A 72089-nucleotide genomic window follows, 5' to 3' on the forward strand; every position below is an offset into this window, starting at 1 on the left:
CCTCCTGAACTACCCGAATCGACTAGAACCCGAACATAACCTCGAAAAACATCGCGACGCAGGGCGATGTTTTGACCGAACACAACAACGACCGGTGAGCCACGTCACTACTGGCCGGCGGTGGTCGTACTGGAGGGCAATACAAAGGCCCGATACAAGCGGTGGAGCGCGATACTAGCGGCGCCGCGTATTAAAAACTCGAACTACAATATTTTCTTTTGTTAATTAAAATTCAATGCGATCTCGGAAAATATTATAAACTAGGCTCAAAAGACGCAGAAAATTATAACGAATCAAAGAAAAATAATTGCGACATAAAATTTTGTAATAAAATCCTGAAAATAATAAAATAAAAATGTGCTTCACTGCGCATGCATAGATCGAATGTTCTCGAACCAGCCGCGACCCAAACAACAATTTTTCAACCACATTAAATCTTTAGAAATTAAATTTTGTTATGAGATAAAACATTTGTAAAAATTGTTAAATAATTAATTGAGTAAAATTTTGATTTTTTCATTGTAAAATAATTCTGTAAATTATAAAAGCGGTATTTCGCGCATCACATGATAATTCTCTCGGCCAATGGCGAGGTACGAATCATGGCAACGAGCCAATAGCGAGTCCCGTTACGAAAAGATGCGCAGAACCGGTCCGAAAACTGAAAATTCGGCGTTCGATAATTTTATGGTGGAGAAACGGGTATAAAAAGCGCTGCGCGGCTCATTCGGCAGGCAGTCCTTCCTCAAAATTCTGACTAGGAACAAAAAGGCTGACCTCAAACATTCTTCCTGATTTTAGCAGGCACTCTAACCTATCCTAATTTTCCTGGATGCCTGGATTCTCGGAGCGATTCGGCGACGTCTCGATCCCATAATCCAGGGTCCACATCTGACCTCTAAATTTTCCAAGCTTTCCGTTGCACGAAGTTCTCGGAGCGATTCGGCGACGTCTCGATCCCATGTGGGATCGAGACACACGTGGACGGCAAGTTACCTTTAACCTTCCGAATGCTCAGACTCTCGGAGAGATTCGGCGACGTTTCGATCCCATAGGCTGGGGTTTGTTCCTTAACTGAACCTATTTTTTTTTTTTATTCTTCTTTTGCTTGCTATAATGAGGGATGATTTTTCTTGTAAATAATTTGTATTTTTGTAAATTTTTTTTGCAAATGATTTTTCTTTAAATTCAAACTTGTTGCAACTAAGTCCGAGTTAGACTTTTCTTATTTTTGTAAATTTTGTAAATTCCGTAACTTCATCGATAATTCAAGAGGTCGCGATACGAATTTGAAATTATATCGCTTGAAATTAATAATAATAATAATAATAATAAACACTTTTAGATTATCGAAACTTTTTTCTTTTTATTTTGAAAATAAGCGAAAAACGCGTAAATTAAAAATTGTTCAAATTCGAAACGGCGAGTGAAACAAAATTTCTCACAATCGGCGAGCGCGATCGCGAACATTTCACGACAACAAATCAAAAACAAATTTATCCTGTAAAATCGATCAAAATTGAATAAATCGGAATTGTTAAATTCTTCAAAATCGAAATTCCGCGTTCTCACGTTTTTTTCATACCTGCTCATTTTCCTTAAGGTAGCTCGAACCGACGCGTGGCGGCGTTCAGGCCCGGGGTCGGCAAGAGCGTTACGTTATAGTATATATTTTTTGAATATTGCGAAGGAAAAACAACGTTAATTACCAAAATTTCACTTTTCCGGGTCCTTCAGTTACCTTAATTCGTTATAAAATAAAATTGAGGTGTGGCGGTAAAAACGGGATTACAAAAGGATCAAATTTTTCGTAAATAAAAACACCGAGAAATCCACTGAATTGTTATATGTTGGAACAAACAGAGAAAAAATAAAAATTGCGATAAAATTAAATATTACAATATAAAAAACTCATTCACTATTTGTACCTTTTTTGGTTTATTTTATGTTTAGTTCATTCATGTGAGAGAAATATATATTTTTCATGGGTGCATCCATTAGTGATGGAGTAGAGATTATTGCTTTTTTGTATAGAATTTCTATTTTTTGTTTTTTGTATAATACCATTGCTATTTTGTATAATTGACTGAAATTGCCTCATGCACTGAGAAACTATGTAAAAATCGAATTTAATGGGATTCGTTACAACATCGTCAACCACTGTACCGGATGGCAGATTATTTCCTCTCCAGAATAATCGCGTATTCAAGCGTTTTGCCACAGTTATAAACGTCATTTTTACTAAACTCCGGTCACCGTACAGTTCCTCAAGTTTTCGCCTGGTATATTGAATTGAACCTCGATTCTGTAGGTGTGATTATTAATAATCAGTAAGAACCCTGAGTCCAATCACTTGAGCCTTAAATCTCTCTTGTGATTAATAAATACATTCAAATGAATATTTTATGAAATTGTTTTTGCAAATTGTTTTTTTACACAAAATTGCTGTATTTCAACCTTCAAAAAAGATCAACGGCGTTGATTCTTATGGTGGGCAGTAAAAGAGATATACATAATAAACTGAAAACGGGGAACTCCAGCCACGTCCCGACATATACTGATTGCTTGTTTCCGGTCAGTAACATCGAAATTAGTTAGATTGATGGATGAGACTATTTGACCCCGAGAAAGCTTCTGATCATAAAATTATTAATTCGAAAATTCCTTGCACGTACACCAGTCAACTTGGCCGAAAAACTAATACTTTTCGAATTTGTTATTAATCACGGACTAAAATTATGGTAATTAAAATTTCCAACAATTTCATCTTCATCGACTTCAGTGCTAAAAATCAAATTGGAGGAGATAATGTCGTTTCTCCAGTTTGACCAACTTCCATTCGGACATATCTGACGAAAAAAGGCTCATTTGTAAAAGTTGTATATAGAATCAGAAAGAGTTGAAAAATAGAATTGCATTGATCCACGAATAAAAAGAAGAAAATTATTTGTTTTGTTTGATGAAAACGATCGCAAGTTGATTAAAAAAATAGATATTTGAAAATTCGAAAATTTCATGCGGCTTGAAAAAATTAGAAAATGCACAATTCAAATCGGAATATTCTTTATTTTTTCTGTGAATAGTCTCAAAAAATTATTATTGAATAATTTTTTTTTGTTATTTTCAAATTCAAAAACACTGCATTCTCGTTTTGCTTTCGTGCCCGCTGTTTATCTTTATAAAACTCTCGAATACACGCGTAACGGCGTGTACTCGCACAATCATACCATTAATTCTCTATTTTTTCTGTGAATAGTCTCAAAAAATTATTATTGAATTTCTTTGTAATTTTCAAATTCAAAAACACTGCATTCTCGTTTTGCTTTCGTGCCCGCTCTTTATCTTTATAAAACGCTCGAATACAAGCGTAACGGCGTGTACTCGCACAATCATACCATTAATTCTCTATTTTTTCTGTGAATAGTCTCAAAAAATTATTATTGAATCAAGAGACTCGGTAGAGTCTCGGGACAAGTACATTGACAGCCCTGTCGTCTGCTGGCCCGAGGCTCTCGGCGAGTCTATACTTTCTCTGAATAAAACGATTCGCGGTGGTGGGGGTAAAATTGGCATGTGATTTTATTGAATTACGAAGCTCAGGAGCCATTTAGCAACTTGAAAATTGAAGTTTAAACCAATTGAATAATTTTCTTTCGATTCCGCCCTAAATCAGCATGATCGGTGTTGTAATTGCTGAGAAAAAACTTTGCACGGGCTCAAGATTATGCAAAAGTTACCAACACATTCAAGAAATTATGCGTCTGTATTTATAAACACCATCAAAGGCACTTTGATGCTCTCGAGTTTCTGATTCGTTGGATCTGACGACATCCATTTTTAGACGTTGTGATTGGTTGTTGAAATTAGTTGTTGATGATTGGAAATCTGACGTCAACTTCAGAACGTAGCACACGGCGCAGCACAGCTGGTAACAGCAGTCATAAATTCGACCGATATACATATATATATGTACAAACCATGTGTCAGTTTTTGATCGTATGAACAGAGTTTCGACATTACGAAGTGCGTGCGGGATCAGTAAAAAAATAATTTTCATCATCTAAAGAAGTGCATATTACTATTTATTTTGTTATTTGTGATATATTAAACCGGTATCAAAGCGGCCGCGTAAATGTAGTCTGTGATGTGTGTGTGAAAAAGAATATAAAAAATGCGCGATGCATGTATGTCAACGAAACTTTTCAAGATTTCATTACTTCGTTCGGTTGGAAAGAAGTGTTAACTGAAATAATCTTTCAATTAAACCAGAGTACGAGAAATATTGTCCAGTGCGAATATATTGTCAGTGGCGTGGTTATATATCATGTGTACATAGGTTATATATACGAATAAATAGAACAAAAATACACGCAACTGTTAGAATGATATTAGAAACTTTAATTGAATAAATGTTTTCTAATTTATTTCTTGTGTCGTCATTATTTTTAAACATCCCTATATTTTGCTTGATATTCAGTTTGGCTCTGCCCTCTCCGATCCTTGTTTTCACCCGCTCAGTTTGCAGTGGATCGATTCTTATTATTAATTCGTTCCCTAATATGTGTTCTATGATTTTCTACTCCTTCATGATGATTGTGGTAACATGATTCGAGAGGTTTCTAACCATGATCTTGAATTGCACATTTTGTAAATCAGATTTAAAAAAAAAAATCTGGTCTTGGTATAGTGTGTAGTTATTCTTTTCCCATTAGGTCTGTCGAGTGATAAATTTGGATACTTTTCCAGAAAGCCTTTGGTTGCTTTTTTTGCTAATGATATGAAAAGTCGTATCTTAGGAATGCGGTATGCAAACACAAATTTTGATAACAAAACTTATAGAATGACATGTATGTTGAGTATTTCCACTTTGCAAACTACAAATATGGAATTATTATAAAAAAAATTCATTCCGATAAGTCTACTGTTGCTCAGTTTTGGATGCGATCAAATATGATGCCTACCAACATCCCCAGAAACTTACAGAATTGCTGAATGCAATGTGCGCTATGTCATTTTAATGTAACATCATGACTTTTGATAACTTTTCATTATAATGCTGTAGATTCGGATCATTAAAATACTGCAAAAATCTGTAAACTATACAATTTAAATACTGCGCCATTCATTTTACATTTTGACTCTAACTGTAACATCTATATGAAGTAAAAAATTGATTATAAAAGTCTTCAGTTGCTCATTTATGGATAGATTTGAAATTGCTGTCTTCGAAGCTCATTGCGCAGATACATTGAACCGCAGCAGATACCTGCGAACTCTGAAATTTCTGTGGATAAATATATATGCAACGGATCACCCGTTATCTTTGATTATGGTAATATGTAATGAAACTTGGTTCGGCAAGTTTTTAAGTGTTCCTTTTCAAATAGTATTGAAGTTTGTATGACTGATATACAGCGAATACTTCCAAACTTTGATATTTCTGTGTTGCAGCGTGTGTGCCAATCATTCAAATCATTTACTCCAACCGTATCATGTAATCTAGAAAATTCATCACAAAAGTCTTCCGCTTGTCTAGATACTTCAATTTTCCTTTTTCTACTCCATTGTGAGTTTTCGAATTTCTAAATTAATTTCTGAATTGTCCTGAATAGGTTTTCCTCCAAAACCAATGCAGGTACCTTAAACGTCTTTGAATTCTGTTGCTTTGTTGAATTAAGTTCGCTTAGTTTTTTTTGCTGCTTTGAGTTCTGGCATAATAAATGTTAGAAGTTTTCGGGTACTTTTTTTCAGCAACTATCAAACTGCGGATAATTGGACCTCAGCGGCCACTTGCAAACTTTGGAAATATATTTCATTGAGGGCACGTTTTGGATGAAATGAAATCTCTAGATTCAGAATGCAAAAGCGACATTCAAAGTGGGCAAATCTGTTGGATTTTTCGTGTCTTGAATTTGATCTATTTTTCATTTGAATTTTGAAGAAAAGGGATAAATAAAATCTGTTCTATTAAGGAAATCTTTACATCAGTTCTTTCTTGGTATGAAGACTTGGAAAAAATCGCCAAAGGCCAAGGACAGACAGGTGACAAAATATTTTCAGTACAATTTTGACGAAAAATTGATCTTTTGTCGCGGAAACCAACGTTATAAGCCGAAAATCATATTACAGCCCACGAGACGCATTTCTTCACTCTCTTGGGTTCCTTTTACACAAAACATATTAGAAGATAAGGGGGAAAATCACCAACGTGGAAGAACAAACCAATGCCGAAATATTTCCAGTACAATGTTGACGAGAAATTTGTTGTTTTTCGTGGAAACCAACGTTATAAGCCGAAAATCATATCTCGGCCCCCAACCCGCTTTCTACCATTCTCTTGGGTTCCCAATAAGCATAGCAAATTAGAGTAGAAGAAAAAAAATAGCCCAACTCCATGGACAGACCTGTGACGGAATTTTTTCTGTACAATGTTGACGAGAAATTTGTTGTTATTCGTGGAAACCAACGTTATAGGCCGAAAATCATATCTCGGACCGCAACACACTTTTCTCCATGCTCTTGGGTTCTTAATAGATGAAACATATTAGACTACAAGGAAAAAAATCGCCAAAGTCTAAAGACAGACCTGTGACGAAATATTTCCAGTACAATTTTAACGAAAAATAGATCTTATTTCGTGGAAACCAACATTATAAGCCGAAAATCATATTATGGCCCACAACACGCATTTTTTCATGCTCTTGGATTCCCAATAGACAAAACATATTAGAAGACAAGGAGAAGAATCACCAAAGTCCAAGACCAAACCAGTGCCGAAATATTTTCAGTACAATTTTGAAGACAAATTGGTCTTTTACGTGGAAACCAACATTATAAACCGAAATTCATTTCACGGGCCTCATCCCGGATTCCTTCATGCTGTTGAGTTCCTAATAGGCATAACATATTAGAGTATAAGGAAAAAAATCGCTAAAGTTCTGTGACGTGGCAATTCTGCTCGTCACTTAAAAATGTATAATTCCTCAAACATGGCTCAGGGGAAGGCGTTTTTCGACGTTGTCAGAATTCCTCTCGAACGAATACTCCTCAAAAGTCTCAAGCGATAAAGAAACCAAAATTATGAATTTTATTTTATATTCTTTTTTTTTGTTTCACATTTAAACATTTTATGGGCGAGCGACGAGTTTCGAAAAATCAAGGAAGAAGCGAGAGCAGAGAAATTGGGCAGTTCAAATATAGAAGATCGTCCGTCATTTCATCGTAGATTTCGTTGGTCATCGAGTACGAGATTCAAAACATCGAGCGGTGGGACGCTAACTCAAAGCCCTCACCCCGAACCGTCGAACTCGCGGTGCGTCTACCAGCACCGAGATCCAACGTCGATATTGTCAACAACGAATTCTCGAACGTCGACAATTTGAAATAATGAGGGCGAAATTATTCGCGAAGATTCTCGAAGAACCCGTTAACAACTCGATCAAACGAGGAGGCTAAGGGTGGGGGGTTAGGTCCCATACTACCGCGTTATAGAAAGTTCGAATCGATCTCGTTACTCGAAATCCGGACCACAACGAGGAAGGACGCATTCTCTTGAGCCTCATCTTTTGCCTCCGAGAAGCCAACGCCCCGAAATCGAATCGTAATTCCGAAGATAATTGCCGGAGTTACCATTTCTGAAACCATTGCGGTGAGCCGTTGCCTCGTTCATAATTTTGTCTCGTTTTGATATTATTTTGCGCGCAAATTAAAATCGGTGAAACATCGGAAAATTGAACGATATCGAATGGTTACTTTGTCGCACGAGTGAATTGAATTCTAACGTCCTTTTTGATTTATTTGGTCATCAATAGTAAATTTCTTATCGTTGCGGAATAAATAGAATTGCCGAGAGGAATTCATTAAATTAAAGATTTACATCCGGATCAGAGTCCTAGGTTAAGAATTATCGTAATTTCGTATTCTGTCACCGAGAACCAGTGTATCGTAATTTCGTAGGCTACGCCTTACTTTCGTATCGTAAATTGTATCGTTTATTATATCCGAGAACAGATGTTCAACAGAAGTGACAGTTGTTAATCAAATATTATATGACGGAATTATCAACCGAAAAATTTGGGAAATTTATAATATTATCTTTGTTTCTTATTTTGTTTTCTAATAAATTGTATTTGTAATCCCAGCTCTGCATTCCCGTAATTATTTTCCTCTAGAAGGCTCACGCCTCTCTACCGAGAATATCTAAAGCTAGTCCGGTCAACTCTCGAGCCTATTTCCTTTGTTTAAGATCTATAAAAAATTTGTTGAGGAGAATACCTCGACTGGCGCCCAATAGCAAAGGAATTGGGATAATTTGTCGCTTACCTGGGAAAAAGCGTTACAGTTCAAGGGCAGACTTGTGACGAAATATTTTCACTACAATTTTTACGAAAAATTGGTTTTTTATAGAGGAAACCAACTTTATAAGCCGAACATCATACCTAGGGAAAATAAGATTGGGAAAAGTACATTGATGGTCCCTTATTTGCTGATAATTTCATAAAAAAGATTATCCCATAAAAAATGTTCGTATGAGAATGGAATCTATAAAAATGTACTAAGCAAATAATTCATAGAAATTTATACTAAAATCCTATAACCGTCATAACATAAATGAGGAACTTTTGAGAAAAAAGGCAAGATATCAAACCATAAACTTCCCCTAGGGGAAAAAAGGTTGGGACAAGTACATTGATGGTCTCTTGTTTCTGGATGACATAGAAAAAAGATTTAGAACCAGGAAAAAAATTCTATAAAAATAATAAACGAAAAATTGAAAAGTTCAAAAAAATTCAACAAAAATAAAAAACAATCGAAAAAATTCTGTAAAGAAAAATAAAAAAATTTCAAAAAAATTCATAAATATTGAAGACATTGAAAAATGTACTATCCAAGTTACATGTAGTATAAAAATGTATGATATCAATTGGAGGCCAAGTTTTTATTGATAATTTGGAATATTTATCGAACAAATTGGAAACTTTAATGAAATTCATGATAATTATTTTCACGAAAAAACTTAATGAAAAAAAAGTCATAACGGAAGTTACGTGCAGTACTAAAATGTATTATATCAATTCGAGGTCAAGTATTTATCAGTTATTCGAAATATAATCTCCGGCGACAAATGAGCCTTGAGAATCCGTGTCGCGCTCACAACGTTTCATCAAAATTACTAAAAAATTAATGGAAATAAAATCATTAAAAATTCACATGAAAGTCATTCGTTACTTCAACCAGGTACACACTTTAAAGAATCGATTCCCCTCCGACTTTCAGGATCCCCTGGTATTATTCACAACATTCAACTTCGATTGGATCGGTACAAATTATGTTCAAATACGTCTTAAACGTACTTGTCCGGCCCATCACTTTTTATTCAAATTGCTCATTCGAAAACAAATCAGGGCTGTTCTATAATGACAAATATAATAAAATGGATAGAAATAAAAATAAGATCTCCAATTAATTTGAACTTGATCGTTCGCAAGTTGGTATAGCAATATCCACTTATTCTCATTTTCTTCAGTGAACCAATGAAAATGAGAAATAATCAGGCGCATTACTAGAAATTTTCGAACCTACTCAGCCATGCAATGTTTTTTGTCTATAGTCACGTACCCATTTTGATAAATATCACTAGTCGAGTACGACACGTGGATTCCTGGAATTTGGAGAAAAATGATTTTGTTGTGAATTATGACTCCATATAATATAAACCCCTAGGAAAAAAAGGTTGGGACAAGTACATTGATGGCCCCTCGTTTGCTGATAATTCCATCCATAAAACAAACTTTAAAATAAATTTTTTATAAAAAATTGGCAAAAAAATTATTTTATAAAAAAAATACAGAACAATTCGAAAAAAATTTCACAAATCTTGAAAAAGCATTATCTTTAAAAAAAAACTAAACTGTATCCATTTTTTAAAGTGTTAAAAGAATCAAATAACAAGTAAAAAATAGAAACCGAAAAATCGCGCTTGAAATCATTTTGGAAACCGATGCCTCATTCTTCTTATTTGATTCGAAGGGCTAAATCAATTTTAAAAAAATCCATCTAATTTACGTGCAGCATTAAAATATATTATATCAATTCGAGGCCAAGTATTTTCTGATAAATTGAAAAAAGTTACCATTTGAGTTACGTGCAGCACTAAAATTTATGATATCAATCGAAGGACAAGTAATTTATGAGTAACTCCAAATTTCAACATTATGGAATTGTTTTAAGAAGCTTTTAAATCCAAAAAAATCACATGCAAGCTAGTCATTTCTTACTCTATGGTGGCAGAGACTTATAAGACAATCGATTCTTTTCAGACTTTCAGGAGCTACTGATATTATTCACAATATTCGACGTCGATTGGATCGATAGAAATTATGTTTAAATATGAGTTAAAAGTACTTGTCCGGCCCATCACTTTCCATTCAAATAAAAATCAATCATAAAAAAATGAAACTGTACGGGAGAATCCGGTTAAAAATTTATTGAAATGCGATTTAGGTTAGTTATGCCGAATGAAATTCGTTCGCTGGAAGAAGTGAGAAGTAAAAACTGCCGTCATAGCAATACAAACTGGGGAGTTATTTTGGAAGCTTCAACATATTTAATGTGCAAAATGTTTTTTATTTATCGATGCACAATAACATCTTTTGTATATTACAGGACAATTTGTTTCCATTCTTATTAAAATAGAGCAATTAAGAGAAAATTACTTGAAGATAACTCTCTAAATTCCCTCTGCATGAATATTTGTGCTCCATCAGTTCTAAAAAAGCCCTGATTTTTATTTAAATATAATAAGTTTAATGGAAAGTGATGGGCCGGACAAGTACTTTTAACTCATATTTAAACATAATTTCTATCGATCCAATCGACGTCGAATATTGTGAATAATATCAGTAGCTCCTGAAAGTCTGAAAAGAATCGATTGTCTTATAAGTCTCTGCCACCATAGAGTAAGAAATGACTAGCTTGCATGTGATTTTTTTGGATTTAAAAGCTTCTTAAAACAATTCCATAATGTTGAAATTTGGAGTTACTCATAAATTACTTGTCCTTCGATTGATATCATAAATTTTAGTGCTGCACGTAACTCAAATGGTAACTTTTTTCAATTTATCAGAAAATACTTGGCCTCGAATTGATATAATATATTTTAATGCTGCACGTAAATTAGATGGATTTTTTTAAAATTGATTTAGCCCTTCGAATCAAATAAGAAGAATGAGGCATCGGTTTCCAAAATGATTTCAAGCGCGATTTTTCGGTTTCTATTTTTTACTTGTTATTTGATTCTTTTAACACTTTAAAAAATGGATACAGTTTAGTTTTTTTTTAAAGATAATGCTTTTTCAAGATTTGTGAAATTTTTTTCGAATTGTTCTGTATTTTTTTTATAAAATAATTTTTTTGCCAATTTTTTATAAAAAATTTATTTTAAAGTTTGTTTTATGGATGGAATTATCAGCAAACGAGGGGCCATCAATGTACTTGTCCCAACCTTTTTTTCCTAGGGGAAGTTTATGGTTTGATATCACGTCTTTTTCCTCAAAAGTTCGTTATTTATATTCAGTTGACTATAGGATTTTACTTTAAATTTCTATGAATTATTTATGATTTTCGGCTTATAACGTTGGTTTTCACAAAAAAAGATCTATTTTTCGTCAAATTTGTACTGGAAATATTTCGTCACAGGTCTGTTCTTGGACTTTGGTGATTTTTTTCCTTGTACTCTAATATGTTTTGTTAATTAGGAACCCAAGAGCACGGTCGAACGCGGGTTGGAGGCCGGGATATGATTTTCGGCTTATAACGTTGGTTTCCACGAAAAAAGACCTATTTTTCGTCAAAATTGTACTGGAATTATTTCGTCACAGGTCTGTCCTTGGACTTTGGCAATTTTTTTCTTCGTACTCTAATATATTTTGTCAATTAGAATTCCAAGAGCACGGTCGCAAGCGGGTTGGAGGCCGGGATATGATTTTCGGCTTATAACGTTGATTTCCACGAAAAAGACCTATTTTTCGTCAAAACTGTACTGGAAATATTTCGTCACAGGTCTGTTCTTGGACTTTGGCGATTTTTTTCCTTGTACTCTAATATGTTTTATCAATTAGGAACCAAAGAGCACGGTCGAAAGCGGGTTGGGGGCCGGGATATGATTTTCGGCTTATAACGTTAGAAAAAAGAAAGGGAAAGAGGAAAGATAGATCAAATTCAAGTCACAACAAATCCAAGAGAATTGGCCATTTTTAAATGTCGTTTTTGCTTTCTGAATCTAGACATTTTCATGTCATCCAAAACGTGCCCCCGATGGAATATATTTCCAAAGTTTGCAAGTGGCCGCTGAGATTCACTTATCTACAGTTTGATAGTTGCAGAAAAAAGGCACCCGGAAACATTCATTATGTCATAACTCAACGAAGGAAAAAAAACTGAGCGTACTTATTTCAACAGAGCAACGAAATTCAACGACGTTTAAGGTACCTGCATTGGTTTTGGAGAAAAACAATTTCAGGAGAATTTAGAATTGAATTTAGAAATTTAAAAACTCACAATAGAATAGAAAAAGGAAAATTTAGATATTTAGAAAAGCTGAAGACGTTTGAGATGAATTTTTGAGATTACATGTAACGGTTGGAGTAAAAAATCTAAATCATTGGCACACATGCTGCGACACAAAAATATGAAAGTTTGAAGGTTTTCGCTCCATACCGCAGTAATACAAACTTCAATATTATTTGGAAAGAAACACTTTAAAACTTGCTGAACTAAGTTCCATTACATATTACCATAATCAAAGATAGGGGGTGATACTAGCACATATACTTACCCACAGAAATTTCAGAGTTCGCAGGTTTCTGCTGCGATTCAATGTATCTGCGCAATGAGTTTGGAAGACAGCAATTTCAAATCCATCCATAAATGATCAACTGAAGACTTTTGTAATGAATTTTTCACTTCATATTTATGTTACGGTGAGAGTCAAAAAGTAAAATGAATGGCACAGTATATAAATTTTATAGTTTGCAGATTTTTACTGTATTTCAATGATCCAAATTTATAGTATTATAGTGAAAAGTTGTTAGAAGTCATAATGTTACATTAAATTAACATAGCGCACATAACATTCAGAAATTCTGTAGGTTTCCATGATGTTGGCAGGCATTATACTTAATCGCATCCAAAACTGAGCAACTGCAGACTTATCGTAATGAATGTTTTCACCAATAATTTCACATTTGCAGTTTGCAGAATAGAAATACTCAACAAACACGTTATTTCATAAGTATTGTTGTCAAAATTTGTGTTTGCCTACCGCATTCCGAAGATTTAACTTTTCATATTATCAGCAAAAAAAGCATCCAAAGACTTTTTGGAACAAGTTTCAAAATTTATTACTCGACAGGCCAGGTGGAAAAAGTATAACTACACTTATATCAACACCAGAAACTGTTTTGAGAATCTGATATACAAAATGTGCGAATAATGATCATAGTCGGAAACCACTTGAATCAGGTTACCACAATCAGCATGAAGAAATGGTAGAAAATTAAAGGACACATATTAGGCAACCAATTAATAATATGTATCAATCCGCTGCAAACCGATGGAGTCAAAACAAGGATCGGAAAGAGCAGAGCCAGACTCAATAGGAAGCAAAATATGGGAATATTCAAAAATAATGATGACACAAGATATAAATTAGAAAACATTTATTCGATTGGAGTTTCTCACATTATATATACTAACAGTTCCGTGTGTCCTCGTTTTATTAATTATCAACCATAATATTTCAGATCGCAAAAAGAAAATTTGACGTTATAAGTTGACGAACATTTTTTCTTACAACTTCCAAACCTATTTTTGATAAACTGATTTGCCTTATTTATATTATTCACTAACTATGCGAACGTTTGTTACATATGTCCCGCACTTCGTAACGTCAAACTCCGGCCGGTTCGTTACCACACAGCTATCAAAGGGAACTCGTATATATAACCTACATAATTACACATGATATATAATCACGCAACTGACGATATATTTACACTGAACAATATTCCGCGCACTCTGGTTTAATTGAAAGATTATCACAGTTGACACTTATTTCCAATCGAATGAAATAATGAAATCTTGAAAGGTTCCGTTGACATATGCATCGCGCATTTTTTATATTTTTTATTTGCACACACAGATCACAGTCTACATTTACGCGGCCGCTTTTATACCGGTTTAGTATACCACAAGTTTTAACAAAATAAATATTAACCACTTTTCACTAACCATTCTCATTTATTAATTAGAGTCCGCACACAACAGCACTTTGGGGATCATAACCTCACCTGTCAAAATGACGTTCAGTATGAAAACAAGTCTCGGGTGGTTTCGCATGTGCGTATCGATGTATTGATATCATATAACCTATTTACAAATGATATAAATGATAAACTTATTTTCAGTCAAACGAATTAATGAAATCTTAAAAAGTTTCTTCGACAGGCACCGCGTATTTTTTTATTTTATTCTTTTTTACACACGTCGGATCACAGACTACATTTACGCGACTGCTTTTATACCGGTTTAGTTTAGCATTCCACAAGTTTCAGTACTATGCACTTCGTTAGATGACGAAAGTTTTCTTTATTTATCCCACACGCATTCCATAATGTCAAAACTCCGTTTGTTTATACGATGATCGAAAACTGACACATGGTTTATATATATATATATAATATTCACGAAGTCTGAGCGCGGTCGGGGTAAGACTCAAAAGTTAGAAGGCCTAAAATGGCGAACAGGCATTCTGTATATCGCATATATAGATATACAGAATGCCTGTTCGCTATTTTAGGCCTTCTAACTCTTGAGCTCCACCCGCGGTCGGCCTAGCAGCTGGAGGAGCCGACATCGTTGAGCCAATCAGAATGCGTAGAGGCACAACTCTACTACCACTAACCTACGTCGAACGCGTATATGTATACGTCGAACTCGTGATGTGTCAGTAACTTTTGCATAATCTTGAGCCCGTGCAAAGTTTTTTCTCAGCAAATACGCCACCGAGAATGCTGATTTTGGGCTCATTCGACAGAGAACTTCTTAATTAGCTTAAAGTTCAATTTTCAAAGCCGTACATAACTCATGAGCTTCGCTATTAAAGAAAATCACATGCCAATTTTACCCCCACCACCGCGAATCGTTTTATTCAGAGAAAGTATAGTCTCGGCGAGAGCCTCTGGCCAGCAGACGACAAGGCTGTCAATGTACTTGTCCCGAGACTCTACCGAGTCTCTTGATAGATTAATCAACTTCATCTTTCATTTTCGTTTCATTTTGACAAGAGCGATTCGAAGGAAAATTATTTTCTCGGGAATTACTATTCCTTAATATTAACACATGCATTAACTTCGTTTTTGATTTGTTTTCGAATGAGCAATTTGAATAAAAAGTGATGGGCCGGACAAGTACGTTTAAGACGTATTTGAACATAATTTGTACCGATCCAATCGAAGTTGAATGTTGTGAATAATACCAGGGGATCCTGAAAGTCGGAGGGGAATCGATTCTTTAAAGTGTGTACCTGGTTGAAGTAACGAATGACTTTCATGTGAATTTTTAATGATTTTATTTCCATTAATTTTTTAGTAATTTTGATGAAACGTTGTGAGCGCGACACGGATTCTCAAGGCTTATTTGTCGCCGGAGATTATATTTCGAATAACTGATAAATACTTGACCTCGAATTGATATAATACATTTTAGTACTGCACGTAACTTCCGTTATGACTTTTTTTTCATTAAGTTTTTTTGTGAAAATAATTATCATGAATTTCATTAAAGTTTCCAATTTGTTCGATAAATATTCCAAATTATCAATAAAAACTTGGCCTCCAATTGATATCATACATTTTTATACTACATGTAACTTGGATAGTACATTTTTCAATGTCTTCAATATTTATGAATTTTTTTGAAATTTTTTTATTTTTCTTTACAGAATTTTTTCGATTGTTTTTTATTTTTGTTGAATTTTTTTGAACTTTTCAATTTTTCGTTTATTATTTTTATAGAATTTTTTTCCTGGTTCTAAATCTTTTTTCTATGTCATCCAGAAACAAGAGACCATCAATGTACTTGTCCCAACCTTTTTTCCCCTAGGGGAAGTTTATGGTTTCTATTTATATTATATGGTGTCATAATTCACAACAAAATCATTTTCCTCCAAATTCCAGGAATCCACGTGTCGTACTCGACTAGTGATATTTTTCAAAATGTGTACGTGACTATAGAAAAAAAAATATTTCATGGCTGAGTAGGTTCGAAAATTTCTAGTAATGTGCCTGGATATTTCTCATTTTCATTGGTTCTTACTGAATGGTATGTGTTCACTGAAGAAAATGAGAAGTGGATATTGCTATACGAACTTGCGAACAATCAAGTTCAAATTACTTGGAGATATTATTTTTATTTCTATCCATTTTATTATATTTGTCATTATAGAACAGCCCTGATTTGTTTTCGAATGAGCAATTTGAATAAAAAGTGATGGGCCGGACAAGTACGTTTAAGACGTATTTGAACATAATTTGTACCGATCCAATCGAAGTTGAATGTTGTGAATAATACCAGGGGATCCTGAAAGTCGGAGGGGAATCGATTCTTTAAAGTGTGTACCTTGTTGAAGTAACGAATGACTTTCATGTGAATTTTTAATGATTTTATTTCCATTCATTTTTTAGTAATTTTGATAAAACGTTGTGAGCCCGACAAGGATTCTCAACGCTCATTTGTCGCCGGAGATTATATTTCGAATAACTGATAAATACTTGACCTCGAATTGATATAATATATTTTAGTACTGCACGTAACTTCCGTTATGACTTTTTTTTCATTAACTCTTTTCGTGAAAATAATTATCATGAATTTCATTAAAGTTTTCAATTTGTTGGATAAATATTCCAAATTATCAATAAAAACTTGGCCTTCAATTGATACCATACATTTTTATACTACATGTAACTTGGATAGTACATTTTTCAATGTCTTCAATATTTATGAATTTTTTTGAAATTTTTTTATTTTTCTTTACAGAATTTTTTCGATTGTTTTTTATTTTTGTTGAATTTTTTTGAACTTTTCAATTTTTCGTTTATTATTTTTATAGAATTTTTTTCCTGGTTCTAAATTTTTTTTCTATGCCATCCAGAAACAAGAGACCATCAATGTACTTGTCCCAACCTTTTTTTCCCTAGGGTAAATTTCTTTGTAATTTTCAAATTCAAAAACACTGCATTCTCGTTTTGCTTTCGTGCCCGCTCTTTATCTTTATAAAACGCTCGAATACAAGCGTAACGGGGTATACTCGCACAATCATACCATTATAGTAAACCAAAGATGTAATCCAGAGAATTCCCTAAAGTTCATCCCTATCGAGTTGAGCGCTAAAAATCAAATTATGTGAGATACTGTCGTTTTACCAGTTCGACAAACTTTCATTAGAATATATCTCCGAAAATATCGTTCGTAGGCGATAAAGCATGTATGTAGACCAAAATCGTGATCTAGTGAATTTCCTACACGTTTATTTTCATCGATTTAAGGTAACTACTGTACTGCATGCTAGTCAAATGAGTGCTAAATTTTCAAAACACTTTTAGACCAAGTTAAACGTACCGATTAAACGCATTATTCGTGGATTTGTATTACAGCATATTTTATTAACATGTAAAAATATGAAAAACAATATTTTTACAAAACAATCAACTGATAAATGCAAATTTTCACAATGACACATTTTCACTGGTATTTTTTGAAGAATTATCTGCGTTTTCGAACTGATTTTATTGCAACAAGTCTCATTTTATTCCTTAACTGATTTTCTACGAATTCACCGTGTAGTTTTTTTTTTAAACTTAATCGTTTCACTGTTGCAGCTGATTGTTCATTAAGCGAAGAAACTTTTTCATTTATAATTTCTGAAGGAATGAATTTAAAGAAAAAATCTACGTGTTGAATTCGTAAAGGATCAGCTAAGTAACAAAATGAGACTTGGTGCAATAAAATCGGTTAAAAAATACAGATAATTCTTTGAAAAATACCTGTGAAAATGTGTTGTCATGGAAATTTGCATTTATTAGTTGATAGTTTTACAAAACTATCATTTTTAAAATATTTTTTCACGTTAATAAAATATGCATGAATGCATATCTATTAACAGTAAATTTAATCGATACGATAGAATTGATCTAAAAGCGTTTTGAACATTTAGCACTCATTTGACTAGCATGCAGTACAGGAGTTACCTTAAGCTCGAAAAGTTAAACTGGATGAGAGAATGCTATCCAGTTCGACTAACATTCATTCAGGTATTTCGAAGTTGAAGTTGATAGTGGTAGAAGCGTTGTTCCGAAACTGTACCGAGTCTCTTGATAGAGAAGCTAAAGTATTTTATACAAGGGGTATTTTTTATACAAGGGGTATTTCATATCAAGTGGACCACCCCAATTTTTTATAATACATTTCAAAATATCTTCACAAATTTTTCGCTGTATCGTTTGAAGTATCAAAAACATCCACAAATAATTTCAAATTGTTAACTGCTTCATTTTACCCAGTTTTTGTTTTTCCGTTTTTCTTTATTCTCTGAGTGTTGAAAACTAATAATTATTCTAATAAAAAAACTTCTTTAATGGTCCACGTTAATTTTCGTGTAATTTTCGACAAGAATAAAAGAAAAAATTTTTTCATTGAGAGGGACACTTTTTAGAAAGTTGAAAATTTCAAAGATTTTTATTTCAGTGTTTTTGCAGAAAAAAGCTTCTGATGCAACTATGATTAACCCTTTGCGTTATGGTGAGTCACAGTGGGTCACCAGTGTCCGACCTTGATCTTATCAGTTTGGGTTTGTTAAAATGACATTCTGAGTTTTTCGAATTTGACGGCCACCATATTGGATCCATCATTTTGAATTGAAGAAATTTAATGCTGGATTCGTAATGAGTGAACGAAAAACCTCCTACATCCATAGTTTGGGGAAAATTGATGAGTTTCTCGAATTCGACGTCCATGTTTCAAAGTATCCAAAAGGACGAAAAGTTTCGAACCAATTGTGATAATAGTATTAAAAAATAGATGAAAAGACCTGCAAAATAAAGAGAGCTAGTTTTAATCCATCATGGCTGGATTGAAACATTTTTTCATTCAACCCCATAAAATATTAATGTTTGATATTAAAAGAAAAAATGAAATTAATTTTGCCACAATGAAATGAGTCTCAAAAATAGTTAAGTTAGTCAAAGTTCCCTAGAGGGCTTTTTGAAAAAATTAAAAATTTCCCTCAAAATGAAATCGACATTTTTTTGCTTTACGCTGAAGAACAATCAAGAAGACGGACATTATCTATTTCATGCTTTTTCCGAAACCTGCAATAAAAACCCAATTAAAACACACAAAACAATGTGTACATATTAATTTGCCATCACGCCAATTTTTTGGTGGTTTGTAGACAAGAAAAAAAATCTCTCTAATTTTCAGCTTTCTAAAAAGGGTGCCTCTTAATGAAATTGGGGTGGTCCACTTGATATGTAATACCCTACAAGTAACATGGAAAAAATATTTTTCTCGATATTTCAATGACTGCATTGCTTCTTATCATGCTCTCATATTTTCCACGTGACTTTTTATAGCAAATTTGTGTGAATTGAATAGTTTCATAAATGCGGCTGAGTAAAATCAATTTTATCTAGCGATTACCCCAGTGTTTCAATATTGCTTAAAAAAAGTAAATTGTAGTTCCAAGCCATTGTATAATTATCCTATACCTAGCTTATACATCAGCTTACTTTCAACTGTAATACTGAAAAACTTCATGGATTTGTTTATCATAGATCCCGCTGTGTGAAATCAATTGTGTGTAACGGTTGCCCTGGTATGTATGAAAAATTTTACTCCGTCTAAGAAAATTGCTTGAAAAAAGTCAAAATTATAACTTTCAGACTGATGCATAACTGCGTCTTTAACTGTTATTGAAAAACTTGATGAGCTTATTCATACTAATGCTGAATTACTGAATACAGTAAACTCGCTTGACCATCTGGTTTCAATTTGTCAAACTTGAATACTTAGGATACTAAAAATTTTCATTGATCAACTAATCAAAATGCAAATTTGATAATGTAAAACCATAATGTTCTGTTGATAAACTTCTTATGGTATTTGGCAATTGAGCAGGTTCATTGAGCGACTAATTCATTGTATTAAAAAATGCAAATCCGATAGTGTAAGGCCATAGCGTGTTCTGTTGATAAACTTTTTATAGTACCGGGCAATGGGAGCAGGTTTAGTAAGCGATGGTTCATTATATTGATAATTTAAATAATAATTCGAATGTAATTTCTTTCGTCTACAAGCTTTCAGTGCAGTAAACACTAGAAATCCTTTTGCCTCGATTAATGTGCACTTGTCATTTTACCTACATAGAATATAGACAAACAAACAATAATTAAACGTGAATTTCATTACCTTGAATCAGTAACAGGACTGTGTCGAATATTTGAGAAATAGATCTGGAGACTTTCTTGGTAATTGATAACCTAGAAAAAAACAAATACAACATTTTTAGTCAAAAACCACTATCATCACAGAACAGTAAATATTTGAATAATGATGCATGAAGGGTGATGACATTAAATAAAAAAATCTTCAATATGTTTATGATATAGACATAATTACAAAGAAAATACAATTAAGGAGAGCCCGAAACCATACTTCTATTTACCCATATAACCAAATCATTGCGTCCCTTAACGAACCGATCTCTACTTATATTCCGTTAAAACTTTAATCATTTACAAGATACAATAGAAAGAAAATGCTTTTGCCTCAATTAATGTGCACTTGATATTTTACCTACATAGAATATACAGACAAACAAACAATAATTGAACGAGAATAATTTCCATTACCTTGAATCAGTAGCAGGACTGTGTCGAATATTTGAGAAACAGATCTGGAGACTTTCTTGGTAATTGAAGAGAAGTGAGCCGATCAATCAAGATAATTTACCAAGAAAAAAATGGAAATGGAACATTTTCTGTCGTCAAGAACCACTATCATCACAGAAAAGTAAACATTTCAATAATGATGCATAAAGGGTGATGACATTATCGGGAAATCAAAAAATCTCCAATATGATATAGATAATTACAAAGAAAATACAACTGAGGAGAGCCCGAAACTATACTTCTATGTACCCATATAACCAAAAAAAATTATTGCGTCCCTCAATGAACCAGTCTCAACTTATACTCCGTTCAATCCTTCATCATTTACAAGTTAGAGCAGAATAAGATAAGATTGTAATTCCTGAAGAAAACAGAATGAAGAGTTAAGATAGAAGCATTACATACTTATATACTTACAAATTCTATATCCAATCAGTGTATAATGTTTACACTATATGATCACAATTATATGTTTTCGCGACTGATAAATGATATAATCACTATTATTTCACTAATTATCACTCGCGACGGGGTAAAATTGAAAAAATATAAGAACATACAAAAGTTTTTATATAAATTCAGTCTCGATTTGTTCAGACGTAAAAAAAACAACACGAACCCATGAGTTCTCATGGATAAACAAAAGCCACTAAAAGTTGAACACACTGTTAAAAGTTTATATTTTTTCCGACAGGAGGCCAACGAGAAATTTTCAATTTCAGGATTTTGGGGTTGTCGATATAAATCCGGAACCGCTCTTTGATCTCGAGGATAGAAATGCATTTTTATTAAAGGAATTATATTTATTTATATGAATTGTTTGGTTACTGAACCTGTTTTTCTAGTCTCTTCATAATTTAGTGCTACACACGTAACTTAAAATTAGATGGGATCTTTTTCAACTCATTTAGTTTTATAGTTGTTTCTCCGTCAAAATAAAATTAGAAAGATGGGGCATCGGTTTTTAAAATGTTCTAAGTCTTTGGGGGCTATAGGATGATTAATGTTTTTGAGTGGTGAATTTGATTTTTTTTTCATGGTTAGAAATAATTTTCAGTACGTTTCTAAATTTCACATTTTTTGTAGTATCATCCAGAAACGAGCGATCCCCTAGCGGATTGTACGACCAGGCATTGGTCTAAAAAAGTACAAAAACGACCGAAATTGGTCGAAAACAACCGAAAAACGACCAACTTCGGTCGTTTTTGTACTTTTTTTGACCGATGCCTGGTCGTACAATCCGCTAGGGTCATGCATCAATGTGCTTGTCCGTAATTTTTTCCCTGAGGGAATTTTTTGGTTCTATTTTATTCAAGCAACGATGTTTTCTTAAAATAAACAAAGTGAATGTAAAATGTTCTGTAAACCCAGTTTACTTAACCTGAACTAGTTAAGTCAACGTAGCGCATAGTAAAAGTGAAGTAAAATAAAGTGAAGTGTGTAAAAGTAAATGGAAGTTCGGCGAAGTAAAGTAAAGTAAAGGTAAAGTTAAGTAAACGATAAAAAACCAACAAACTATATAAAAAGAGGAAAAATATACACGACGAAGTGAAAACGGGGAACCCCAGCTGCGTCTCAACATTCACTGATTGCTAGTTACCGACTGGTGGTAGAGGCAGACTTCCATCTCTACCAGAAACATCTCTATCAAAATTCAAACTAATTACATCACTACCAAAATGCATTTCTATCCAAAAAACAAGTCCCGTAACAACTCGGCACATTTATATATCCTTACCAGAAACAACTCTACCAAAATTCAAAATACTACCAATTACTTCTCCCACCAAAATTCATATCTATCTACCAGAAAACATTTCCACCACAGAATGTCTATCCGTATGCATTACAATCTCCACTTTTGTTGGTAAAGTAGGGTTTTCTAGATCAACAACTTTTATAAAAAGATAACCATATTAACAGTGAAAATTGAGCCATTAAAATCTTTACCAAAAATAAAGTCCATTCGGCCACAACTCTACCACAAAACTTCATAATATGATTACATTTCTACAATTAAAAAATTTCTAACAACATAACATCTCTTATAAAAGTTGTTGATCTGGAAAACCCTACTTTACCAACAAGAGTGGAGATTTTGATGTATACGGATAGACATTTTATGTTGTGGAAATGTTTTCTGGTAGAGATGTTACGTGGTAGACATTTATAAAATAAATTATATTCATTTTGGTAGATTTGTTACGGAGTTGTGATTTATCGTGATAGAAATGTTACGGGACTTGTTTTTTGGATAGACATGAATTTTGGTGGAGATTTGTTTGGTAGTATTGAATTTTGATAGAGATGTTTTTGGTAGAGATGGAAATCTGCCAAAAACACTACTAATCATGAATTATTATTTCAAAAAATACTTACATCACGCCCGTAAACTAGACCGGAAAACTAAAATTTTTCTAATTTGTTATTAATCATATCTTCATCGACTTAAGCATTAAGAATGTAATCAAACGGCATAATGCTGTTTTCCTCGTCCAACCAAAATCTATTTAGATATTTCTCCGAAAAAATAGTTTATAAGCAATAAAGTTATAAAACCAAAAAAAGTACGGTGAGTGACAGTAAATAGTAAAGTTATTAAATGAACCTAAAGGTAGAGTGAATAACTCCCGTCTTTTTAGCCCTGCAGGCAGTCGGGAGTTAAAAAATAATTCAAGAGGAAATACACGACACAGTGAAAAAAATGGGGAACCCCAGCCGAGTGTTGACATCTGCTGACCACTTTTTACCGACCGATGGTAACTTACTCGAATATAATTAGAATTGATGGATGTGACTAGCTCTACCAGCTTTATCTGATTCCGGGAATGATACTGATCACCGAATTATTGAAAAATTCAAAGTTAAATTACTTATAAAAAATTCAAAGTTAAATTACTTATAAATCATATAAGTAGTTAACCAGTTATTAAAACCGCAATTAAAATATTCGGTAGACGCTGGTGTCAGATTAATCAAAAATGTGGATGTACGTTGGATGTACACAAAATGAAAAAGGATCGTTTGCTGAGGATTTCAATATATTATACGAGGATATCAAACGAACAAGATTAACGTAAAACGTAACGTGTGTGCACTTAAAATCACCATAAATATCGCGATTAGAGTTGCCAAAGGACGGTCATTTTCATGTCTGGTCAAATGACACTAAAATGACCGTCTTTTTGTTTAACGTCAATTGACCGTGTCAAATGACGGAATTCGTCTACATAGTTGCAAAATGACCGTCATTTTTTGAATGGTCAAGAATTGGTCACAAATTTTGCTAATTGTTTTGATTATAATTTTATTTGGGAATGTTTTTATTTCAGTCGCGCATCACTACACAAGAATAACGTAATAATTAAATTTTCATTATTCAACATCAAATTTGTTTGACATATTTTATACATGTTTTTCTTTTTTTTTTTTTAATTGTAACGACTCACTCTCATATAAAGCCATCTCGACTAGTGCATATACATGTAAACAATTGTCAGTTTTCTGTATTATATTTCTGTATTCAATACATTTTCTTATTGAAAACTTACACACGCACATATTTTATGCCAATATAATAAATATATTTAATTATATTCTTGTGTCAATTTTTCTATTATTTCTTTCATTTACTTTTTAAATCTTTGTTTAAACAAACCGTTGTTACAAACTCAAAACTCGACGAAAAACAAACGGCGGCCATTTTAATGAATCGGTCACAAATCGGTCATTTTTTAGACGGTCATATGACGGTCTTGCGACGGTCAAATGACGCGTCTAACTCACAACTTTCATCGTGATGCGCCAAAAATCCTTTCGTAGGGTCCGTTACTTAAGTAGTTTATGGAACGTGAAGCAAAAACGAAATAGAAAGAAGTATAGTGAGTCAAAGTAAATAAAAGTTCTTAAAAGTAAAGTAAAATTAAAGTTTAGTTAACAATATTACCAAAATAAACAACAATTTAAGAGGAAATACGAGACACAATGTTAACCAAGAAGTCCTGTTGCGTGCCATTCCGTTGGTAACATTCTGTTGGTAACATTCTAGAAAATAAAAATATTGATCAATGCCATCTTTAGGAAGAAAAAGATAATTTTGTTCAAACAGATAACCGTTGACGAGGCCATTATTTGATGACCACCTGTTGTCACGGGATCATGTAAGTATTTCTTCACTCTTGTAGTCCGTAAATAAATATAATGAATATCCGATTCATGTTATAATATGGATTAGATATTCATGGCATTATTGCCTTAATTGTGAAAATAATTTTTTTAATTTTTTTTATTTCAGAAATGGATAATTTGGGTAACGAGATAAAGAGACTTAATGTCACTGATGGTGGAAATTCAATAGGAACTCCACCACCAGGACCCCTACCCAATTCTCCACCAGTAGGCACCCTTGCCAGTACTCCACCGCCAGGAACTCTACCGCCAGGAACTCTACCGCCAGGAACTCCACCGCCAGGAACTCCACCGCCAGGAACTCCACCGCCAGGAACTCCACCGCCAGGAGCTTCATCGGGTTCACCAATAGGACCTATTGGCCCGCAGGATATTATTGACCAGCCTAGGAATAGTAAGTTATACATGCAAGATCAGCTTAGAATTAAGTTTTTTCCCTTCTGAATTTTAATTAATTTTTAATTAATAACTAAATCTTATTTTTTCATTCTAGAACGAGGCACTCGGGCTGGGTGGAGGGCCCGGGAGAATATGGCAATGCAGTACCTCAACCGCCTTCAATGTATGGCCTCCAAATCTCTGGCTGGTCAAGCTCTGCGGGCCAGACATAGACATCGGGCATGGAAAGCAGGTCGTGGCAACTGGGGTGGTCACGGTGGTGACTGGGATGGCCATGGTAGTCACCGAGGTAATCGTGACAATCAAGGAGGTCATGGCAACCAGGGTCATGAATGAAAAAATAAAAAAATAAAAAAATATTTCATGTTACATTGTTTCATTTATTCAACCTCCCTTTATTCTTTTATATAAGCAAAAAAACCTTTCCTATATTCTTTTGTATTATCACTATAGTTGATTATTCCACGTTCGCGGCTGCTGTAACAAAATTCAAATATTCTTGTTCACGATTCCTCCAAGAACTATCTTTATATACCCTTCGTTTCTGCGTACTTTTCCAATTCACTTGAACCTAATTACGTTAATAAAATCGATGTCAAAATGATTTAAAATGAATTGTTAACTACGTTTGCAGGGCGCTTTTATTCCGGTTTAATAATGCCCGATATAGTAAAAACTGTCGTTCACGCCGGTCCTCGTAGCTTGTTTTGGACCTCTGCATTGTGTTTCTCAAGATAGCCGCCGCATGTCAACAAAGATCACACGCGGTCGTTTGTCGTTCGCCGCCGGGTAGACTGTTTCGCGTCGGGATATCAGTCGTCGTTTCGTCAGTATTCTATCGTGAATTCGTGCCGCGTAAGTTTCGTTTGATCTTAATTATTTTATATGTTAAAAAAACGGTGAGTGATTCTCTGAAATAACCGGTTTTAAAGTTGTGGTTATGATTTTGACGTGTGAGGTTATGATCTCCAAAGAATTATCGTTATAAATATTTCAATCAAAGTAAGTAGGGTTCAAAATTTTACATTGTACCGAAGGTAATTTTATATTGCGAATTACAGGAAGCCAAGGTAGTTCAACGACGTCAGACTCCTTACAGTCAACCAATCGCACTGTCTGCCAACGCTTCAATGGCCAAAGAATTCAATTCCAGCAAAGTTTCTGAGGATTTTGACAAAATCTCAAAATAGCCAGAAACATTGAGACAGCCGAATGGATTTTTTTGTTTTATGTTTTACAAAGCGGATGAGAAAAATGCATCCATGGAGGATATGAAGAAGACCACTTGGTGTACCAGTCAATCTGACACTCTTCCTGATAATGGTACGAAAACGTGTGTATCAGATACAGGCTCTCAAAGTTCCAAAATAGAGGCAATGCAAGCGGCTGTGAGAAAATCTGCTACAACACCAGAAACGCATTCCGCTTTTGCTTTATTGTGTGAAATATTAAAATTAAAGAAATAGCTTTATTGAAATTTTTAAAAGTGAGTAGGGTTCAAAAACGCATTCCGCTTTTTGCCTTATTGTCTGAAATGATGAAAACATCAAATGACCAGTCTATTAAAATTAAAGAAATAGCTTTATTCAAATTTTTCAAACTGAGGAGGGTTCAAAATTTTTCATTGTACCGAAGGTAATTTTATATTGCGAATTACAGGAAGCCAAGCTAGTTCAACGACGTCGGACTCCTTACAGTCAACCAATCGCACTATCTGCCAATACTTCAATGGCCAAAGAACTCAATTTCAGCAAAGATTCTGAGGATTTTGACAAAATCTCAAAATAGCCAGAAACATTGAGACAGCTGCATGGATTTTTTTGTTTTATGTTTTACAAAGCGGATGAGAAAAATGCATCCATGGAGGATAAGAAGAAGACCACTCGGTGTACCAGTCAATCTGACACTCTTCCTGATAATGATACGAAAACGTGTGTATCGGATACAGGCTCTCAAAGTTCCAAAATAGAGGCAATGCAAGCGGCTGTGAGAAAATCTGCTACAACACCAGGAACGCATTCCGCTTTTGCCTTATTATGTGAAATATTAAAATTAAAGAAATAGCTTTATTGAAATTTTTAAAAGTGAGTAGGGTTCAAAAACGCATTCCGCTTTTTGCCTTATTGTCTGAAATGATAAAAACATCAAATGACGAGTCTATTAAAATTAAAGAAATAGCTTTATTGAAATTTTTCAAACTGAGTAGGGTTCAAAATTTTTCATTGTACCGAAGGTAATTTTATATTGCGAATTACAGGAAGCCAAGCTAGTTCAACGACGTCGGACTCCTTACAGTCAACCAATCGCACTATCTGCCAATACTTCAATGGCCAAAGAACTCAATTTCAGCAAAGTTTCTGAGGATTTTGACAAAATCTCAAAATAGCCAGAAACATTGAGACAGCCGAATGGATTTTTTTGTTTTATGTTTTGCAAAGCGGATGAGAAAAATGCATCCATGGAGGATAAGAAGAAGACCACTCGGTGTACCAGTCAATCTGACACTCTTCCTGATAATGGTAGGAAAATGTATGTATCGGATACAGGCTCTTAAAGTCCTAAAATTGAGGCAATGCAAGCAGCTGGAATAGGAAACAAATGTTGCAGAAATTTTTTTTGTGGCAAATAAATATGAGGTTTGTGAGTTAAAAAACTTGTCCGAAAAATATATAAATATATATATTAGCAAATTTTAGTAAGCAGAACGTTGCTTGCGGATAAACTATGCTGTACTGCATTGAAATTGAAAACGAAAGTTCTGATACGTTTGTGGACTTGAAAAACTTACTTCCAACGATTCCTGGAAACTTTATGAAATTCGGTGAGCGAATGACTCGTTTTTTACTTCCCACAATGTGAAATTAATTAAAAATTTCGTATTGATACCAGTTGATCATTTGGTATCGAGTTAATTGATAATCGTATTATTTTTCCATTAAAAAAAGGGAACATGAAAGATTTTTTTGATTATACTGGAATTTTGACTCAGTATAATTTACTTTTATCGAGTATTTGTTTTATTATGATTAAGTATCCGATGAATGCGATATGGGGATAAATGATTTTCAATTTCAACTTACATCAGATTTATCGGTATTTGTGAAGGCATAGCTTCATTAATTTCATGTGTTTATACGTCATTCGAGGACATAGAATTAGTAACATAAATACTTTGTACTTAAATCTCGGTATTTGTTTCATTATGTTTTGCATTGTTATAGATAAGTCTACTAATGTAAAACTACATTCTGGAATAAATCGATAAGCGACGTTTATTTTTAATCCGAGCCTTCATATATTAGTATGAATATGAAGTTTGTGTAACAGAAAGACATAAATAAAATGAAACAATAAATTGTATTTCAATTTTTTAAATCTGTTAATGAAGTCACCTACACTAATTGTTGAAATACTACTTCCCAATTGTCCATCAATTCAGAAATTTCTAATAGTCTTATAGCTATTAAATTTTCGAACACTACGCATTTTAGAGAATAACATGGTTATTCATATCAATAGTCGAGAGAAGTTTAATGATTGTTACAAACAGCCATTTTCGAAGATCATTTCAAAATTGTGGTATGGTTTTTTATCAGAAGATTTTCTGAATCTCACAGTGGTCTCTGTGAAAAGGAACAAACGAGTTGTGAAAGCATGAATAGAAGCCCAGGGTTGAACTGAAACCCTGCCGAAAGAGAAACAAACAAAGATGAAACTAATGGAAAAATGATATTTTTTTTTGAATGGAACGGAAGAAGATACAACTTTACCGAAAACGAGCAAAAAACATGCTTCGCTGCGTTCGCTTCTTTACTGCACGCAAGAGTTTTGGAGACTTCCGTTATTTTGTAGCTATTCCTGCATATTCTACACAACGGTCGTGTTGTTTATCTCTTTGTCTCTTCATTCTCCTCTACATACGTCCTGCATTTCGAAGAAATGGCACAGGTTAGTATAAAATCAAAGAAATATCTTTATTTTGAAATCAAAGTAAGTATAGGGTTCAAAATTTTTCATTGTACCGAAGGTAATTTTATATTGCGAATTACAGGAAGCCAAGGTAGTTCAACGACGTCGGACTCCTTACAGTCAACCAATCGCACTGTCTGCCAACGCTTCAATGGCCAAAGAATTCAATTCCAGCAAAGTTTCTGAGGATTTTGACAAAATCTCAAAATAGCCAGAAACATTGAGACAGCCATTGCCAGACATTGAGAGAAAATGCTTCCTGATAATAGTACGAAAACGTGTGTATCGGATACAGGTTCTCAAAGTCCCAAAATTTAGGCAATACGAAGGGCTGTGAGAAAATCAGCTAAAACACTCGAAACGCATTCCGCTTTTGCCGTATTGTTTGAAACTGTCAACGAAATAGCTTTACAAGATGAAGCTGCCTGTTCGTCGTCGATTACAATACCATCTGAAGATGACGTTGAGAAGCTCACCAAAAAATTGGCAAATCTTGAGACAGTAGAGAGAGAGAAATTAGGTAGAGCCAATCTACAAAAAATGTCGAAAAAGAATTTGAAAAATTGACCGTAGTTTCCAGTGATATAAGAGATAAGAGAATGACAAGCCCCAGAAAAAGCAGAAATTCTGGTGTCCGAGCTTTTAGGATCTTCTGGTAACAATCGTTTTCAAAAATATTTTCAGACGACGGAGTCAGCATACCGGATTCGTACTCGTCCTACATTTGCCCCATACAATCGTTCAAATTGTGCAACGAAGTGAGGCAATGTAGGGACAAAGACAAGAGCGCCATTGCTCATTTTAAGACGTCTTACATAGTCCATCTCTAAAACTTTATTGCGTTTTTACATAATTTCTTGAAATTGGGAATTAATTCAACGATATGTGTTTCATTTAGATGACCATTTGTGCTAGAGTTCTGCATGCAAACTCATCACAAAATATTTTTAGGACGCTTGTCTCAAAAGAAATGATACGGTGTCGTGAAGAATTGTGCCCCAAATGAGGATTCCATTTACTTTCGTTTTTTGTTTTCAACGAATAAAACTAGAACATTTTTTGGAAACGCTTATTTTAAAGCTGTGATTGAGTACAGCATTCAGCTTTTGTAGAGTCTTTAAGTAGATTGTTGAGCCGCATTTCTTCGATTTTCTAAGGCGTTTCGTACAATTTTTTATTTTTTGAATATTGCGAAGGAAAAACAACGTTAATTACCAAAATTTCACTTTTCCGGGTCCTTCAGTTACCTTAATTCGTTATAAAATATAATTGAGGTGTGGCGGTAAAAACGGGATTACAAAAGGATCAAATTTTTCGTAAATGAAAACACCGAGAAATCCACTGAATGTATATATGTTGGAACAAACAGAGAAAAAATAAAAATTGCGATAAAATTAAATATTACAATATAAAAAACTCATTCACTATTTGTGCCTTTTTTGGTTTATTTTATGTTTAGTTCATTCATGTGAGAGAAATATATATTTTTCATGGGTGCATCCATTAGTGATGGAGTAGAGATTATTGCTTTTTTGTATAGAATTTCTATTTTTTGTTTTTTGTATAATACCATTGCTATTTTGTATAATTGACTGAAATTGCCTCATGCACTGAGAAACTATGTAAAAATCGAATTTAATGGGATTCGTTATAACATCGTCAACCACTGTACCGGATGGCAGATTATTTCCTCTCCAGAATAATCGCGTGTTCAAGCGTTTTGCCACAGTTATAAACGTCATTTTTACTAAACTCCGGTCACCATACAGTTCCTCAAGTTTTCGCCTGATATATTGAATTGAACCTCGATTCTGTAGGTGTGATTATTAATAATCAGTAAGAACCCTGAGTCCAATCACTTGAGCCTTAAATCTCTCCTGTGAATAATAAATACATTCAAATGAATATTTTATGAAATTGTTTTTGCAAATTGTTTTTTTACACAAAATTACTGTATTTCAACCTTCAAAAAAGATCAACGGCGTTGATTCTTATGGTGGGCAGTAAAAGAGAAAATCAGAGATAAAATTATTCAAATATTTTACCCGGTTTTGGGCATCAAAGTAATTTCTTTCGACAAGCTGCAGATTCAAGTATTCAAGGTATTTGCGCATTATTATGTTGAAGAATAGAATGTAGTGTTCGGCGCCCTTTTCCATGTCATCAGCGAATCTTATGGATAGTTGAACATCAGTGTTCTCTGGCTGTGTCTAGCTTTTGAGCTCTAACTGCTACCGGAGAACGTAAAATCATCAACTGATTTTTTTTTTCATATTCGATACAGAATAATAGATGTTGAAGAATAGAATGTAGTGTTCGGCGCCCTTTTCCATGTCATCAGCGAATCTTATGGATAGTTGAACATCAGTGTTCTCTGGCTGTGTCTTGCTTTTGAGCTCTAACTGCTACCGGAGAACGTAAAATCATCAACTGATTTTTTTTTTCATATTCGATACAGAATAATAGATAATAAAAACCTCTAGCAATCGGTGACTCGTGTATAAAACAGTATCATAAAAAGTATATGGTCCAATAGTGGGCTTGTGTTCCCGAAGCAATGCCTTTCATCTTCTAGTTAAATCCATCTCTGGAGTGTAAAACCCTATACTTGCACAAACACCAATTCATTGATGAGAGCATCTTGAAGTAGTTAGCTTGCAGCTGAACCCTATCGCCATCCTTGAATCCAGATCATGGAGCTGAAAGACAAACATGTTTTGAGACTTTGCGTAAAGGATATAACAAATATTTACACAATGAATTTTCAAGTTTCGCTCCGCCTGAGCTAGAACAATGAGCACTGTAACTTTTTTTTGTTTCTCCTAAGGCACCCAAGGTTCCAAAATATTCAATATTGCGAGGCACTCAATAGAAATATCATTTAGATTACAGAGTGTAACACGAACCTTGTTTTGTTAGTAACTCCTTAATTGCTTTACCAAGTATTTCGTCGATCAAACGTTGGATCTCATTGTTTCTGATAACCAATGATTCCGGCGGTGCTTGCGAAATTTACAGTCATTATTAAAATTCCCCGTTTACGAAGACAGTCTCAAAAATCTTCCAATTCTTTTCCATTGCCATGGTTTTGCGTAAACCCGCGACGGTCTCCTGATTATAAATCAATAAAAATTCGTCGAAAATTTGAGTCTCGAAGACCATGAAATTCCGATTGAAACTATCTCGCTAAATCTCGCTAAATTTGCAAATTCACTTATGTTTTCAGTGAGCTCGAATGTTAAAACTGGAATTCAAAGATGCAAAGCCAGAGCTATAATTCCTGATTCGGATTATGTTCACTGTTTTTTTTTCATTATCACCATTATTATTAACATTATTATTGTTATTAAATCACGTCATTAATAATATTGTTTGTTCCTTTCACTTTTCAATAAGCATTTTCATTTATTTTTTATTTAAACTCCGCACGCAACAACAGCACTCGCTGGGGATCATAACCTTAAACGTCAACATGACGTGAAATGTCGCAGATGTGGTATGTTATTTTTTTACGGTTAACTGCACAAAACATATGTATTTTTTGAGAGATATCTGTTTTTTCATTTGCTCACTCAGTATATTAGTACATTTTACAAACAATCACAGCTAGTTTACATACTGACACTCGCCTTTCGATCGATTATTTATGTCTGCTGTTACCGAGCCACGTCTTTTTTAAAAAATGTCTGCTGTGCTGCCGTGCTACGTTCTGAAGTTGTCCTCTGATTTCCAATAAATCAACAACCAATTTCAACAACCAATCATAACATCTGAATATAAATGTCGTCAGATTCAACCAATCAGAAACTCGAGAGCATCAAAGTGCCTTTGATTGTGTTGTAAATACAGACGCATAAATTCTAGAATGTGTTGGTAACTTTTGCATAATCTTGAGCCTGTGCAAAGTTTTTTCTCAGCAATTACGCCACCGATCATGCTGATTGTGGGTGGAATCGAAAGAGAATTTATTAATTAATCTCCAGTTCAATTTTCAAAGCCTCAGATGACTCAGGAGTTTCGTAATTGAACAAAATGACATGCCAATTTTACCCCCACCACCGCGAATCGTTTTATTCAGAGAAAAGATAGTCTCGGCGAGCTCGGGCCAGCAGACGACAGGGCTGTCAATGTACTTGTCCCGAGACTCTACCGAGTCTCTTGATCTCGGCCCCCAACCCGCTTTCTACCATTCTCTTGGGTTCCCAATAAGCATAGCATATTAGAGTAGAAGAAAAAAAATAGCCAAAGTCCAAAGACAGACCTGTGACGAAATATTTCCAGTACAATTTTGACGAAAAATAGATCTTATTTCGTGGAAACCAACGTTATAAGCCGAAAATCATATTATGGCCCACAACACGTATTTCTTCATGCTCTTGGATTCCCAATAGACAAAACATATTAGAAGACAAGGAGAAAAATCACCAAAGTCCAAGACCAAACCAGTGCCGAAATATTTTCAGTACAATTTTGAAGAAAAATTGGTCTTTTACGTGGAAACCAACATTATAAACCGAAATTCATTTCTCGGGCCTCATCCCGGATTCCTCCATGCTGTTGAGTTCCTAATAGGCATAACATATTAGAGTATGAGGAAAAAAATCGTCAAAGTTCAAGGGCAGACTTGTGACGAAATATTTTCACTACAATTTTTACGAAAAATTGGTTTTTTATGGTGGAAACCAACTTTATAAGCCGAACATCATACACGGGGAAAATAAGATTGGGAAAAGTACATTGATGGTCCCTTATTTGCTGATAATTTCATGAAAAAGATTATCCCATAAAAAATGTTCGTATGAGAATGGAATCTATAAAAATGTACTAAAAGCAATTAATTCATAGAAATTTATACTAAAATCCTATAACCGTCATAACATAAATGAGGAACTTTTGAGAAAAAAGGCGTGATATCAAACCATAAACTTCCCCTAGGGAAAAAAAGGTTGGGACAAGTACATTGATGGTCTCTTGTTTCTGGATGACATAGAAAAAAGATTCAGAACCAGGAAAAAAATTCTATAGAAATAATAAACGAAAAATTGAAAACTTCAAAAAAATTCAACAAAAATAAAAAACAATCGAAAAAATTCTGTAAAGGAAAATAAAAAATTTTCAAAAAAATTCATAAATATTGGACAAATTGAAAAATAAACTATCCAAGTTACATGCAGTATAAAAATGTATGATATCAATTGGAGGCCAAGTTTTTATTGATAATTTGAAATATTTATCGAACAAATCGCAAACTTTAATTGAAATTCTTGATAATTATTTTCAAGAAAAAAGTTAATGAAAAAAAAGTCATAACGGAAGTTACGTGCAGTACTAAAATGAATTATATCAATTCGAGGTCAAGTATTTATCAGTTATTCGAAATATAATCTCCGGCGACAAATGAGCGTTGAGAATCCTTGTCGGGCTCACAACGTTTTATCAAAATTACTAAAAAATTAATGGAAATAAAATCATTAAAAATTCACATGAAAGTCATTCGTTACTTCAACAAGATACACACTGTAAAGAATCGATTCCCCTCCGACTTTCAGGATCCCCTGGTATTATTCACAACATTCAACTTCGATTGGATCGGTACAAATTATGTTCAAATACGTCTTAAACGTACTTGTCCGGCCCATCACTTTTTATTCAAATTGCTCATTCGAAAACAAATTAGGGCTGTTCTATAATGACAAATATAATAAAATGGATAGAAATAAAAATAATATCTCCAAGTAATTTGAACTTGATTGTTCGCAAGTTCGTATAGCAATATCCACTTCTGATTTTCTTCAGTGAACACATACCATTCGGTAAGAACCAATGAAAATGAGAAATAATCAGGCGCATTACTAGAAATTTTCGAATCTACTCAGCCATGCAATGTTTTTTTTTCTATAGTCACGTACACATTTTGATAAATATCACTAGTCGAGTACGACACGTGGATTCCTGGAATTTGAAGAAAAATGATTTTGTTGTGAATTATGACTCCATATAATATAAATAGATTAATCAACTTCATCTTTCATTTTCGTTTCATTTTGACAAGAGCGATTCGAAGAAAAATTATTTTCTCGGGAATTACTGTTCCTTAATATTAACACATGCATAAACTTCGTTTTTGATTTGTTTTCGAATGAGCAATTTGAATAAAAAGTGATGTGCCGGACAAGTACGTTTAAGACGTATTTGAACATAATTTGTACCGATCCAATCGAAGTTGAATGTTGTGAATAATACCAGGGGATCCTGAAAGTCGGAGGGGAATCGATTCTTTACAGTGTGTATCTTGTTGAAGTAACGAATGACTTTTATGTGAATTTTTAATGATTTTATTTCCATTAATTTTTTAGTAATTTTGATAAAACGTTGTGAGCCCGACAAGGATTCTCAACGCTCATTTGTCGCCGGAGATTATATTTCGAATAACTGATAAATACTTGACCTCGAATTGATATAAGTCATTTTAGTACTGCACGTAACTTCCGTTATGACTTTTTTTTCATTAACTTTTTTCTTGAAAATAATTATCATGAATTTCAATTAAAATTTGCGATTTGTTCGATAAATATTTCAAATTATCAATAAAAACTTGGCCTCCAATTGATATCATACATTTTTATACTGCATGTAACTTGGATAGTTTATTTTTCAATTTGTCCAATATTTATGAATTTTTTTGAAAATTTTTTATTTTCCTTTACAGAATTTTTTCGATTGTTTTTTATTTTTGTTGAATTTTTTTGAAGTTTTCAATTTTTCGTTTATTTAATATAAATAGATTAATCAACTTCATCTTTCATTTTCGTTTCATTTTGACAAGAGCGATTCGAAGGAAAATTATTTTCTCGGGAATTACTGTTCCTTAATATTAACACATGCATTAACTTCGTTTTTGATTTGTTTTCGAATGAGCAATTTGAATAAAAAGTGATGGGCCGGACAAGTACGTTTAAGACGTATTTGAACATAATTTGTACCGATCCAATCGAAGTTGAATGTTGTGAATAATACCAGGGGATCCTGAAAGTCGGAGGGGAATCGATTCTTTACAGTGTGTATCTTGTTGAAGTAACGAATGACTTTCATGTGAATTTTTAATGATTTTATTTCCATTAATTTTTTAGTAATTTTGATAAAACGTTGTGAGCCCGACAAGGATTCTCAACGCTCATTTGTCGCCGGAGATTATATTTCGAATAACTGATAAATACTTGACCTCGAATTGATATAATTCATTTTAGTACTGCACGTAACTTCCGTTATGACTTTTTTTTCATTAACTTTTTTCTTGAAAATAATTATCAAGAATTTCAATTAAAGTTTGCGATTTGTTCGATAAATATTTCAAATTATCAATAAAAACTTGGCCTCCAATTGATATCATACATTTTTATACTGCATGTAACTTGGATAGTTTATTTTTCAATTTGTCCAATATTTATGAATTTTTTTGAAAATTTTTTATTTTTCTTTACAGAATTTTTTCGATTGTTTTTTATTTTAAAAATAATTTCCGGGTCATCTAATGAAGTCCATATTAGTATTCAATTTGTTAAAACTTGTAGTATATTAAACCAGTATAAAAGCGGCCGCGTAAATGTAGTCTGTGATCTGTGTGTGAAAAAGAATATATTAACAATGCACGATGCATATGTCAACGAAACTTCAAGATTTCATTATTTCGTTCGATTGGAAATAAGTGTCAAATGAGATAATCTTTTAATTAAACCAGAGTGCGCCGAATATTGTCCAGTGTAAATATATCGTCAGTTGCGTTATTATATATCATGTGTAATAATGTAGTTTATATATACGAGTTCCCTTTGATAGCTGTGTGGTAACGAACCGGCCGGGGTTCGACGTTACGAAGTGCGAGACAAATGTAACAAACGTTCACATAGTTAGTGAATAATATAAATAAGGCAAATCAGTTTATCAAAAATAAGTCTGGAAGTTGTAAGAAAAAACGTTCGTCAACCTATAACGTCAAATTTTCTTTTTGCTATCTGAAATATTATGGTTGATAATTAATAAAACAAGAACACACGGAACTGTTAGTATAATGTGAGAAACTCCAATTGAATGAATGTTTTCTAATTCATTTCTTGTGTCATCATTATTTTTGAATATTCCTATATTTTGCTTCCTATTGAGTTTGGCTCTGCTCTTTCCGATCCGTGTTTTCACTCCATCGGTTTGCAGCGGATTGATACATATTATTGATTCGTTGCCTAATATGTGTCCTATGATTTTCTACTATTTCTTCATGCTGATCGTGGTAACGTGATTCAAGAGGTTTCCAACTATGATCATCAATCGCACATTTTGTACATCACATTTTCAAAACAGTTTCTGATCTTGATATAAGTGTAGTTATTCTTTTTCCACCTGATCTGTCGAGTAATAAACTTTGAAACTAGTTCCAAAAAGTCTTTGGATGCTTTTTTTGCTGATAATATGAAAAGTCGAATCTTTGGAATACGGTAGGCAAACACAAATTTTGACAACAATACTTATGAAATGACGTGTATGTTGAGTATTCCTATTTTGCAAACTGCAAATGTGGAATTATTAGTGAAAATATTCATTACGATAAGTCTATAGTTGCTCGGTTTCGGATGCGAATAAGTATAATGCCTGCCAACATCATAGAAACCTACAGAATTTCTGAATGTTATGTGCGCTATGACATTTTAATGTAACATCATGACTTTTAACAACTTTTCACTATAATACTATAGATTTGGATCATTGAAATACAGCAAAAATCTGCAAACTAAAAAATTTATATATTGTAACGTAACGCTCTTGCCGACCCCGGACTGAACGCCGCCACGCGTCGGTTCGAGCTACCTTAATTTAGAAAGAAGCAGGTATGAACGAGACGAGAGACCACGATTATGTTTAAAAAATAACCAAATGAATTTATTAACAAAAAATTTGTTGTTTTTACTAAAATAAAAGACCGCGAACGCGTTTTTCGTTTTTATTTTGTTTTTTGTCCGCGTTGTTTATCCGAATCAGGCGAGAGAAGACTCGAAAGACCCGGAAAAACGGAGCGTTTTTCTGTGTGAAATTCCTTAAATGAATTTCTAGTTCGTTTTAACACAATAAATGACGCTCTATTACATTTGTTTCCTCTTACTTTATTTTCCTTTTCCTTTCGCTTTGCATGAGATCTTTTCAGATAAAAATGAAATTTGCAACATTAATGATTGACAACCGATGTCCTGGGTTCCTAGCCGCTTGACCCCGAATTTCTAATGCCGCTTATCTAATCCAAGAGTAACGCCCGCTTTTTCTTACAATTTTGTTTTTATTCTTCGCTTTGATGCTATATAAACTTGAATCGTACCGCAGCCTCTTGGATTTCGCTTTTTATTTCTCGTATTATTTGATTTTTAATTTGCTAGATGGATTATTTCGACTTTCGTGTCGGCGATAGTCCAAATGGACAAAGAAAATTTTAATTATTAATTCTTAAATTATTTCTTTCAATGAATTGATTCGTTTCACCTGACCAATCCGGAGAATATCAAAACAAGGTTAAATTTAATCGGAATAAATCAAAAAATCAATTGTATAACGCCTCCATTCTTAAGCAAACCCAAAATATTGAAAGGTGGAAAGTTTGTGCTTGACCACGGGCCTCAAACGTCGCCGAATGGCGCCAATGTTCAAAACACAAGACAGGTTAGGAAGTGAACCCCAGACCACGGGCTCGATACGTCGCCGAGTCTCGCCAATGTCCTGAGCATTCACTAGGTTAGGTAATTATCGCCCACGGGCCACGGGATCGATACGTCGCCGAGTCTCACCAATGCCCCATGCAAGGAAAATTCGGAAATTATTAGGTTATTTGGAATGGACCCTGGACTACGGGATCGATACGTCGCCGAGTCTCACCAATATCCCAGGCATCCGAGGAATAATAGGAAAAAGGATTTTAGGTTATACCAGAATGGAGTGTATCAAGAGACTCGGTAGAGTCTCGGGACAAGTACATTGACAGCCCTGTCGTCTGCTGGCCCGAGGCTCTCGCCGAGACTATATTATCTCTGAATAAAGTAAATTTCGGTGGTGGGGGTAAAATTGACATGTCATTTTCTTGAATTCCGAAGCTCAGGAGTTATGTCGCAATTTGAAAATTGAACTTTCAGCTAATTAAGAAATTCTCTTTCGATTGCGCCCAAAATCAATACGATCGGTGGTGTAATTGCTGAGAAAAAACTTTACACGGGCTCAAGATTATGCAAAAGTTACTAACACATCTATGGATTTACTGTGTCTGTACAGAACACCATCAAAGGCCTCTTGATGCCAGCTATAACCCATTTCTATGGAAGCTCGGGTCCCGGGATCCCGGCTACAGAAATAATGAGTTGTGACTGGTCAGGACACTTGCTGTACCGTTCCAGCGGAATACAGTTTATGAATATATATACAAGGCCATCAGTCAGCCGTCAGTTATTGATGTTATAACAAACGGATTTTCGACATTACGAAGTGCGCGGTGACAAAAAAATATTTTTCATCTAATAAAGTGTTAAATATGTATTTATTTTATTAAAAATAGTGGTATGTGGTGTCATACAGTATTACGAAAACCAGACATATAGTGACTTTGACGTGATATATAATACATCCATCTGTCATTTTTTGATGGCATGAGCAAATTAATAGCAACAGCGATCTGAATGATAAAATTTCGGAGAAATAGTGCGAGCTGTATGAATTCGATTCAAAATTCTTATATGACTATAAAAAAAAAATGTTATGTAAGTTTTGTGAAAACCATGTGGGTTAGTTTACGCTCATCGCAATCGGTTCGCGAGTGTTTGTTATATAGAACATATATTAGTATTGGGAAATTTCTCCTTGTACAAATTCTTTGATTTTACGTTTATTTATGACATAATTTTGTTGCAATCCTGGTTCTGGGTTCTTCAAAAATTTTCAACGGGAGTTATGTGAGAAAAAAAAACTTTCGCTCATTATAACCTCTCAAACGTTCTTTTCAAACAGAAATTTTATGTTGTGTAATTACATTATAGAAAAAATATGCGTGATTGTATGTAAATGAATGCAAATAAATGTTGAAAAACTTCGGTCAAGTAAAAGTGTCTAATTCAATGTATTGTTGTCATATTTTCTTTCATTACATTTGGCTGTGTTCACCGGGCCCTTTTTCCTACCTCCTTAGCTCACAGTGTATCCATACCAATTTCTATTCATTCTCTAGACAATTCGAGTGACATTCGTATTTCTATTTCCTCATATTGATGTCAATAAATTGGAAAATTCATATCAAAAAGTTTTCATGATTGCTTGTTCACAAACACGAGTTTTAAAAAATCTTTGGGCCATGTAAATACATAGATATTCACTTGAATTGTTGCATGATGAATTTGGAAATTCATTTCAATAAGTCATTGGTTGCTTATTTTTCGTGATATCAAAATTTGTATCTTCCAAATGCAATGAACACATCTTAAGTTTGACAACATGATGAAGCGACACGTATATTGAGTATTTCCAGACCAAGTTTACGATTGGCATTATGGATTAAAAAATTCATGTGTGTGAGTCTACGCCTGATCATTTCTGAATGTGATCAAATATTTTGTCTGTATATAACCATGGAGAAATTCTAAATTACACTATTTGATTTACTTCAACATGCAGCGTATCTGTCACTTTATTTATTGAATATGCCATAATGAGTTTCAAAAATGTGGTTCGGGTAATTTTAAAGTTTTTTGCCCCATAGCACCAAAGTCTGTATTACTGGTACGCAGCGAGTACCTATGAACTATATTCCTGCGAAGCGGTAGGTGTGCCAATCTTTTCACTTTTTGGTTCCAACTGTAATATATGAATGAGATACATGAAACAATTATGCATTCTGTTCACTTTCAAGTGCGCTGTCTTTTTTCCTTTTAGTTTTGGCATAATAAATTTTATGAATCGGTGGTAATTTTTTCTGTCTGTACCAAAATTTAGATGAATAAATCGCAGCGAATACTTGCAAATTTGGAAAATTCTGTGTATTGACATGCATGCCAGGTATTAGTACTTCCTTTTTTTGATTATGGAATATGGATATCTACAAATAATAAAAATTATACATGAATTATAGGATTTGGAAATGGATTATAAATAATAATCAATAATAAAAAATAATGATGAATGATACAAAAAGTCAGCGATGGCTTGTTTATGAATGGCATAAGAAGTTATGTTTTCAAAATGCATTGCTCATATTAAAAAGTAAGCAATTCTGTTGGTCTCGACGCACTTCATATTTTTTCTTTTGTCCGGTTGAACCTTGGTGGCTACATGCAGAGTTTGAAAATTTTATGCATCGACGTGGGTGCGTCAACTTTCTATCTCTGGGAATGATAATACGAATGGAAAAGATTGCTTCAAAAAGTCCTTGGAAGCACGTTTTTTAATGAAATAAAAATAACTAGCATTAGAATTCAATAAACATATGTGAAAATTGCGAATTCTGGTGAACTTGGTGAACATTATATATATATTTTTCTTTCTCCTTCTGTCAAATTTTAAGGAAAATCAATCCAAAAATTCGTTTCATTGAAAAATCTTCATGTTTTCTTTATTCACAATGATTTCATCAAAACAGATGAAAACAAAATTTATAAATGAAGAGGCAAAATTCCACAATGATACAAAATATTGAAAAACCTTACGGAATATGATTTTAATCCCACAAAATTATAGACATGTTCGAAATGGTTGAAAAATTGAGGATATCACTTCAAACATTCGAAGAATATCAAACTGTTATAAATTGTACAAAACTTAAAGAAAATCATTGGAGAAAGGAGAATTATTTTTAAATATCACATTAGAAACATTGGAGAACTTGAGAAAATCTTATTTAAGAATATTTTTTGTGGTTTAGAACTACCACAGAAAAAAGATTTGATATCAAGCCGTGAAAATCCTCTCTCGGAGAAAAAAAATTTGGACAATTACATTGATGATCGCCCGTTTTCGCATTATACCACAAAAAATGTAAACAAAACTTCTTAAATCACACAACAAAAATGATTTCGAACCGTAAGAAAATATCAAATATATTACAATCCTACAGCATTAGTGTATAATGTTCTTCACTGGTATACTGATTGTGCGGTATCAGTCTTTTTTCGACGAATCTGATGTTACAAGCCAAAATCATATCTCGGCCTCCAACCCGCTTTCCACCGTGCTCTTGGGTTCCTAATTTCCAAAACATATTAGAGTACAAGGAAAAAAATCGCTGAAGTCCAACAACAGACCTGTGATGAAATATTTCCAGTACAATTTGACGAAAAATAGGTCTTTTTTCGTGAAAACCAACGTTATAAGCCGAAAATTATATCTCGGCCTCCAACCCGCTTTCCACCATACTCTTTGGTTCTTAATTGACAAAACATATTAGAATACAAGGAAAAAAATCGCCAAAGTCCAAGGACAGACTTGTGACGAAATATTTCTAGCACAATTTTGACGAAAAATAGGTCGTTTTTCGTGGAAACCAACGTTATAAGCAGTAAATCGTAAATAATTCATAGCAATTTAAATTAAAATTATATATTCATCAAAACATAAATAAGGAATTTTCGAGAAAAAAGACGTGATATCAAACCATAAACTTCCCCTAGGGAAAAAAAGGTTGGGACAAGTACATTGATGGTATCGTGTTTGCTGATAATTCCATCCATAAAAAAAAAACTTGGAAATCGATGCCTCATTCTTCTTATTTGATTCGAACAGCTAAATCAATTGAAAAAAATTCCATCTAATTTATGTGCAGCATTAAAATTTATTATATCAATTCGAGGCCAAGTATTTTCTAATGAATTGAAAAAGTTACCACTTGAGTTACGTGCAGCACTAAAATTTATGATATCAATCAGTGGACAAGTATTTTATTAGTAACTCCAAATTTTGACGTTATTAAATTGTTCTAAAAAGCTTTTAAATCCAAAAAAAATCACATGAAAGCTAGTCATTCGTTACTCTATGGTGGCAAAGACTTATAAGAAAATCGATTTTTCTCAGACTTTCAGGATCCTTTGGTATTATTCACACAATTCAACGTCGATTGGATCGATACAAATTATGTTTAAATAAGTGTTAAAAGTACTTGTCCGGCCCATCACTTTCCGTTTAAATTGTTTATCCAAATAAAAATCAGGGCTTGTCTAGAACTGATGGTTCACAAGTCACAAGTATTCATGCAGAGGGAATTGAGACAATTATCTTCAAGTAATTTTTACTTAGTTGCACTAATTTAATAAAAAACGGAAACAAATTATTCCGCAATATACAAGGGATTTTATTCTGCATCGATAAATGAAACAAATTGTACATAATATATATGTTCAAGCTTCCAAAATAACTGTCCAGTTTATATTTAATGATGTCAATTTTTACTTCCTATTTATTCTTCCAGCGAACGAATTCCATACGGAATCAAGAGACTCGGTAGAGTCTCGGGACAAGTACATTGACAGCCCTGTCGTCTGCTGGCCCGAGGCTCTCGCCGAGACTATATTATCTCTGAATAAAATGATTCGCGGTGGTGGGGGTAAAATCGACATGTCATTTTCTTGAATTGCGAAGCTCAGGAGTTATGTCGCAATTTGAAAATTGAACTTTCAGCTAATTAAGAAATTCTCTTTCGATTGCGCCCAAAATCAGCATGATCGGTGGCGTAATTGCTGAGAAAAAACTTTGCACGGGTTCAAGATTATGCAAAAGTACCAACACATTTACGCAGCTGACGTATCCGTATATGGGTTCAGACCCATACATACAAGGGCTTCTTGATGCCCATCATAACCAATCAGCGGTGAGAATCTATCCGTCTCGACCAATCGCAGATGAGAAAGTTTCTGATAGTCCTCAATGTTTTCTTGTATACCGTCTGTTATCGTCTGTTATGTTATTATAAAGTGACAGCGATCGTAGCCCCGTGGATCAACGGTGCAAGATTTGCAAATTTCGTTGAAATAAATAAAACATTATTGGAAATAGCAGTGGATATAATCAATTTTATTTTTTTCATAAAAGAAGTTTCAATAAGTTTCGAGCCCAATTCACGACAATAATATCTATAATAAATAAAACCTCAAAAGTGGATTAATTGATCTCATACAGTGTACTGAGAGTGAGTAAAATGTTGAGAAGTGAAAACGTGAATAATGTGTCGTGAAAATTAAGAATTATCTGTTCTACTTCGATATCGTAATATATACATAGATAGCAAATTTGCGAGATTTCGCGTCATGTTCACGTTTGAGGTTATGACCGCCGGAGTGCTGTTGCGTGCAGAGTGTAGAAAAATAAAAGTGGTTATTGAAAAGTGGAAGGAATCGATATTATTAATGACGTGACTAATTAGTGTTGAATAATAATAATAATAACAATGAGAAAAAAAACGTTCGTTCATTATAACCTCTAAAACGTTCTTTCCAAACAGAAATTCTATGTTATGTAATTACATTTAATAAAGAGGTGGATGGTTGTATGTAAACGAATTCAAATAAATTTTAAAAAACTTTGGTCAAGTAATTCAATGTATTGTTGTCATAATTTCTTTCATTTAGTTTGGCTGTGTTCACCGGTCCCTTTTTTCCACCTCCTTATAGCTTACAGTGTATATTGTCATACCAATTTCTATTTGTTCTCCAGACAATACGAGAGATATTCGTATTTCTATTTTTTTATATTAATTTCAACAAGATAATTTGAAACCTAGGAAAAAAAAGGTTGGGACAAGTACATTGATGGTCCCTCGTTTGCTAATAAATCCATAAAAAATTTTCTTTAAAAATCGTCAAAAAAATTATTTTATAAAAAAAAATACAGTACAATTCGAAAAAAATTTCACAAATCTAGAAAAAACATTATGTTAAAAAAAAAAATATTCTGTATCTATTTTTTAAAGTTCAAAAAAATCAAATAACAAGTAAAATATAAAAAACCGAAAAATCGCGTTTGAAATCATTATGCAAACCGATGCCTCATCCTTCTTATTTGATTCGAACAGCTAAATCAATTGAAAAAAATTCCATCTAATTTACGTGCAGCATTAAAATTTATTATATCAATTCGAGGCCAAGTATTTTCTAATGAATTGAAAAAAGTTACCACTTGAGTTACGTACAGCACTAAAATTTATGATATCAATCAGTGGACAAGTATTTTATTAGTAACTCCAAATTTTGACATTATTAAAATGTTCTAAGAAGCTTTTAAATCCAAAAAAAATCACATGAAAGCTAGTCATTCGTTACTCTATGGTGGCAAAGACTTATAAGAAAATCGATTTTTCTCAGACTTTCAGGATCCTTTGGTATTATTCACAAAATTCAACGTCGATTGGATCGATACAAATTATGTTTAAATATGTGTTAAAAGTACTTGTCCGGCCCATCACTTTCCGTTTAAATTGTTTATCCAAATAAAAATCAGGGCTTGTCTAGAACTGATGGTTCACAAGTCACAAGTATTCATGCAGAGGGAATTGAGAGAATTATCTTCACGTAATTTTTACTTAGTTGCACTAATTTAATAAAAAACGGAAACAAATTATTCCGCAATATACAAGGGATTTTATTCTGCATCGATAAATGAAACAAATTGTACATAATATATATGTTCAAGCTTCCAAAATAACTCTCCAGTTTATATTCAATGATGTCAATTTTTACTTCCTACTTATTCTTCCAGCGAACGAATTCCATACGGACTAAGAACTAACCTCTACTATTATTAAAAGCATTAAACTAATAATGAATCGCATTTCAACAAATTTTTAACCAGATTCTGCCGTACAATTTCATTTTTTTATGATTGATTTTTTATTGAATGAATAGTGATGGGCCGGACAAGTACTTTTAACACATATTTAAACATAATTTGTATCGATCCAATCGACGTTGAATTTTGTGAATAATACCAAAGGATCCTGAAAGTCTGAGAAAAATCGATTTTCTTATAAGTCTTTGCCACCATAGAGTAACGAATGACTAGCTTTCATGTGATTTTTTTTGGATTTAAAAGCTTCTTAGAACATTTTAATAATGTCAAAATTTGGAGTTACTAATAAAATACTTGTCCACTGATTGATATCATAAATTTTAGTGCTGTACGTAACTCAAGTGGTAACTTTTTTCAATTCATTAGAAAATACTTGGCCTCGAATTGATATAATAAATTTTAATGCTGCACGTAAATTAGATGGAATTTTTTTCAATTGATTTAGCTGTTCGAATCAAATAAGAAGGATGAGGCATCGGTTTGCATAATGATTTCAAACGCGATTTTTCGGTTTTTTATATTTTACTTGTTATTTGATTTTTTTGAACTTTAAAAAATAGATACAGAAAATTTTTTTTTTAAACATAATGTTTTTTCTAGATTTGTGAAATTTTTTTCGAATTGTACTGTATTTTTTTTTATAAAATAATTTTTTTGACGATTTTTAAAGAAAATTTTTTATGGATTTATTAGCAAACGAGGGACCATCAATGTACTTGTCCCAACCTTTTTTTTCCTAGGGGAAGTTTATGGTTTCATATCACGTATTTTTTCTCTAAAGTTCCTTATTTATGTTCAGTTGACTATAGGATTTTAGTTTAAATTTCTACGAATTATTTATGATTTTCGGCTTATAACGTTGGTTTTCACGAAAAAAGACCTATTTTTCGTCAAAAATGTACTGCAAATATTTCGTCACAGGTCTGTTCTTGGACTTTGGCAATTTTTTTCCTTTAACTCTAATATGTTTTGTCAATTAGGAACCCAAGAGCACGGTGGAAAGCAGGTTGGAGGCCGAGATATGTTTTTCGGCTTGTAACTTTGGTTTCCACGAAAATAGACGTATTTTTCGTAAAAATTGTATTGGAACTATTTCGATAGAGGTTTGTTCTTGGACTTTGGTGATTTTTCTCCTTGTCTTCTAATATGTTTCGTCCATTGGGAACTCAAGAGTATGGAGCAATGCGTGTTGCGGCCCGAGATGTGATTTTCAGCTTATAACGTTAGAAAAAAGAAAAGAAAAGAGGAAAGATAGATCAAATTCAAGACTCAACAAATCCAACAGAATTGGCCATTTTTAAATGTCGCTTTTGCATTCTGCATCTAGACATTTTCGTGTCTTCCAAAACGTACCCTCGACGAAATATATTTCCAAAGTTTGCAAGTCGCCGCTGCGATCCAATTATCTACAATTTGATAGTTGCCGAAAAAAGGCACCTGGAAACATTTATTATGTTAGAACTCAAAGAAGCAAAAAAAACTGAGCGTACTTAATTCAACAGAGCAACGGAATTCAAAGACGTTTAAGGTACCTGCATTGGTTGTGGAGGTAAACAATTTAATTTCAGGATAATTTAGAAATAAATTTAGAAATTCAGAAATTCAGCATAGAATTTAGAAAAAGGAAAATTAAGTTAATTAGTAAAGCTGAAGACTTTTGGGATGAATTTTTGAGATTATATGTTACGGTTGGAGTAAAAAATTTAAATGATGGGCACACATGCTGCGACACAAACATATGAAAGTTTGCAGGTATTCGCTCCATACCGCAGTATTGGCACACATGCTGCGCCACAAAAATATGAAAGTTTGAAGGTTTTCGCTCCATACCACAGTAATACATTTTCAATACTATTTGAAAAGAAACACTTTAAAACTTGCTGAACAAAGTTCCATTACATATTACCATAATCAAAGATAGGGGGTGATACTTAGTACATATACTTATCCACAGAAATTTCCAAATTCGCAGGTATCGGCTGCAATTCAATGTATCTGCGCAATGAGTTTGGAAGACAGCAGTTTCAAATCCATTCATAAATGAGCAACTGAAGACTTTTGTAATGAATTTTTCACTTCATATTCATGTTACGGTGGGAGTCAAAAAATAAAATGAATGGCACAGTATATAAATTGTATAGTTTGCAGATTTTCGCTGTATTTCAATGATCCGAATCTACAGCATTATAGTGAAAAGTTGTCAAAAGTCATGATGTCCCATTAAAATGACATAGCGCACATTGCATTCAGAAATTCTGTAAGTTTCTGGGGATGTTGGTAGGCACTATATTTGATCACATCCAAAACTGAGCAACTGTAGACTTATCGGAATGAATTTTTTTTATAATAATTCCTTATTTGTAGTTAGTTTCCAAATTTATCACTCGACAGACCTAATGGGAAAAGAATAACTACCCAGTATACCAAGACCAGAAATTTTTTTGAAAATCTGATTTACAAAATGTGCAATTCAAGATTATGGTTAGAAACCTCTCGAATCATGTTACCACAATCATCATGAAGAAGGAGTAGAAAATCATAGGACACATATTAGGGAACGAATTAATAATATGTACTGATCCTCTGCAAACTGATGGAGTGAAAACAAGGATCGGAGAGGGCAGAGCCAAACTGAATATCAAGCAAAATATGGGAATGTTTATATATAATGTTGACACAAGAAATAAATTAGAAAACATTTATTCAAGTAAAGTTTCTAATGTATAATGTATTTACACATGATATATAACCACGCCAGTGACGATATATTCGCACTGGACAATATTTTGTAATCTGGTTTAATTGAAGGATTATTTCAGTCAACACTTATTTCCAATCGAACGAAATAATGAAATCTTGAAAAGTTTCGTTGACATATGCATCGCGCATTTTTTATATTCTTTTTCACACACACATCACAGACTACATTTACGCGGCCGCTTTGATACCGGTTTAATATATCACAAATTTTAACAAAATAAATAGTTATATGCACTTCTTTAGATGACGAAAATTATTTTTTTATTTATCCCGCACGCACTTCGTAATGTCGAAACTCTGTTCATGCGATCAAAAACTGACACACGGTTTGTATATATATATGTATATCGATCGAATTTATGACTGCTGTTACCAGCTGTGCTGCGTCGTGTGCTACGTTATGAAGTTGACGTCAGATTTCCAATCATCAACAACTAATTTCAACAACCAATCACAACGTCTAAAAATGGATGTCGTCAGATCCAACCAATCAGAAACTCGATAGCATCAAAGTGCCTTTGATGGTGTTATACTATAATATACAGACACATAAATTTTTGAATGTGTTGGTAACTTTTGCATAATCTTGAGCCCGTGCAAAGTTTTTTCTCAGCAATTACGCCACCAATAATGCTGATTTTGGGCTCATTCGATAGAGAATTTCTCAATTAGCTGAAAGTTCAATTTACAAAGTCGTACATAACTCATAGGCTTCGCAATTAAAGAAAATCACATGCCAATTTTACCCCCACCACCGCGAATCGTTTTATTCAGAGAAAGTATAGTCTCGGCGAGAGCCTCGGGCCAGCAGACGACAGGGCTGTCAATGTACTTGTCCCGAGACTCTACCGAGTCTCTTGATATTTATAACAAAAAGCCTTCATGATTGCTTGTTCATACACCCAAGTTTTGAAAAATCTTTGGGCCATGTAAATGCATAGATATATTCACTTGAGTTGTTACATGATAAATTTGGAAATTTATTTCAATAAGTCATTGGGTGCTTAATTTTCAAGATATCAATATTTGTATCTTCGAAATGCAATGAACACCTCTAAAGTTCGACAAAGTGATGAAGTGACATGTTTTTTATATTAATTTCAACAAGATAATTTGAAATATTTATAACAAAAAGCCTTCATGATTGCTTGTTCATACACCCAAGTTTTGAAAAATCTTTGGGCCATGTAAATGCATAGATATATTCACTTGAGTTGTTACATGATAAATTTGGAAATTTATTTCAATAAGTCATTGGGTGCTTAATTTTCAAGATATCAATATTTGTATCTTCGAAATGCAATGAACACCTCTAAAGTTCGACAAAGTGATGAAGTGACATGTATATTGAATATTTCCAGACCATGTTTGCGATTGGCATTGTGGGTTGAAAAATTCATGTCTGTAAGTCTACACCTGATCATTTTTGGATGTGATCAAATATTTTGTCTGCGGATAACCATGGAGACATACAAAATTACAGCATTTTGCTTGCTTCAACATGCATCGTATCTGTCACTTTTTTTTTGAATGTGTCATAATAAATTTCAAAAATGTGGTTCATGTAATTTTGAAGTGTTTTTCCCTATAGCACCAAAGTCTGTATAACTGGTACGTAGCAAGTACCTATGAACTTTGATATTTCTGTGAAATAGCAGGTATGCCAATCTTTTAACTTTTTGGTTCCGACTGGAATATATTAACGAAGATATTCATTACTAAAGTCTTCACCTACTTATTTCTGAATAGATCTGAAATTACTGTCTTCAGAAACTAATGCACAGATACATGAAACAATTTTGATTTCTGTTCTCTTTCAATTGCGCTGTCTTTTTTCTTTTTAACTATGGCTCTGCTCTTTCCGATCCTTGTTTTGACTCCATCGGTTTACAGCGGATCGATGCATATTATTAATTGGTTGCCTAATATGTGTCCTATGATTTTCTACTATTTCTTCATGCTGATTGTGGTAACGTGATTCAAGAGGTTTCCAATTATGATCATCAATCGCACATTTTGTACAACAGATTCTCAAAACAGTTTCTGGTCTTGATATAAGTGTAGTTATTCTTTTTCCACCTGGTCTGTCGAGTAATAAATTTTGAAACTTGTTCCAAAAAGTCTTTGGATGCTTTTTTTGCTGATAATATGAAAAGTTGAATCTTCGGAATGCGGTAGGCAAACACAAATATTGACAACAATACTTATGAAATGACGTGTATGTTGAGTATTCCTATTCTGCAAACTGCAAATGTGGAATTATTGGTGATAAACATTCATTACGATAAGTGTACAGTTGCTCAGTTTTCGATGCGATTAAGTATAATACCTGCCAACATCATGGAAACCTACAGAATTTCTGAATCTTATGTGCGCTATGTCATTTTAATGTAACATCATGACTTCTAACAACTTTCCACTCTAATACTATAGTTTTGGATCATTGAAATACAGCAAAAATATGCAAACTATAAAATTTATATACTGTGCCATTCATTTTATTTTTTGACTCGCACCGTAACATAAATATGAAGTGAAAAATTCATTACAAAAGTCTTCAGTTGCTCATTTATGGATGGATTTGAAATTGCTGTCTTCCAAACTCATTGCGCAGATACATTGAATTGCAGCAGATACCTGCGAATTTGGAAATTTCTGTGGATAGGTATATGTGCTAATAAGTATCACCCCCTATCTTTATGGTAATATGTAATGGAACTTTGTTCAGCAAGTTTTAAAGTATTTCTTTTCAAATAGTATTAAAGTTTGTATTACTGCGGTATGGAGCAAATACCTTCAAACTTTGATATTTTTGTGTCGCAGCATGTGTGCCAATTATTTAAATTTTTTACTCCAACCGTAACATGTAATTTCACAAATTCATCACAAAAGTTTTCAGCTTTACTAATTATCTTAATTTTCCTTTTTCTAAATTCTATGCTAAATTTCTGAATTTCCTAATTTATTTCTAAATTATCCTGAAACGAAATTGTTTTCCTGCACAAGCAATGCAGGTACCTTAAACGTCTTTGAATTCCGTTGCTCTGTTGAATCAAGTACGCTCAGTTTTTTTTACTTCTTTGAATTCTGACATAATAAATGTTTCCGGGTGCCTTTTTTCTGCAACTATCAAACTGTAGATAATTGGATCTCCGCGGCCACTTGCAAACTTTGGAAATATATTTCATCGGGGGCATGTTTTGGATGACACGAAAATGTCTAGATTCAGAATGCAAAAACGACATTTAAAAATGGCCAATTCTGTTGTATTCGTTGTGTCTTGAATTTGATCTATCTTTTCTCTTTTCCTTTCTTTTCACTAACGTTATAAGCCGGAAATCATATCTCAGCCCGCAACACGCATTGCTACATGCTCTTGAGTTTCCAATGGACAAAACATATTAGAAGACAAGGAGAAAAATCACCAAAGTCCAAGAACAAACCTCTATCGAAATATTTCCAGTACAATTTTGACGAAATTTAGGTCTTTTTTCGTGGAAACCAACGTTATAAGCCGAAAATCATATCACGACCTACAACCTGCTTTTCACCGTGCTCTTTGGTTCCTAATTGACAAAACATATTAGAGTACAAGGAAAAAAATCGCCAAAGTCCAAGGAGAGACCTGTGACGAAACATTTTCAGTACAATTTGGATGAAAAATATGTCTTTTTTCGTAGAAACCAACGTTATAAGCCGAAAATCATATCTCGGCCTCCAACCCGCTTTCCATCGTGCTCTTTGGTTCCTATTTGACAAAACATATTAAGGTACAAGGAAAAAAATCGCCAAAGTCCAAGAACAAACCTGTGACGAAATATTTCCAGTTCAATTTTTACGAAAAATAAGTTTTTTTTAGTGGAACCCAACGTTATAAGCCGAAAATCATATCCCGGCCTCCAACCCGCTTTCGACCGTGCTCTTGTGTTCCTGATTGACAAAACATATTAGAGTACAAGGAAAAAAATCGCCAAAGTCCAAGAACAGACCTGTGACGAAATATTTCCAGTTCAATTTTTACGAAAAATAGGTCTTTTTTCGTGGAAACCTACGCTATAAGCCGAAAATCATATCCCGGCCTCCAACCCGCTTGCGGCCGTGCTCTTGGGTTCCTAATTGACAAAACATATTAGAGTACAAGGGAAAAAATCGCCGAAGTCCGAGGACAGACCTGTGACGAAATATGTCCAGTACAATTTTGACGAAAAATAGGTCTTTTTTCGTGAAAACCAACGTTATAAGACGAAAATCATAAATAATTCATAGAAATTTAAACTAAAATCCTATAGTCAACTGAACATAAATAAGGCAATTTTGAGAAAAAAGACGTGATATCAAACCATAAACTTCCCCTAGGAAAAAAAAGGTTGGGACAAGTACATTGATGATCCCTCGTTTGCTGATAATTCCATCCATGAAAAAAACTTTAAAACAAAATTTTTATAAAAAATGGGCAAAAAAATTATTTTATAAAAAAAAAACAGAACAATTCGAAAAAAATTTCACAAATCTTGAAAAAGCATTATCTTTAAAAAAAACTGAACTGTATCTATTTTTTAAAGTGTTAAAAGAATCAAATAACAAGTAAAAAATAAAAACCGAAAAATCGCGCTTGAAATCATTTTGGAAACCGATGCCTCATTCTTCTTATTTGATTCGAAGGGCTAAATCAATTAAAAAAAAACCATCTAATTTACGTGCAGCATTAAAATTTATTATATCAATTCGAGGCCAAGTATTTTCTAATAAATTGAAAAAAGTTACCATTTGAGTTACGTGCAGCACTAAAATTTATGATATCAATCGAAGGACAAGTAATTTATGAGTAACTCCAAATTTCAACATTATGGAACTGTTTTAAGAAGCTTTTAAATCCAAAAAAATCACATGCAAGCTAGTCATTTCTTACTCTATGGTGGCAGAGACAATCGATTTTTTTCAGACTTTCAGGAGCTACTGATATTATTCACAATATTCGACGTCGATTGGATCGATAGAAATTATGTTTAAATATGAGTTAAAAGTACTTGTCCGGCCCATCACTTTTCATTTAAATCAAATAAAAATCAATCATAAAAAAACGAAACTGTACGGGAGAATGCGGTTAAAAATTTATTGAAATGCGATTTAGGTTAGTTATGCCGAAGGAAATTCGTTCGCTGGAAGAAGTGAGAAGTAAAAACTGCCGTCATAGCAATACAAACTGGGGAGTTATTTTGGAAGCTTCAACATATTTAATGTGCAAAATGTTTTTTATTTATCGATGCACAATAACATCTTTTGTATATTACAGGACAATTTGTTTCCATTCTTATTAAATTAGTGCAATTAAGAGAAAATTACTTGAAGATAATTCTCTAAATTCCCTCTGCATGAATATTTGTGCTCCAACAGTTCTAAAAAAGCCCTGATTTTTATTTAAATATAATAAGTTTAATGGAAAGTGATGGGCCGGACAAGTACTTTTAACTCATATTTAAACATAATTTCTATCGATCCAATCGACGTCGAATATTGTGAATAATATCAGTAGCTCCTGAAAGTCTGAAAAAAATCGATTGTCTCTGCCACCATAGAGTAAGAAATGACTAGCTTGCATGTGTTTTTTTTGGATTTAAAAGCTTCTTAAAACAGTTCCATAATGTTGAAATTTGGAGTTACTCATAAATTACTTGTCCTTCGATTGATATCATAAATTTTAGTGCTGCACGTAACTCAAATGGTAACTTTTTTCAATTTATTAGAAAATACTTGGCCTCGAATTGATATAATAAATTTTAATGCTGCACGTAAATTAGATGGTTTTTTTTTTAATTGATTTAGCCCTTCGAATCAAATAAGAAGAATGAGGCATCGGTTTCCAAAATGATTTCAAGCGCGATTTTTCGGTTTTTATTTTTTACTTGTTATTTGATTCTTTTAACACTTTAAAAAATAGATACAGTTCAGTTTTTTTTAAAGATAATGCTTTTTCAAGATTTGTGAAATTTTTTTCGAATTGTTCTGTTTTTTTTTTATAAAATAATTTTTTTGCCCATTTTTTATAAAAATTTTGTTTTAAAGTTTTTTTCATGGATGGTAAGAACTAACCTATACTATTATTAAAAGCATTAAACTAATAATGAATCGCATTTCAACAAATTTTTAACCAGATTCTGCCGTACAATTTCGTTTTTTTATGATTGATTTTTTATTAAATGAATAGTGATGGGCCGGACAAGTACTTTTAATACTTATTTAAACATAATTTGTATCGATCCAATCGACGTTGAATTGTGTGAATAATACCAAAGGATCCTGAAAGTCTGAGAAAAATCGATTTTCTTATAAGTCTTTGCCACCATAGAGTAACGAATGACTAGCTTTCATGTGATTTTTTTTGGATTTAAAAGCTTTTTAGAACAATTTAATAACGTCAAAATTTGGAGTTACTAATAAAATACTTGTCCACTGATTGATATCATAAATTTTAGTGCTGCACGTAACTCAAGTGGTAACTTTTTCAATTCATTAGAAAATACTTGGCCTCGAATTGATATAATAAATTTTAATGCTGCACATAAATTAGATGGAATTTTTTTCAATTGATTTAGCTGTTCGAATCAAATAAGAAGAATGAGGCATCGATTTCCAAGTTTTTTTTTATGGATGGTTGTTTTATTTTAGGCTGGTCGTATTCTCTAAGAGATCCGAATTGGTTCTTTAGGTGAGGAGAATTGCCTGCTGAATGAGCTGTGCACCGATTTTTATACCCCGCTCCCCACTCTGAAATATCTCAATCGCCGAATTTTCTTGTTTCGGACACGTTCTGCGCATTTTTGTATAACGGGCCCTGTTATTGGCTCAATGCCATGATTCGAGCTTCGTTATTGGCCGATCGTTGTTTTGCCCGCTGCGCCGAATTCCGCTTTTTATGTTTTTCAGCTCGATAACACATTCGAAATAATAAAATCTCAATGGAAATTGCGATGATTAAATTAATTGATCTATTTAGCGTCGTTTTTCTATTTAGTTTTATTAATTTTAATTTTATTGGGAAAATCGGGAAAAGTCACGTTCGGGTCCTGTAGCCCATTAACGCTTTCTCCCGCGCATGCGCCGTAAGCACGCGTCTCGGTTTATTTGCAATTACACAAATTACACCGGCACACAAAAAAAAAAAAGTGGTAAGTACCTAGAACCGGACCCATCAATCTCTACGTATTTCGACCCGCTGAATCTGAATCCGGGGTCAGATTGGCCAATATACCTCCAAAATTTTGAGTAAATTCCAAAAAACCGCAAAAATTGCGGAAAATCGTTGTTAAAAGCATAATAAAAGTTCTCTTCGACCTTACTAGGGGGTGTTTTTTATGTAATTTGACGCGCTGAATCTGAATCGAAGGTTAGATTGACTAATACACCCCCAAAATTTTGAGTAAATTCCAAAAAACCGCAAAAATTGCGGAAAATCGCTGTTAAAAGCATAATAAAAGTTCTCTTCGACCTTACTAGGGGGTGTTTTTTATGTAATTTGACGCGGTGAATCTGAATAGAAGGTTAGATTGACTGATACACCCCCAAAATTTTAAGTAAATTCCAAAAAACAGCAAAAATGACGGAAAATTGCTGTTTAAAGCATGATAAAAGTTGTCTTCGACCTTAATCGGGGATGTTTTTTATGTAATTTGATGCGCTGAATCTGAATCTGGAGTCAGATCGGCTGATATACCCGCAAAATTTTGAGTAAACTGCAAAAATCTCTAAAAATGGGTCAAAATCGCTAGCATGGGTAAAAGAAAAGTTTTATTGATCTAGATCGAGTACGCTCTTTTTGTATTTTGATGCGTTGAAACCGAAACCGGGCGTCTATTTGACTCGTACGTTTCCAAAATTTTGCTTCCATGGAAAAAACCGGCTAAAATTGTTCTTAACGAATTTCGAGCAGCTCAATCCGAATCCGGTAGCTAGTAGTCCCGATCTTGTATACTTCCGTCAAAGATCGTGAAAAATAACAAAAAAATAGCAAAAAAACGTCAAAAAATAGTTTTTCAAATGTTTTACATATGCATGATTTATCTTAAACTGTACACAAATAAAAAGATCTATATATTCTGTATGCAATAAACTAGAAACTGGGGAGAATTGTATAAAAAACTTGAATATAAAACTATCGCAGGCATGATTGTTCTTTGAATTCTGCTTAATTGATTTTTTTTTTATTTTCTACAATAATATGAGAAGAGAAAAATCTTCATCGATCTTAAACCGTCCTTCTCTTGTAACGGATTCTTTTCTCTTCGAACGACCTATGCAACGGGTTTCTCTTCCTCTTTCTATCTTCTCTTCCTCTTTCTCTCTTTAGCGTCCAGCAAAAATCTGCCATCATATTGATATTCCACCTTCCCTGATACCGATTCTCCATTTCGCTAATGTCTTGATGAAATCTTTCTCCTTGTTCTTCACTTAGATCTCCAAGGTTTTCAGGAAAGTAGTCGAGGTGGGAGTGTAGAAAGTACAGTTTGAGATTCATCAAGCAACCCAAGTTTCTCAAATTTTCCAACAACTCTTCAACTAAATTTTGGTAATTCTCACTTTTCTTATTTCCCAGAAAGTTCTGAGAAACGTTTTTGAAACTTTGCCATGCTGCCTTTTCAGTATCGTTCATTTTTTTAATGAAATTTTCGTCTTCAAATAAACTACGAATTTGTGGTCCATCAAATATACCCTCCTTTAATTTCGCATCACTCATCGCGGGAAACTTTTCTCTCAAATACTGAAAACAATCGCCATCTTTGTCCAGAGCTTTGACATACTGCTTTATAAGACCAAGCTTAATGTGGAGTGGTGGTAGCAGATATTTCGAAGGATCGATCAATGATGTTCGTATGATGTTGTTACGGCCTAGATCGAAGTTTGTTCTTGTAGGCCACCCTTTCTGAACATAGTGTTTTTTTCTGTCTCTACTGTCCCATAAACATAAAAAGCAGGGATTTTTTGTGAACCCCGATTGTTGACCTGAAAGCAGTGTTGCAATTTTGAGATCACCACAAATTTGCCATTGATGTTCCGAATACTTTATTTTCTCCAATACCTCCTCCCCAAAATTGGGTCAATCGTATAGCATTAACATAATAAGAAAATGTACGTTTTATCTCTAGTATTTCCTGAAGTCAATGAGTCGAAAAGAAAAAGAAAATGCTCTACAACTAAGGAGTTTTATGTCTTACTGGTATATGCGTATGTATATGCCTATAGCTACTATGTTCCCTCCTTGGAGTGGTCTTAAAGTGTCCTGCTGTTTTATGGTTAGCAGGCTTGGAAAAAGGCATTATATGTTTTGGCTTTTTCCGTGGCAATATTTGGGAGAGAGGGAACTCGAGTGTTCCTATGCCTATTGTCTGTATTTTTTTTTCTCTTTTTGATTTTAAACCGCTGTTTGTTGCTGCAACGTTTCCTGAAGGAGAACATCGACCCGGTCGGACGGTATGTCTGATAATAAAGATTCGGGTATGAATCCTTCTACTGCGAGTCCGCGATTCAATAGTAGTCGCCGTACGTCAAGGCCGGTGGGTCTATCTACCAGGGTTACTCCTAGTGTTAGTGAGGAGCAACTTCCTCTGCAATGCATGCTTTTCATTTTCAAGGGTCGCCTAGCCAGCAGGGTTTCGAGAAATCTCGTTTCGCTTTCGGCCCAGGGCCCTTCAAATTTCGGCTCTATGTTGCACAAATGAACTCGCATGGCCTTGCCCGTGGAAAGGGTTATTGAGGGTGGTAGAGGTCTAAGGTCGTAGATGTTTAATCTTAACACTCCTCCGATATCAACTAAATCTAGAGCTGCAAACCCGTTATTTATTGCCAGAATATTACCTCTTAGCCAGCTATCAGCCAATTTAACGGCGCAACTACCTGTTTGGAGGGGTCCTAGCATACCCATATCGAAAATTGGAAAGTCCTTTAAGAATTTTTCGATGATCTTGCTGTATTTTTCCACCTTTGGTACGTTCTTTGCCTTGATAACGTAGAAGTGTGATGGTGAGTAAAACGTGCCAGTGTAAACGACGTATTTATTTCCAATTCTTTTCAACGGTGATTTGATCGGTATTGGGGGGTTCATGATGTCGCTAAAGAGACGTAAACTATTGTTAATATGGGGTTTTTTTTTTTCGCGGATACTGGGAGTTCATGCGTGAATTCATGCTATTGTTTCGTCAGATTATCCCAGTAGGGATCGGTTTCTCTTGGTGGCAGGGGTGCAAGACCAAACAAAGATCGCAGGTCAAAGATGTCCCCGGGGTTTGCTTCGGGGTCCCACCATACTAGACTCTTGCTACGGGAGTCCTCTTTCCAAAGCTTAACCAACTCCTCTCGCAGTTGGCGCCGCGACCGACGTACTTCGATGGCGTAAGCAATAAAAATTACTAGATGTCTTTTGAGATGTTTTTGGACGATACGTGTAGTTGAGTGACCGGAAGAATTTACATGATATTCTGTACTAAGGGTCGGCATGGTAGGTATCCTGGAACAGATCCCGGTGTTATTAATTAAGATTTGAGAAAATTAATTGGTCCAATTTACTATGACTTCGCGCCCATTTTCTATATCAACTCTATTTAAGATCCAAGCCAGAATACAATCGTCGCACTTATATGGCGTTTGAGACTTTAATAATTCTAGCCCGCAAATAGTGCAACGCGCCCCGTAGTGTGGGCCTGGCACTAACCGATGTGTTTCTAACATTTTTCCCGTTTTTCCAACTTCATTCGTGGTGGTGTCTTGGTAGCACCCGTCACAAAATGTTCTAGTGTAGGCATCTACGTACCATACAGGAATTTCTGCAACTACTTTAACGCATCTGGATCGAACAATGCTTTTATAAAATTCATAGTTTCTACCCGGTATTCTTGTAGCGGGGATTTCATATAACCAATCTAACGTTTCTTGTTCATTTAAAAAGTTAAGTTCTGACTCGGAGATATGCATGCTTGTTAAATACAGTTGATTTTATGTTAAAGGACAAATATTATGGTTGGTTCTTTAAAAGACTCACTGAGTAGTTGGTCAATTGCTTTTGTCTTCCCGATGTAGGTGGAATTATTTTGGATTATTTGACCGACCGTCGTCGATTCGTTGGTATTTCAGCAACCGTGGGTCGTTATCGGGTATATTATCGATTGGAAGTTTCGGGGGTAAATCGACTGGAATTAATTTTTTTATATGAATTTTCGGGGTAACTGTTTCAATGGAAATAATTGATGGTTTTTGACTGAGCTCTCTTTGAATATTATTGATTTGAAAATAATTCAATTGGTATGTTTCTGGTTTCGCTTGTTGCGCATGAAGTTTTCGAAGTTGAAATTTTCTCCCGGCACGGCGACTTCGTCCCATGGTTAGTCAAAGGTTTCACGGGCGTGAAAACGTTTCTTCACTTATTCCCGTGTCGGAGAAAGTATCGCAGGAAGGAGCAAGCGTGCAAACGTTTCTGCACTTGTTCTTGTCGAGGGATCAGGGTATCAGTTGGGCGTGAAAACGTTTCTTCACTTATTCCCAAAAAGGAAACGAGCGTGCAAACGTTTCTGCACTTGGTCTCGTTTTTAGGGGAGGAGAATTATGATGGGCGTGCAAACGGTTCTGCACTTGATCCCGGAGAGGTTTCGTATGTTAATCAAAATAATTTTATTGAGTTTGAGGAAAAATCAAAGAAAATATTTCTTTATGTTATTTAAAAAAAAATTTGTTGGCTTCAGTCAAACCCCAATGTTTTTCCTTATTAAATTTTAAAACAAACTATGATACTTGGAAATAATAATTATCTTCTGTATTTGACTTAAAAATTTTGTTGGGATATGTTGATTATTTCGGATTGGAGTAAATTTCAAATACCTGTAGGCAAGGTTGATCGCTTTGATGGTTACGATGGTGAATGTCACGATTCGTCTAGTCGATTTGGAAAATATAATGTTGTCTTGAATTTTCTAAGTTAGAAATGACTTGACTACGATATTACCACGGACTTTACTCCGAATTTTGATGTGTCACCACGAAAAATTTTGTTGGACTGAATGTTGGTCGAGATTTTCTTCCCTTTTATAGTCGAACCTCATCCCTTCTTCGCGAGTTCGATAAGAAAATGGGGAAGATTTTTTTGTATATGATCCAGATTTTCCATACTAATGGAGAGCATAGAGAGAGAGAGAGAGAGAGAGAGTTTAAACGCTGCGTTTACGTATTAGTTCTCACGTAACGAGTCGGCAGTACTTGAAGCTGTATGCGTTTGGAGATTTGGGGTATATTATCTTCCAGTGTATCTGTGGATTTTTATGCTCATAGGCCCTATTCATTAAGTTGGGGTAGTTTTCTCTCTCTCTAATTTATTAGCTTGGCTGACGCGGTGACGGCATGTGACGCGTTTTTCCTAAAGAGGAGTTGCGATGCTTCTTCTAGCTCTGTATGGTTTCAGTTTATCTAAATGTTTTAAAATTCTTTTTCCCTCTGGGGTTTCGAGTACAGCGTTGTGTCTGTCTAATAGCTCTGTAATTTGATAAGGTCCAATATAACAATTGTCGAATTTTCCTCTTTTTGGTTCTTTTAGCACGTATACCATATCTCCAGGCTTAAAATTTTCGCTGTGTGCCTTTTTATCATAATATTGCTTCGAACGATACTTGGATTTAATTAAAGATTTCGACGCGAGTCTTCTCATTTCGTCGAGTCGAGAGGTGAGTTCACATAGATAACTTCCATAAGTTTCTATTTTCTCGGGAGGGGGAAAAGAACTTGGAGTTCGAGCTGTTCTTCCGTATACCAACTCAAAGGGCGTAAATTTTGTGGACTCGTGTACCGATGTGTTATATGAGAACATGGCAAAGGGAACAAGTTTATCCCAGTCTTCGAATTTATCTATGTAGTGTTTAATGAATTCTGCTAGAACTATGTGACTTCTTTCCAATGAGCCGTTAGTTTGAGGGTGATAACCGGAAGTGGTTAGGTGTTTTATTTTAAAAATTCTAGCTAAATTGTTAAAAACTTTCCCAACAAATGATCTACCTTGATCACTCAGAATGATTTTTGGTGTACCAAATTGAATGATTACGTTTCTAGCTAAAGCGTCAGCTATTGTTTCGGCTTTTATGTCCGGTATAGGGACGGCAATACAGTATTTCGTAAGATTGTCTTGAACGGTCAAAATGTGTCTATTACCATTTGGGGTTTCGGGTAACGGTCCTACTGTGTCAATGGAAATTTTGTCGAAGGCTTCATATGGGGTGTCCGTGATGATCATAGGTTCACGGGTTTTTATTCGAGTCAATTTTTGTTGTTGACATTCGGGACATGATCTTACGTATTCAGTTACCTCATCCTCGAGATTAGGCCAATAGAACCGTTCTCGAATTCTTTTATACGTTTTTGTGATACCTTTGTGTCCACCGATTAAACTCTCATGATATTCAGATATTATGTCTTGTCGTATGCCTTCATTTGGAATTGTTACATTCCCACGGCAAATTGTAATCAAACATTCACATTCCCTTAAACATTCTTCGAATAAATCCGCAATAAAGGAGTGACTGAAATTTTCTAGCATATCTCCGGGTTTTGATATTCTGAGTGTTTTAATTTGATACTTATTTATTGTGTCTTTAACCGTAAGGAGTACTTCCTTAAGTTCTTGAACTGAATATGTATCGAAATGTTTACTGGTTAGTACTGCACTTAATATTTTGTAGTTTCCTTTGTTTGTTACTAAAACTTGTTTACGTTTCGGCTTTTTGAATTTTAAATCTTGTGGATAAATTTTGTCTGTTTCTATCAATAGTCTTGATATTACCGTCGTGAATTCACAGTCGGCTGATATGAAATGTAGATAATTGCCTTTATGATAAGTTAAATTTTCGTTTGTGGTATTTATTTGTAAGAGGTTGTCGCTTTTACACATGTGGGGGTAATAAACTCCAGGAATTATGGTCTGGGAAACAGATCTTCCTGGATTTCTGACTGGTACTTCTGCTACAACTTCTGGGTTGCTCTCTTCGGACTCACTTTCAGAGTTGTTGAAATTTAGTCGTAAATTTGTTTCAGGTTGCCGACGAGGTTCTTCTTCACTACTTATCTCTTCTTCATTTCGTGTAACGGCGGGTGTCGATCTACCCACAGGGTGTCTAAAAGTTATCAAAGATTCACGGGTCTTTCCTATTTCATTATCTGCGTCTTCTGACTCCGTATATTCATCAGTTTGCGTACCGCAATGTTTATTTGCTTCGGCTGTATTTTGATTATTGTCCCACCAATATTGATTTATTTTTGGGCTTTCCCGTATTTCAACTATATTTTGATTATTCGCGGGGGCGGGTAAATTTTCTGTTTCCGTAGAGGTTGCGTTTTCCTCTAGAGATTCATCAATATCAAATGCAAATCGTAATGCATCGGTATAACGTTTCAAAGGTGGGGGTTCCGTAGCCTTTTTAGCCCTAGTGGTGATTATCCTCTTCTCGGCCAGGCTGGGAAAAGCGCTGTTCCGAGCCCGAGCAGTGGGGGGTCTTCGTTCTGTGTCTGAGGAGCCGGAGCTCGTTTTTGTCGACACTGCCCGAGTTTGAGTTCGAGGGATTTTTACTGGGACTACGGGAGGGCCTGTAGTAATTATTTTACGGTTTCTGACTCGTTCGCCAATTGTACTTCCCGGTACATTGAATTCTTCCAATACGGTGGACAAGGGTTTGCCTTTGCTTGCAGGTGGTTGAATTGACTTTACTAATGGTTTTGAAGCTGTAGCTTTCCGGGGAACCGTGGTAGTCGGTGGTTTTCTAGCACCGGATGATATAGGTAGCACCGTGGCGTCAGGTACGACCGGATTCCGTGATAATGCGTCCGCGTTTGAATTGAGTCGCCCCGGTTTGTAACAGAAGGTATATTCATATTCGCGTAATCGTATTCTCCAACGAATTAATCTTTGAACGGGTAATTTTACCGAATCAATCCATTTTAGGGGTTCATGATCACTGACAAGAGTAAATGGGCGACCATATAGATATGGTCTGAAATGTAATATCGCGTATACAACCGCGAGGCATTCTTTTTCCGTTGTGCTATAGTTTCTTTCGGCTGAATTTAATAATCGTGACATATAAGCTATTGGTTTATCTTCCCCGATTTTTCCTTGGCTCAAGACCGCGCCTATTGCGTAATTTGAGGCATCTGTAGTTAAAATAAAGGGTTCTTCGAAATTTGGATATTGTAGTATTGGAGAGGAACATAAAGCGTTTTTTAAATAGTCAAATCCCTTTTGTTGTTCAGGACCCCATTTAAACTCGACATTTTTCTTTAGTAAATCACTCAATGGTTTAGCTTCCTCTGAAAAATTAGCTATGAATCTTCTATAATAACCGGCGAGGCCTAGGAACTGTCGTACGTTTGTAACCGTCTTAGGGATCGGGAATTTTTCGACCGCTTCTGTCTTTTTAGGGTCAGGTCGTACGCCTCCATCACTAATTATATGACCGAGATAAATTACTTCGGTGTTTAGGAATTCGCATTTGTCCGGCTGTAAAGACAGTTTCGCGTTACTAAGTTTATTAAAAAGTCGTCGGACCTTTACTCCATGTTCTTCTAGGGAGGTAGCAAAAAGCACGATATCGTCAAGATACACGAATAATTCGCTGTCTTGTAATCCCAAAAGAACTCTATCCATTAAACGTTGAAAAGTAGCAGGAGCATTTTTAAGTCCAAATGGCATTCTATCGTATTCGTAGTGTCCGTTAGGTGTGCTAAAAGCAGTCTTTTGCCTGTCTTTTGGTTCCATTTCAATTTGATGGAATCCACTAGCTAGATCAAAAGTAGAGAAATATTTTGCTCCACCGAGTCTATCGAGGATTTCGGTGATGTTTGGCAAAGGGTAAGCGTCGCTTATTGTTTTCGAATTTAACTCACGAAAATCTATTACCATTCTCCATCGTTTATTTCCTTTCGAGTCAGGTTTCTTTGGTACAATCCATAGGGGTGAATTATATGGGGAAGTTGAATTTACTATGACTTTATTATCCAAAAGTTTATTTATTTGCTTGTTAATTTCTTCCTTATGAGCAGGGGGAAATCGGTATTGTCTGATTGTCACGGGTAGTTCGTCCGTGGTGGGTATAGTATGTTTTATTTCTGTAGTAGCGGGTAATTTGTCGCCGGGTAAATGAAATAAGTGAGGATATTCCCTTATTATTTCAAGAACGTGTTGTTTTTCTTCTGAATTTAAATGATCTAAACAGAGACTCTCACGTATTCTTTCTTCTCTATTAACGAGGTTTTTCTCAGTACTTTCATCACTCTCTTGATCAAAGAAATCTTCTGAGTCATAATATTCGAATGGGATTAATTCCTGAGGGGGCACATCGATTTGAGCATCATCTTCATAAGCGTTTATTGCGTAAATATAACATGTTCCGTTTTCATTTGTGACAACCGCGTTTCCCATAAAAATATTTTCCGGGGTTTCGATTCGTGAGAGAAATCCCGTTTTCAAACTTGCGTTGTTTACTTTAATTGGGACCTTCATGCGAGTCCGAGCTTTTAAAATAAACGACGTTCCTTCGTTATCACTCGTTATGTTTTTTATAGTGTTTGTACTTTCCACGATGTTTTCAGAGTCGTTCTCGAACGGAATTGGGTTTATGGGTTTCGAGGTGGTGACGAGTGTGTTATGGTGAAAAGATATCTCGGCTTTTTCGTTCTGAAGAAACTCGATTCCTATTATTCCGTCTGCGGGAATAGCAGTGTTTTCGTCTAGCACTTGAAATTTTGCTGGCTTCTCGAATAACGTTAATTCGGTTGATCCTAAGGTGTGAATTTTATCTGGTGTTATTCCTGATAATGTTAAAAATTCGTGACCCGCAATTATGCATCTACGTTTTAATGCTTGTAGTTTCACAATGTTTATATCGGCTCCGGTATCAATAAGAAAACGTCCAAAGCCGTTTTCGAGTTCGGGGGCTTGTAAAGTAATTATTGGGGAGCGCCCTTGTCCGCTGGTCCATCTAACAAATCTCCGGCCGTGAGGAATTTCACGGCTGTGGGACGCGTAGCTTGAGGGTCGCTCGTCGATGCGTCCGCTCGACGGGCGTCTTGCGAGTTTAAATGATCTGAAGTGTTGTTGGGTCGAGGAGACGCCGGTCTCATGTTTTGGAATGAGTTTTCACGTTTATAAAACGGATTAGAATACACCGAGTGCGGAGGAGGAAAATTCTGGGGGTATTCGCTGTACGGAGGGTACATGGGAGGTCCATATGGAACCGGGGGGTAATATTGTGGTCCGTAGAATGCGTTTGGTGGGTAACCGTAAAAATTCCTTGGTGGTTGACTTTTATTTTGGAATCTTCGCGAAGGAAAATTTTCGCGTATTGGTCTTTGTTCACGAGGCGGGGTTACATCACGGCGAAAAATTCTAGTGAAATTTGAATTTTTATTGTCATAACTATTTTCGCGATCTTGAAAGGATACTCTGCGGTACCCATTGTTACTATTAGAATTATATTGAGGTGCGCGATTTGGTTCTGATTGAGCATATCTCAATGAATTCGAGTTTCGAGCGTTTGCTCCTTCCATATCTCGTTCTATGCGTTGTACGACTCTGAACGCTTCTTCGAGTGTTTGGGGATCTTGAACGCTGATGGCGTATAATAAATCGTCGGAGAGGCCTCTTTTGAATGACTCTAGGGCTACTCCGTCAAGCATGGGTAGCATCTGATTTGCTTCAGCTTCTGGAAATTTCTCCTTCAAAGCGGCTATGACGCTTGTTCGTAATCTTTTAATTCGTGTATAATAATCAAGCACTGTTTCATCACGTCTCAATCTAACTGATTGAATTTCTGCACAATAATAAGGATATGATTTCTTGGGTGAAAAGTATTCCTTTAAAGCTTTTGATAAGTCTCCTACTGACTCTATGTTTTTATCAGCTACAGCGTCGCGAGCTGTTTCTTTGAGTTTCGAACAAACTCCTTTGAAAAATGACGTTCTTAGGCCTTCGGGCACGAACGTAAAACCGTTTTCTACGTCTTCTATAAATGATTTCAGGGGCATATTCTTCCCGTTAAAACTTGGCACATGTATAAGTGCTTGTTGTAGAGCCATGCACTCGCCCATACTTGTGAGCATGGCGTCGGTGATAGCTTGATGATGAGTAATATTTGCAAGTTCTGCCATTTTTAATATTTTTAATTATTCACTTTGTTTCACTTTTATTTTGTTTAATTAAATTTCGATTAATTTCGTTGGTTAAAAATTGTAATTAGAAAATTGTGATAATTGTTAGTTTTCATTTCATCAGTGGCAACAAGAATAAAGCGCTCAGCGTACAAGGATCCCACCGCTGTCACCAAATTTTTATCTGTCACGTCCGGAGGGGCGTGAAGGAAAGGTTCGGGTATTTGAACGTCGAGCGGTAAACGTTATGTCCCATAGACTTTTCCCTGCAGTGTGTATACGCAGAGCGTTATTATATAGATATACTCGTTATGAGTATCGTGGGCGCACGCCGATAGACCTCGAGAAGTCTTGCTTTATCTTGGTTGCGACTGAGGAAAGGGAATTAAAGGTTGTGAATAAAGAGATCTCGGATTCTTTATACACTCTTTTAATGAAAACAAAGGATTAGTAGAATTACAAAAGTGGAATGAGATAGAGAGATCTAGGATTCTCTACATCTTCCGATATTAAAATAAAATGTTAGTAAGATACAATTGAAGAATACAAACTTGATGAGAATAAATTGTTAAGTACTTTACCAGAGAGGTGTCTTTGGTTACTTCGATTCGTTGTAGCTTACTTGTCAATATTTGACTTACGCGGATGATTGGAAGTTATTATAAGTCCGAGAAGCGGACGTTCAAAATTATTCTAAGTCCGTGAAGCGGACGTTCGAAATTATTCTAAGTCCCAATCTCGAAAATGGACTTTAACTTTTAATAGAAAGACTCGACTCGCTCTCTTCTACAGAAGACCCGGAGTTCGGTCAGAGTTTAAGTATAAGACGGCTAACCGAATGACAACCGAACTACTGCTAACAGTATAATCGTGACTCTAGGTACGGAACGGACTGCCTCGAAGATGAAAAATCTCGCCCTTTTATAGGGGCCAGAATCAGGAAATTGGTGGGGAGAACGGAAGTGTTTTAAGCCTTTTGGATTCTCAGATCTAGTTTAGGGGGGGCTGGATGTGTCATCTTCGTAGTGTTGATTTCGTGTAGTGTTAGTTGGGGGTTTTAAGTTTATGGCCTAAGCGTCTTGGGTCCAAGGGTCGCTCGGTGGCATGTTATGTATACAGTGTTTCAAGTGTTGATGCATGGGTGTGGTCGTTGTGCGACGCGTACGGATGAATGACCTGGCTACTATATGGTAATGGCTAAGGCCCGAGTTAGAGCGCTTATACGTTCGGTAGTCGATTAGTCGAATATTAATTATAATATAACAACACAAAAATTTACGTCGGTTGTGACACATATGTCAACGAAACTTTTCAAGATTTCATTATTTCGTTCGATTGGAAATAAGTGTTAATTGAAATAATCCTTAAATTAAACCAAAGTACGAGAAATATTATCCAGTGCGAATATATCGTCAGTGGCGTGGTTATATATCATGTGTGAATAGGTTATATACAGGGTGTCCCATTTTAATCTTACACCTGACTTTTCTCGTAAAATATTGCTCGGATCAAATATTGTGTGGAACAAAACTTTTAGGGGTTGAAAGGGGACGTTTGATAAAAATTGGTTTGTGGATCCAAAATTCAAAATGGCGGCGTTAGAATGGTCGACATGTTTTTTTCGAATAGAAACATAACTTTTTTTCATCACCGAAAAATTTTTCAGCGCAAAACCAACAACTTTTGTTGGAAAATTTTTTCGATTAAGTTCATATTTTTCAAGTAAGAACATCATTTTCAACTATTTTAGAGGTATCCAGGATGTACCGCGAAGAGATCTTTAACGTATCAAGTGCAAGTACGTTTGCGTGTGCGTCTGCATATGCGTGCATACGTGGAGGTGCATGTGTGTGTGTTTTTTATTTTCATTTAATTTTTCAACTTTTTTTAAAAAGAGGGGCATGCAATGCCTTTATGCCCATAGGTACGAGCTCACAAGGATTAGATCGCTGCGGTTCGTCACTACCGCAGTATTTTCGGACTCCAAACCCTCCTTGTGAGTGTACTCTGATCCCTCCCTAAAGATATTCAAAGATCCCTCCATTCATGTTTAAACATGCCTGAACTCTTCTCTGAAAACCATCAACTATGCGTAGGAGAACATCTCTCGGGATCGCACGGCAGGCAGCTCTTATCCCCTCCTTCATGTTCTCTCGTGTTGTTGGAGCTTGACGGTAGACAGCGTCTTTTAAGTACCCCCACAAAAAGAAATCAGGAGACGTAAGATCTGGTGACCTTGGAGGCCAATTTACAGGACCGTCTCGACCAATCCACCGTTGACGAAATGTTGTATCCAGATGATTTCGAACAACATGAGCCCAGTGAGCGGGTGCACCGTCTTGCTGAAACCACATCTGTTGACGTGTTTCCAAATCCAGATCTTCTAGTAAAAGAGGCAGTTCATTTTGTAGAAAATCAAGGTAACGGACAGAGTTCACATTTCCCTCGAAAAAATGGGGACCTATTAATTGCCCGTTCACAATACCACACCATACGTTCAAACTCCATCGATGCTGGTGATCGATCTGTCTCAACCAATGTGGATTCTGCTCAGACCAATACCGAAAGTTCCATCGGTTCACTTGACCACGGTTGTTGAAAGTGGATTCATCACTGAACGTAACGTACCGAAAAAAGTCCCTGGATCGCTCGATTTGTCTCAACGCCCACCGACAAAACACCACCCTTCGCAACGGATCTGGATTAGGAGTGTCTTGGTGGAATTGTAGTCGGTACGGGTGAAGTTTCGCACCTCTCAATACACGGTGCACTGTCGATTTGGGAAACCCCAGTCGTTCCGAGATCACTTTGGCACTCAAATGAGGATCAATTGCTATCATGGCTAAAATAGCCATGTTTCGGGCTTCATGCAATCCACCAAAATTATTGACGTTTGGGAAATGTCGACGGTGGCGGATCATCCGACCTGCCCTCGCTCGCTGCTCAAGGGTTCGGATTGTCTGCCGTGATGGGTGACGACGATCAGGATATTCACGTCGATACAAATTTTCAGCTCGGAAGTAATTGCCCCGACACCTCCCTAAAATAAGGAGCATATCAACGATTTCGTTGGGACTGAAATCAGTCATGGTTGCTAATTTTCAGAATTTTCCTCTAATTTAAGAACTTTTAAAAATTTCGAGAATCAAGAGTTTTTCTCTGATTTCAGAAACTTTACAAATTTTCGATTTCGTCTCTTGCTAATGGCTGCGGAGTCAGAAGATAAACGTTTCAATTAATTTTTCATCCGTGGGCGATCACAATGACTTCTAAAATAAAAAATTCTTCTCTGATTTACAACTCAAAAGTAGGCGTAAGTCTCGCTTACGTGAACTTATCTTTAAGCGTAAGCCTCGCTTGCGTGTACTTATCTTTAAGCGTAAACCTCGCTTACGATTGAAGGTAAGTTCACTTTGTAAGAGATTAAAGAAAACATCATCAACGGTCAACAGTGGATTGGTCGAGACGGTCCTGTAAATTGGCCTCCAAGGTCACCAGATCTTACGTCTCCTGATTTCTTTTTGTGGGGGTACTTAAAAGACGCTGTCTACCGTCAAGCTCCAACAACACGAGAGAACATGAAGGAGGGGATAAGAGCTGCCTGCCGTGCGATCCCGAGAGATGTTCTCCTACGCATAGTTGATGGTTTTGAGAGAAGATTTCAGGCATGTTTAAACATGAATGGAGGGATCTTTGAGCATCTCTAGGGAGGGATCAGAGTACACTCACAAGGAGGGTTTGGAGTCCGAAAATACTGCGGTCGTAACGAACCGCAGAGACCTAATCCTTATGAGCTCGTACCTATGGGCATAAAGGCATTGCATGCCCCTCTTTTTAAAAAGAGTTGAAAAATAGAATGAAAATAAAAAACACACACACATACACCTCCACGTATGCACGCACACGCTAACGCACTTGCACTTGGTACGTTAAAGATCTCTTCGCGATGCATCCTGGATACCTCTAAAATAGTTGAAAATGATGTTCTTACTTGAAAAATATGAACTTAATCGAAAAAATTTTCCAACAAAAATTGTTGGTTTTGCGCTGAAAAATTTTTCGGTGATGAAAAAAAGTTATGTTTCCATTCGAAAAAAACATGTCGGCCATTCTAACGCCGCCATATTGAATTTTGGATCCACAAAGCAATTTTCATCAAACGTCCCCTTCAACCCCTAAAAATTTTGTTCCACACAATATTTGATCCGAGCAATATTTTCCGAGAAAAGTCAGGTGTAAGATTAAAATGGGACACCCTGTATACGAATAAATAGAGCAAAAATACACGCAACTGCTAGAATGATATTAGAAACTTTAATTGAATAAATGTTTTCTAATTTATTTCTTGTGTCATCATTATTTTTAAACATCCCCATATTTTGCTTGATATTCAGTTTGGCTCTGCCCTCTCCGATCCTTGTTTTCACCCCATCAGTTTGCAGCGGATCGATTAATATTATTAATTCGTTCCCTTATATGTGTCCTATGATTTTCTACTCCTTCTTCATGATGATTGTGGTAACATGATTCGAGAGGTTTCTAACCATCATCTTGAATTCCACATTTTGTAAATCAGATTTTGAAAAAAATTTCTGGTCTTGGTATTGTGTGTAGTTATTCTTTTCCCATTAGGTCTGTCAAGTGATAAATTTGGAAACTTGTTTCAGAAAGCCTTTGGATGATTTTTTTGCTGATGATATGAAAAGTCGTATCTCCGGAATGCAGTGTGCAAACACAAATTTTGATAACAAAACTTAT

General features: G+C 34.8%; 1 protein-coding gene across 1 annotated transcript; it reads left to right on the forward strand.

The window, feature by feature from the left end:
* The first annotated feature begins 25301 nt into the window (after nt 1-25301).
* Nucleotides 25302-27380, forward strand: LOC122411413 (uncharacterized). The gene is made up of 6 exons (XM_043420163.1): nt 25302-25587; nt 25687-25881; nt 26227-26261; nt 26327-26447; nt 26835-26980; nt 27252-27380. The coding sequence occupies exons 1-6, from the start codon at nt 25302-25304 to the stop codon at nt 27378-27380; spliced, it is 912 nt and encodes a 303-aa protein (XP_043276098.1).
* Nucleotides 27381-72089: the final 44709 nt, after the last annotated feature.

Source organism: Venturia canescens, chromosome 5, assembly GCF_019457755.1.
Source record: "Venturia canescens isolate UGA chromosome 5, ASM1945775v1, whole genome shotgun sequence".
NCBI classification, from domain to species: domain Eukaryota; kingdom Metazoa; phylum Arthropoda; class Insecta; order Hymenoptera; family Ichneumonidae; genus Venturia; species Venturia canescens.

Coding starts and splice junctions, on each gene's coding strand:
- LOC122411413 (XM_043420163.1), top strand. CDS start 25,302: ATGGATAATTTGGGTAACGAGATAAAGAGACTTAATGTCACTGATGGT. Junction 25,588..25,686: donor TATTGACCAGCCTAGGAATA/GTAAGTTATACA, acceptor TTTTCATTCTAG/AACGAGGCACTCGGGCTGGG. Junction 26,448..26,834: donor CTATCGTGAATTCGTGCCGC/GTAAGTTTCGTT, acceptor TGTTTTACAAAG/CGGATGAGAAAAATGCATCC.